This window comes from Pinus tabuliformis, chromosome 1_2 (assembly GCF_031772625.1).
Source record: "Pinus tabuliformis cultivar Carrire ecotype Pingquan chromosome 1_2, CPIR1, whole genome shotgun sequence".
Classification (NCBI taxonomy): domain Eukaryota; kingdom Viridiplantae; phylum Streptophyta; class Pinopsida; order Pinales; family Pinaceae; genus Pinus; species Pinus tabuliformis.
The window spans coordinates 1,185,746,520-1,185,818,608 of record NC_142298.1 but is presented as its reverse complement, the minus strand read 5'-3'; the positions used below and the strand labels follow the sequence as shown (position 1 = coordinate 1,185,818,608).

Sequence of the window (72,089 nt, the reverse complement as noted above, 5' to 3'; positions counted from 1 at the left end):
TACTTGTCCTTGTTGACCCACTTGCAGCTAATTGGTTTAGTTCCCAATGGAGGATCAACCAACTTCCAAGTGCCATTCTTTATCAAGGCATCATTCTCCTTTTGCATCACTTCTTTTCATTCATCATGAGAAGCGGCTTCTTTGAAGGAAGTTGATTCAAACTATGTAGACAAATTTAGTTCAAAATCATAAGAAACATCCATATCAATAGGTGAATCAGAATCATCAACATCACCTCCATTTTGCCAGGTTGAATTTCTTGTTCCTGTCTTTCCAACGTCATCAAGACAAACACTTTCAAGTGTCTTTGTTAGCCATTTTGGGGGACCTTTCTGATATGGTCCAGGTTGCTCAATTGATTGAGTTGGGACTAAATCAAGATTGATTCTCCCAATTCTGTCAATCACATCACTCAAAGTGTCATCAACATTTGGAGTTTCATGCGGGGGAGAGAGTGCTTCAGAGGACGATTCCATAGATTGATTCAGTATAGGAATCCCCCCTTCAAGATGTGGAATCTGATTATCAAATTCTTGAAATGATTTTTCATTTCTGAATCTATCCAAGTGATCAATTTTCTGCTCAACAACATTTTCAGCTTTGGAAGATTCAATAAATATTACATCTCTAGATACAACAAACTTTTTATTAACTTCATCATAGAGATGGTATGATTTGGAGGTATTTGAATACCCAAGGAAGATACACTTACAACTCCTTGCACCAAGTTTTTTTCTATGTACTTTTTTGTATCAAGGGATTACAGGTGGAACCAAAGACCCTGAGATGCTTTACCTAAGGAATGTGGCCATACCACATTTCATAAGGAGTCTTGTTTCTAATATAATTAGATGGACATCTATTCTTTACATATACAACACATAGAACTGCATCAGCCCAAACCATCAATTTTACATTCTTGAAAAATATCATGGAACATATCATATTTTAGATTGTACTATTCATTCTTTAATCTACTCCATTCTATTGGGCATTATAAGGCACAGTTGTTTGATTTTTATCCCATGTTGGCAAAGATATTTTTCAAATTCATTTGAAGTGTATTATTTTCCATTATTAGTTTGAATAGAGCCAATATGAGATTGTGCCTCAATTTCAATCCATGTATGAAAGTTCTTAAATGTTTGAAAAGCATCAGATTTGTTCTTCAATAAATAAACCCAACACATTTTGGTGTGGTCATTACTAAATGTCAACATATATTTATTTCCATTTGCAGAAAGAATAAGCATTGGACCGCATAAATCTGAATGAATGCGTTCAAGTTTTCTATGTTCTCTGGAATTCAAATCATGAAAAGATTGTTTGCTATTCTTTCCTAGAATACAAGCATCACATTGCTTCAGTTTCCTAGGAATTGTAGGCAAACCAGTAAAACCATTTTTATTCAACAAGAGAAGTTTTTCATAGTTCAAGTGTCCAAATCCGGTATGCCATAAAAGACTTGATGGAAATGTACCTTCATCATAATGAGAATTGTATGAGAAATTTTGTGCACAAGCAGAGGTACCTTGCAACTTGAGAAGCCTTTCTTCTTCTATCCCTGTCATGACAAGTGAGTGATCTGATGCTTTTCTCACCTCAACCTTGCCATCAAACATATGAATCGAGTGTCCTTTCTGGCGGATGTGGACCAAGGACAGCAAGCTTCTCCTCAGCTGTAGGAGATATAAAACATCAGCAGAAGAAAGTCTGGAAGACCAAGCAATTTGAACCTGATTGTGCCAAGCCTTGATGGCTTGAGTTTTGATTTGTCTGCAAATTATACTGCTCCATCAACATTGTCAGTAAATTCTTCAAAAAAATATCTTATAAAAGTCATGTGGCAAGTTTCTCCTAAATCAAGCAACCAATCATTTTTCCAAGAAGCAAGTGAAGCGTTAAATAAGTCTTTGTTTACTCCAATATTACAATGTGCCACAACATAGTGAGTGGATTCAGGTGCTTTACCTTTCTCTTTGTCATTGGTTTTACCTTTAGGTTGATTTCTTTCCTACTCAATTCTCTCCCAAGGCAACTTGCATGTGGCTGCATCATGTGATCCATCTCTACTACAATGTATGGAATGCAAATTAGAATTTTCTCCTTGAGAGTTTCTGCCCCCCTGCCTCCGAAATTTCTTCTTCCTCTTCCTCTTCAACCACCTCTTCCTTTGGAAGAATATTCAACAAGATTCTTCTCTTTATGTGAAAGACACACAACTTCTTTAAAATACTGAGGAGTTGTCTCCAAAACCTTTCTCTCTCTCTACAAATTTATTCACAAGGGAGTCAAAGGTAATTTCTTTGAGGTTTCCATTTGCTTGCAATGACTCAAGATAATTTGAAAAAGTGGGATAAAGTGCCTTGACAAAAGCTATCAGAGGAATGTCTAGTTCAACATTAGTGACTTTGATATCATGCATAATAGATTTTACTTCTGATGCAAGAGCAAGAGGATCATTATTTTTTTTATTCAAGGTTGAACAATGTAATCATCAGTTGGACAACTTCAAGCGCAAAGTGTGAGTCATAGAGTTCTAAGTCATAGAGTTCCTTCAATTTTTGTAAGGCTTCAAAAGAATTCGAAAATGGTGAAATATGGAAACTCACCTCTTCATTTACAGGTGCTTCAATCAAGGCATAGGCCTTGATATTCTTGTTTTCCCAAACAGTGAATTCCTTGTCTGAGGTAGGCTTTGTTGGTTCATTGTCTCCTTCTCCAACACAAACTCCTTTCCGCAGCTCATTAAAAATGAGAGTGTGTTTGATCTTCCATGACCATTCTAGATATTTCTCTTTGCCAGTGAGAACCACTCCAACTATAGATATCAATGAATGCATTTAAATGTGTGTTGTGTAAAAAAAAAGCTCCTATGCTATAAATTTTTTTCACTTATTGTGTAAACAAAACTATGAAAATATGATTCTAATATGTAAATATCAGAGGTATATATGGGAGAGGTATATATGGTAGAGGAGTTTTAACGGGGAGGTATCTATGGGAGAGGTATATTGGTATAGAAACATCGTATTAAAATGCAATTATATATTAAAAACACATTTATTAAAAACCGGGATTGGGAGCGGAGTGGTATGGTGAATTCGGGTATGGTGGAGGTGTTAACCATCAACGTTCAATGTGGAGGCACCAGAAGTATTATATGATCACCGAAGGATTCGATGCCGCAACATAGTTTGGGAGAAACCGCAAAGAACAATGGTGGTGGAGAGTGGTTTGGAGGGCTGCAAAGGGTGGTTTTAGGCCTACAACAGAGTCGGGAAGGAGGCAGTATTGAGAGCAGGGTTATATGGGAGCAGAGATATTCACTGTGATATTTCAGACCATTTAGTGGCGTTCAGCTGGGAGTATGCATTCAACATTCAAATGAATTGTGACTGTTGGGCTAGCACAAGCTAATACACAATGTAATATAATTCAACATATTACAGTGGTATGGACAATGTTCAACATAACTATGATAGTGGTGTTCAACGTAATACAACAACGAAGTAATACCACCTATCCCCACCATACATCTTGAACCTGCATATCGTATCAATGGTGTTATACATAAAAAAATTAACATATCCAAAACCTCAACATATTCATATTCATAGCGCCTCAAGTCGACTGGTTATTCTCATCGCAACACAACACCTCCAGGAAGCACCCTTACGACCACATCATCTCCAGGCAACAACTTGACTCTTCAACAATAGGAATAAAATGCACAAAATTAGGTAGGGATATGTCAGTGTGTAGAAATTAAGAATAGGGGTAGGAAGGAGTTACAAGGGTAGGAAGCCAAAAATAGAGTTGGGACCTGCGCTTTGATACCATGTCAGGCCAAGAGGTAACTCCTTAATTTAACTATGCTTATTCATTAAGATTGTTCATGGTTATATAAATGAGAGAGTGACTCTTGGGTTTCACCTCCCGTTGACTCTTATTTTTCCATTATTTACAAGTGTTCACCCAATCCCCATGATTAGGTGTCAATAGTTTTGTTGTGGGGAAAAGTATCCGATGCGGATGACCCTATCCCTACTCTAAAGGTGACAGTCTTTAGCAACAACTGAAAGTAAAGTTTTGATGATTTCCTTTATGAAAGTACAGAGAGAATGGAGAAAGATTAACCAACCTGGTGTCTTTCGCTTAGTCGATCCTTGTCCTCTCTCTTTGTCTCTTGTTCCCAGCTCCTTGCTCTCTTTGCCGGTCCAGCCACACACAGATCCTGCACAAACAAGAGAGCAAACTACAAGATACATGTACTCATAACTGAAGCATGGATTAGGATGAATCAAATATGCATGTAAATACAATACATCAATGTAATACAAGTATATAGGAGAACATACAAAACTTTATTGATAGAAGTAACAGGGTTCTGAGAAGGTTACAACCAATGATGGCTCCAATCCAGCAGCACCTCCCCAGCAGCAAGAACTCTCCTCTTCACCTCTAGTAAAACAATCACCCAATAGCTCTAACTGTAAACCAACAGCACCTCCTTGCTTTACACAAAATTCCAGCCTCCTTAGACCTCATAGAAGAGCTCTATATATAGGAGAGAAGAAGAAAGGATGAGTCAGCTTGAGATTGACATAAAGCTGCCTTGTGTCCTCTCCCTCTTCAGTTAATCTTCAGTTCTTGAGTCCACTTGGAGATCCTTGCTTACACATGGTGATCAAGTACCTCTTACTCATCACAGGGCGAATCTCATGAACCAAGTGTCAGTTTGGAAGCTTCCTGGGCAATTGACACCTTGCAGAATGACTGTGCCACTTGGCCAATCTCGCCCAGCGCAGGTAGCCTTCATTGCTTTTGACTTTCAGCGCAGGTACAAGGAAGAGCAGTTGACATTCAGCGCAGTTGCTCAGTTAAGCAGCTGACATGATCCAAAATAAGCCTGTTTTGAAGTGCTTTCAGGTGGAGAACTGATTGGAAGTGCTGTTGTTTGATGACCTTGTTCTTTTAGGGGTAAGAACAACATGTTTAGGGACTGAGGATCCCTGTAATTATTGACATTCCATGCTCCATGATGCGAGGCACAAAAATGTCTATAACAGTTGCCCCCTAAAGTATGAGGCCGTTTATCGGGTGAAATGCTTTATCTAGAGGATCCGAAGTTCGTTCCAGTGCTGAGGAGAGTGCCCTGTAATACAATACAATACAATACATCATTTTTCATTCATCATTATTCTCATGATCTAGCTGAGGCGGGCATTCCCATGCTCAGCTTTTTATAAATACATTTTGGTACATATGACAGACAATCGTCTGAAGATAGACTGATAATTTTCTGCTGAAATTATCATCCTTTGAGTAGGATGATCATCTGCTGCAATGATGTACATGGCAAATGCTTTTATATTTCCTGAATATATATCGCAGCCCGGATGGATGAAACTAGATCCGGGGTCTTCAAACTCGTTCGATCTTCACTCTAAGTACAAGTCGATCCATGTGAGAATTGCGCTGAAGTCGAACATGGAAAGACATCGCTTGATTACCGGTCAATAATGTAAACCGTTAACAAGCGCGAGAGGAATCACCAATAATGACGATGACCCTCAAGGTATTGCAGTACAATTCACGTGGCGTGAATAAAGGACTTGGCGTCGAACGCCACGCAAAATCTTCTGGTCGAAGGTCATTGATGTATACCTGTCGCCGGAAGTGAGAAACTTGCCATTGAGGCATGCAAGCTTCAAAGTACTGATGGGGGTGTTCCTAGATCAACTTCTTGGATAATGAGCTGAAGTCGACAAGAAGCGATCTGTCAAAGGAGGGCCTTAATGAATCCCACATCAATGACACGGAACGGAGCTAATGACTTTAGTGGAGGTGAAAACAAATTGTGACATATGATTTAGGGTGGTGATCATGAATGGATGAAGGATAATGTATGGCAGTGGATGGGACACGGTTGACACTTTCAGAAAGGCCCCTCTTGAACATATAACGACACTGATGCGATGGATCGGTAGCATTACCCCAAACATGGATGGTGTGGCGAGGACCATGGTGATAGGACCGGTGAATGAAACAACCCAACCCGATGTGATACGGAGGAAAAGTGTCATGTTCAAGAGTGACTTGCTACCATTAAACTTTGAATGTTCTCCCAATTTTTCCCCAGTCATTTCTGACCAGTACCTCTTTATTTTTGTCAAGCTTGAGGAGGATAACATATGCTTGTTCTATAACCTGCCCTTCGGGCAAGCCCATCGCTATGATTTAACGAGCCTAGCGATAGGGAAACTCGTTCTCGTCTAAAGACAAGTTTGTCGCTATTTAATCATTTTAACGAGTCTAACGACAAGGAAAACTTGGTCCTTTCATTTTTAGAGAGTCTGAAAGGTACAGAAAGTCAACTCCATGATTCCTTTTTCGTCAGCAAATCCCTTAAGTCCGAAAAAGTATAAAACAATACAGAAGGGATGGCTGTTCGGTACTTTTAACGAGCCGAACAAGACAAGTGCTCGATCTTTTTGTGCAATAATCCCTCAGGTCCAAAAAGATTAAAATTTAGAGGAGGGATAGCGTTCCGGTCATTTAACGAGCTGGAAGGCCAAAACTCGGCAAACTTTTCATATTTTACGAGTCAGTGAAAAGAGCTGAAAGAAGACTCGTCTTTTGAGGAACGAGTGATAAACAGGGATAGCAACTGATTCCTGGTACAAATTGGAATTTTCCAATCACGGCAGTGTCGCAAGGATGGCTAGGTGAAATCACTCTTCGCAGCTGTTTCTCAAAAGAGGTAAACACACAAATGGAAGTGAATGATCGGCCAAATGAACAGTGGAGGTGATGGATGAAAACACGATCAAGGTTCTTATGGCTGATGAATTTACGATCTCAAAAGGTTATTCACCGGTTCATTTTTTCATGAGCTTGAACTCTGAGGGAAAGTTTTGCTCACACTTTTCTATTTTTTAACGAGCATAAATTCAGTCCTAAAACTGCTCGGATTTGCGTTTATTTTTTAACGAGCATGAACTATATGCTAAAACTGCTCGATATACCAGTCATATGAAGAACGCCTCTTGTAAGGACCAATTTTTATAGAGCTTATGCCTTACTACAGCTGTGCTCACTTTTAGCAAATTTTACTTTTGCCCCACAGGCTTTCTTTCATGCAAGTTTGGACACGGCTAATCTTAAAACCAGATAAATAACCGCCCCTAGCTTGCACTCCAGAAAGTTTGCATGCCCCCAGGTATAGGATAGAATTTCGAGGCTGCCCCTCCTCTCCCCTACTTCTGCTTTTCTTTGGGTGTTCACATTTATTTGTCATCTTGCTAATCTAATGCTAACGATACTTGTTTTCTCGTTATTTTAAGGGGTCTTACGCAGTACTCAGGTTTCCCGTCGGCCCACTTTTAACAAACAGCTATTTATGACAATAGAAGAACACTACTCAAAGATAAAACATTGGTATTATTGAGGGAGGCTTGCCTCTTTCTTATTATTCCAAAGACGGTTCGATTTGCTGCCGCAGATCAATCTCTTTCTTCGGCGGTGCCTATCATTGGGTTGTCCTAAGATGGTTACCCTCTGTTACAACAATACGGTCTCCTTCTTAGTAGACTGCCCCTGCTTATCCTTCAAAACATATGTTTCGATGGGCGAGGCTTGAATTTAAAGATGGTGACTACTTGTTGTAATAAGGGAATTCCTACTTGGGCATTGCCCACTTTTTTAGACAAAGGTGAATGATTCCCAAACACATAACTTTAACAAAAGATCATTATTCCAGAACAACCCCACTTCCTACGGACGGGGTACGGACTAGTCATGTTCTTCTGCGGAAATTCTGTCTTATACCCAGAGTTTCTTCTGCCCGAAGCAGACCAGGGTGCATGCCCCCTGGGTCCTAGTCTTTCTTTCCGAATCACTCGCGCTCATCGGGAAGGAGGACCGGGGGCGGAGGCGAATCTTGAGTGAACAGACCATTTAGGATTGGTATTTGACTATTTGCGATGCGAGATCCCGGAAATGAAAGTTGGTCTACGAGCTTGACCACCTTTCCTTCATGTGGAAAACACATTACTCTAAAGAGTGAGGAGACTATCGCTCCCATGCAATAAATATAGTCGCGTCCAAGGAGTAGGTTATAATCCAAGGGCCCTTGAACTACCAACACGTTCATCCTGACGGTCTTCCCCTTCAATGTAACAGGTACATCGGGGAGGATCCCTAATGGTCGACTGGTTCCTTTATCAAAACCTGAGAGATTTCTCAACTCAGGTAAAAGCGCCGGGGAACCCAGTGCTTTCCAAGAAACAGAGGAAAGGATACTCACAGACACCCCTTCATCAATGATAGTACCTGCCATAATCATTCTATAGATCTGGACAATGATTCTGAATGGTACACTGGCTGGTAACCGGGGTCTGCCTAGTTGATTCCAATCAAAGGATACAACCAGGTTGCTTGGCGGTGGGACCGAATATACGGCCGGATACGACTCTGATGATGTTCCTTCCTGCGATAAAGGAATGGGCGCATTTCCCTGATGCTCATCGGAGTCAGTGCTGATGAAAAGAACCTGGATGGTGTCATCCTTGTTCTCATCAGTGAGGGTGTCGCATGAAGACGACTCTTCGGCGACGGTGTCATTTGAAGACGGGTCTTCAATGACGGGGTCTTTGGACGATAGAACCTCTGAAGGAAGAACCGGGCCAACTGCCGTATCGACCTTTAGACTTTCGTCTAGTCTAGATTCAGTAGGTTCACTCTCAATGACCGACACTTCAGCTGACCACTTGAGTGGTTCAACCGGATTTTCAACTATCGAGGGATTAGGCGCGAGTTTTTGATATCCAGGCGGAAGTCGCACCGGTGACACCGGGCGATCTTCCAAAACTCTCTTGGCCTCATCTAAGAATGGAAATTTGTGGATGGCATGATGACCTTCACACAATAGATAGGGTGATCTTGGTCCCCTTCTTCGTCCTTCACTCTCGCTAGTTGACGGAATGCAATCAACTTGACAACCAGAGGTTGATGCTACCGGATTGTGCAACCTTGGGGACCAGTCCCTTAGTATCCGGGGAATACAAGGACAATCACGATGGAAATGGATCCCTTTGCAAATGACACATGGCGATTTAGGCCCGGTCGGTGCAGTGTGTGGGTTTTTGTCAGCTTTCTTCTTCTTGCCCCCAGTCGCCTTCGCCAGAGGCTCCTTCTGCTTCTTTTCTTTCTTCTTCTTTTCCTTCTTCTTTTTGGGAGGCTGACTTTTGCCGGCTCTACCTTGCGAAGATGAAGGATCAGAGGAAGTATCATAAGAAGTGGAAGGCTGGTGGGTAGTTCTAGATTGTTCTGACTGTTGATTCGACTGCTCAGGATTAGTGGCGATCTGGACTACATTAGTTGAAAAGAGCCATACAGGGAGACCAATTGTCAATCCTGGAAGAGACAATGTAGCCATATGAGGCGCACCAACATCTCCCCAAGAGGAGAAGGGATTTGGACTTCCGCCAAGGTTACTTCCTTGGTTGGTGGGCTCCATACTTTTCAACTGAAAGATCAACGTGGGAATAACAGGTGATTATGTTCCGCTTTAAAATAAATTTTATTAACGACGCTTTTAGACACAAACTTGCTTTTTCATTTTTTAAGAGTCGAGAAAAATCTAAAGATGACTCTAGTCGCCTTCGATGTATTAACGAGCCCGAAGTGACAAATGCTCGGTTGGACTTTTTCAGTTATAGAGTTTGAAAAAGGCCAAAAGAAACTGCTCTGGAGATCTAGGCAGAGGGTGTGCCAAACCTTTCGCGAAACCACAGAATACGTTTTACGGTACGGGTGGTCGATCTTCGTGAATGCTGTGTTCACTGCATCGCGATCAGTAGGGCGGCCGACACGGTTTCCTAAGGATAAAGGATAAAAACCTATAGGGGTCTCCCAATATACGCGACGGTACGCGGGAGCTCAAGTCCGTGTTAGTGCTACCGACTCTCAGGAGGAATCACCCACCTTCGTAGAGATCGACAGTCACTATGTTTAACGACGCCGGAACACGTCTCTACCTAGACCTCTAGATGTTTGCGTTAAATTCCAAAGCGTTGTTATGTAAATTGAGTTTATTTTAATGTTGATCTTTCTTAACAGTTTGCCTTTCAGGTTCGCCACGAGATGTATATATACAACTTCCTATATGCAATCTAAGAATGAGAAGCAAATCTTTTCAATCTTTCAACTTTGAAAACCTTAATCTACTTGAGGGAAAAGAAGGACACAACTTTTTCCACAGATCAAAGAACACACACTAAAAAAATGCACATCTTCCTAAATCGTCAAGCATACAGTCAAATGCAAAATGCACAATGCATGTATTTCTTTTCGTTATCCTTAATGTTGATGCTAGACAGAAAGGAAACTGTTGTATAATTTTGAATCTAATTTCAAGTAGAAATAAACAAGCTCGTCCACAATCAAAAAGACACCTTATGATAGACTTGTTTAAAATACAGGAAATGTATAGATTCAAACCATGAAATGAAAAGCAAACAAACTCAAACAGCCATGAACAGTAATAAAACTAGCTCTTAAGATCACAAAGACACTTTTACAGTTCAGGATCTAAGAGGCCACAGCTATACTGGTTCGCTTTTCACAATGGGAAACTGTAACTGCAACAAGAAATACTGAAAGAACATTCACAGTTTCATCACACAACTGAGGCGGAATAATGTCAAGGAGAAGTGGCTTACAACAAGTACAATAACCAGCAAGCAATCAGCCAAAAACAAGTGCAAACAGGGCCAAGACACAATAGGAAGACTGAGCAAGACAAGGGCTAACTGGACCAGCGCAGGTTCTAGTCTGCCAATTTCACTCTCAGCGCAGTTCCCGAAGGGGGTACCTGCGCTGTAATGCAGACTGCCTGTGTACAGCCTGCACTGACTCACGAGAGTTTCGTCTACAAAGAATTCCGGGTCATAAAAAGCTCAAAAATGCACTGTTTTTGATGAAATAAAAAGCTATAGGTCAAGTACAGGCTAAGGTATGATCAAGAGGATGAAGATCTATCACAAAGAGTAAAGAGTCTTTTGTAGATAAGCTCTTCAAATCTTGAATTTGCTCAGCAAATGAGCAAGAGTAGCAGTCCCTCTACTTCGCTTTTGATATAGTCAAAAGCTTTTCGATTTGGTACTCTTTTCTTCAAGAAATGAATAGCAAAATACTACAAACACCAACTAGATACTAGGCTCCCCAGCGGAGTCGCCAGTTTGTTGTGGGGAAAAGTATCCGATGCGGATGACCCTATCCCTACTCTAAAGGTGACAGTCTTTAGCAACAACTGAAAGTAAAGTTTTGATGATTTCCTTTATGAAAGTACAGAGAGAATGGAGAAAGATTAACCAACCTGGTGTCTTTCGCTTAGTCGATCCTTGTCCTCTCTCTTTGTCTCTTGTTCCCAGCTCCTTGCTCTCTTTGCCGGTCCAGCCACACACAGATCCTGCACAAACAAGAGAGCAAACTACAAGATACATGTACTCATAACTGAAGCATGGATTAGGATGAATCAAATATGCATGTAAATACAATACATCAATGTAATACAAGTATATAGGAGAACATACAAAACTTTATTGATAGAAGTAACAGGGTTCTGAGAAGGTTACAACCAATGATGGCTCCAATCCAGCAGCACCTCCCCAGCAGCAAGAACTCTCCTCTTCACCTCTAGTAAAACAATCACCCAATAGCTCTAACTGTAAACCAACAACACCTCCTTGCTTTACACAAAATTCCAGCCTCCTTAGACCTCATAGAAGAGCTCTATATATAGGAGAGAAGAAGAAAGGATGAGTCAGCTTGAGATTGACATAAAGCTGCCTTGTGTCCTCTCCCTCTTCAGTTAATCTTCAGTTCTTGAGTCCACTTGGAGATCCTTGCTTACACATGGTGATCAAGTACCTCTTACTCATCACAGGGCGAATCTCATGAACCAAGTGTCAGTTTGGAAGCTTCCTGGGCAATTGACACCTTGCAGAATGACTGTGCCACTTGGCCAATCTCGCCCAGCGCAGGTAGCCTTCATTGCTTTTGACTTTCAGCGCAGGTACAAGGAAGAGCAGTTGACATTCAGCGCAGTTGCTCAGTTAAGCAGCTGACATGATCCAAAATAAGCCTGTTTTGAAGTGCTTTCAGGTGGAGAACTGATTGGAAGTGCTGTTGTTTGATGACCTTGTTCTTTTAGGGGTAAGAACAACATGTTTAGGGACTGAGGATCCCTGTAATTATTGACATTCCATGCTCCATGATGCGAGGCACAAAAATGTCTATAACAAGTTTGTAAAGTGAAAAATGGGGCGAATAAGGAAAGAAATGCTTTATAAACTATACAGTGACTGTGGAATTATTTTAAACATTTTTATGTAAGTGTGTTGATTTTATTTGACTCAATCAACTAATACTTGTATCTATTTTATTTTCCATAGTTGTTTTTCATTCATGCTCTTCTTCATTTTCTCTAATTTGATTTATGAAAACTTTGAAGACAAAACTTTGTCATTTTGTGACCTTAATCCATGAATAGGCAGGGAATTATTGCCTTTATTTTTATTCATGTTAGTTCAATTTATATTTATTTACATTTGATCATAATCACCATTCAAAGACTTGTGTTCTAAGGATGATATCGATCTTAGCATTCCTCTAGTCTAGTTTCTTGTGAATTGTTTCCAGGGATTTAGATTGTTGAGAAATGTTATCTTTATATAAATTAAATTCGTATATATGTTGTATAAGTTTTCAATGTATTACTTTATTTCGTTATTTATTTATTGAATTGTTTCATAAATGAATAAATGAATAATAATTATAGAAATTGTTACATTTATCTTGCTAGTTTACCTTTGTCGAGAATTAGCAGTTAAATAACATTAGTTAGTTTTTTGCATATATGATTTATTATTGATTTGAATTATTAAAACAAACTTTGATTGTTATGTGTTAATTTAAAATATATGAAGCTTAAATTTTTAAGTTCTTAGTCTTTTATTTATTTGCATTAAGGATTATCATTAATTTTAATTTGTAATTACATAAAAAAAAATTAAAATTAGTTTGCATCTTAAACATTTAGCATTGTACAAATTTATTTTTACTCATTCTTTACCAGTTATAGTGCTCTCTAGTTTTTACTCTTTTGTATCATATTTTTGTACATTTTATGTGCTATATTTTCTTATATGATATTGTATATTATTGTACTAAGTGCGTGATTGTATTATATTTATTTGGTATATTAGGTGCATTAACACAAACATTAGTTTTAGGTTAACTTTAGGATAATAATAGGATAAACCCACATCTTTTGCTTCAAAAGAGGAAGAGGCATTCAGGTCAACGAAGCCTTTAAACCCATCGAGAGTGACCATCCCAAATATCCTGGGCTATTTAAAGAGCCTTAGTCTGGGTCACATCCCCTTTGTTGACTAAGGTCCAAAATCCCGCGTCAACAAGTAATTTATAGTATATCTCATCCACACATAAATATTATCTCATATTTATAGTAATTGGATACTTTATTCAATCTCAAGTGATAATTGAATCTACATGACAACAAATCACTTATTAGAAAACAACCCCTTCCTAGAAGAATACATTGCAACACTAATGCATTGGAAGAATACATTTTTGTAATTAATTTTGTCACTTCTCCTTAACGGAGAAATGGATTCTCTACAATACCTGACTTTTCTTAATCTCCATTAGCTAAGGTGATTATCAATATGTTCACTCCTTTACACATAATCCACTATGAATTGAAGAACCTCCTTATCAACAAGGTCTATGTTTGATCCAACTTGACATTTTCATAATACCTTTATGATACAGATATTATTAAAGAGTTGATGTCCATATAAAGGAAAAGACATACATCGAAATGCATGAGTAACCAGTTGTTGCAATCATTGGTCTAGTAGGATTTCCATAGTTTGAATGGTTCATTCAACCATTCTTACATCACATCTTCATACCTATTCTTTTAGCTCCCATTGCATCTTCATTATCCTAGCTTTTCCTTGGTTTACCCATAATCACACTCTAGAATTACACCTATGGGATTTTGTGGATAACCCTCAACCATCACACCTCAAATGGCTTCTTGCTTACGACAAACATTGCATCAAATGGTTTTGGATGACCACAAAACATAAACTACATTAATGGTTTCCAATTAACAACAAACCTTCCTCTACAAAGTGGATTTTAGATTACCATGAATTTTATGGGAGTACATTTTTCCTCATCATAATTACATTATCATTTGACTTTACATACAATTCTCATACATTGTCCATGGACATACCAAGTACACGAAGACGTGTTCTCTTAGGAATAATACATGATATTGTTGATGCATGTCAATGTTTTTATAATTTTCACTAACCATGGTGAGATATATTCCCATTCCCTTTACAAGGAAGTCAAAATAAATATACTTGATAAAATAAAACTAGTAGGTGAGACCCTACCCTTAAGAAGAAAAAAACAATCTATCATGATCATGTTTGAATCGAGAGACTCATTCTATAGCCCATTATGATGTGTAACGTTGTTCATCCATCATCAAAGTTGAAATTTTGCTTAATGTTGACTAAAATAAAATTAAAAATTAAAAAAATTAAATAACTATACAAAACATTTAAATAATATTCACTCGTAAAAAAATTATAAGAAAAAAAAAACTAGATTCCTCTTGACTCATGGTAGATCTATATTTACAATAAATCTATGCTAGTATAAACAAAACTACAAACATTACATTTTTTTTTTTTTTAGATAATGACCTGGTCTCTTAAATAAGCTCACCCCTCATAAGCTTCATGTTGTAAATCGAAGAAAGCACTGAAATGCTTGGACATAGAGTACACTATATAAAGTTCCACCTTTACAAATTTCATTTATAGATATATGACGGGGTAACTATGTATAGCCTACGATCGTACGATTTCATATGGTATACTTGTTTTATGGATGAGATTATGGTAACAAATTCGTAGTGATATTTGTATGGTTTTCACCCCATGCGACGGAGTTACATCTTATGTTAATGTTCTTGACGTTAAATACTTCTATCACAAAGTTTTATACGTCGGTCCTATATAACGCATGATATATTCATAATGGAAGATGTGACGGTTTAAGGTCGTAGATGATAACGGTTTTGGATATTTAATATGATTTTGGCACATTTAATATGCCTTAGCCATCGGCAAGAACTTCAAAATGTGACATTTTTTTATGTGGCACCTCTCTATGGTGTGAAGCCTCCAAAAGGGATGTATGTGTCTGCCCTATTAATCGCCAACAATGACTTTCTGTAAGCAAAGCTTGCCACTAGGGATTAACCATGATTTTCATTTTGAATTCCTCACTCTTTGTTCAAGGCCACAATTAAATAGTGTATATGGTCCCTCATGCCTTATATCATAATCTATTGTCTATTAAAATGATTTTCTGACTATTATGCTTACACATTATCCTATTTGTCCAGCCCCTTCGACATGGAATATCTCCATTCGTGGAGACTTTCATTTATTATTAGTTTTTATTTCGATTATCATTCACCTCTCTAAGTCGCCAACCCTTACAATGACATTTATTCTGTCATTTACTCCTCCACTACATCATGAACCATGCCTTTTGCACGCCAACTTTTCACTTATTTACATGCATTTAGCGAGGTATTCAATGTGTTTTCTCTCGCATGTTTAGTTATTCTTCTTGATTCATTTTGTGAAGTCTCTGTTAGGAGCCGGGGAGGACAAGAGTTGAGGTATTTCAACGATGAGTTTCTCATTCCAGCCATTGATAAATTTATGTTTACATCGAATCTTTGTGCCCTATACCGTTTCACCCTTGAGTTTAGTTGATGATTACTTGCATGTATCACATGGTTTCCCCGTGGTTACTTCTCCTCCTTCATGTTCAAAGGCATTCACAGGATTTTTGAGTTTTTCTTTCTGGTTTTCATATACACCCTTACTCTGCATATTTGTAAAATTCTAAATGTGCTTCCATGCAACAAAAAGAGGGTATCGGTCAAATTTCACCGAACTTTAACCCACTCCATGGTCTTCGTATTTGGATTTTTCTAGCGTACTCAATGTGGTCCCTTGAGGCTGAAGACTCGGGCACATAAGCACTTGGTATCCTGTCTTTTAAAACCAAAGTTCTACTTTTATATTAATGGCTTAGTGAGCTTCACAAGTCCAGTTTATTTCATGCATGTTTTTCTCCATGAATTTTTTGATGTTCAAAGCTTTATACTATAAACCCTGCATAAAATACTCAGATGAAAAACGAAAAGAGAGTTTTATATGCAGAGCATACTACTTGTGTTTCTATTGAAAACATTTACAAGCATTTTGATGTGTAGTTGAAGTTATTCCTTTCATCTTCAGTTAAATATTTATGGTATGGATCCACATTAGTAAAACCTTAATGTGTTATTCATTAAATCTCGTGAAAATTATTTATCTTCGGAGTCATCTAAAGAGGTGGAGGAATTGCGAAATTTCAAGGAATCTTGCAATATCAGTGTTTGAATCATATTTCTGATGGTGAAAATAGATTTAGCACCATCAAAAACCTTTGGGGCACCCAACATCTTGAAATTTGATAGCTATAACCTGAATTTATAGAAATCTCTGCCATATTTTATCAAAATATTGTCAAAATTTTCCATGATTTTCAAGGAAAAAAATAGTCTAATAAGACAACGGCTTTATCTTCATGTCAACAAGCGCCTTAAAAACCCTAGGGTCTAGGAACAAAACCGTGTGACATTACCATTCTGTTCATGACTCCACCTCGAACAAAGGTATTGATTATGTATATTAGATTATAATTTCTATCGTTGCAAATTCTATGTTTAAATGATAATTCGTGACTGACTTTTCAACATTCTATGTTTAAATGTCTCAACCACTAGTAATGTAATCATTGCAAAATTACTCTGTTGACGTGCAAGTTCGAGCCAAAGTTCCATGTATTCTATATTCGCTTGGCCCCCATGTTTTATATGCTTTTTTGTGTCTTTCTATGCATTATGTTATTTAGGTATGTTTTTGCATTCACGAATGAAGGTTTACACTGTTATGTGATATACATTTATCTTAAATAAAAAGAGAACTTTTTTTTTTTTAATTTAATGTATACGCACTTCTCAAATTTACAACTACTGAACCATAAACCATTTTTTTCTTCTTCGTCTATGTAATTTTAAACAACCTTGTTGATACATCAATTAGTTATTTCCCTTCCCTATAATTGTTTTCATGATTGTTTTGACTCATGTAATTATAGATTTATTCATGTTGGAATATATTATTTTGTTAGAAATCGCAAGTAATTTAATGTTTCTGTCCCAGCATAAGATTATTTAACATAAACAAGGGTAGAGAAAGAGGAAACAAAATAGAAATTTGGGGACAAGAAAAAAAAGAGGCATAGGGTGTCAGTCCATTTGATGATGATTCAGAAGAACTTAGGAAACTACTCCAAACTCGCATAATGAACCTTACAAGCCAACCTATTGCCCAACCTATGGCTCAATTTCAATAGCCTCTTGTTCATGACAGACCAATCATTACTATCTTTGTGCCACCCCACATGTATTCTCCTCGTGTTGTCCTAATAATGATGGTTGTAAAAATGTAATTCAAGCACAACCTCTGCATTTTGTTCAAGGTTGGCCTACTGCTTTTTCGTCTTCTCCTCTTGAATCAAATATGTCTCATCACTTACAATCAACTGAGTCACGTGTTGTACCTTCTCCACAGACAACACCTTAGCCTTCTATACCTGCAAATCAATCCCCTCCATATTTTTTCCAAGTTTCCAATCATCCTATTGTACTTCCCCATCTAGTTGTGCAATCCTCCAAGCATGCAACCACCCCTCAACCCACTACAAGCAATAAAAAGACAAAATTACAAGTTACTCTATTTGATTCCTCTCATGATTTCTCCCACTAAGTGACATATCATCCTCGCCAAGAAAAGCAGCATGTTGAAATTGCCCCATCCCATAGGTTGAAATGATAGATCATGGATGTTTTAGTATGATTTTGATGCACATATTGACTCTTCTTGTTTTCTATTACCATTTTCATGTGGCATTTTTGGTATATTTATGTGGATATGCTTACAACACTTATTTATATAATGGCTTATTTTGAAGATTTTAGTAGCACATATATCATGATTATGCACATGCATTATATATATATATATATATATATATAGGATCATGATCATGATCATTATGGAGTAACAATGGGTTTTCTAGGAGGCACAAGGAGAATTTGTTTATTTTTGTTGTCGATGATTTTTAGTACATCATGCATATTTTTTGGATATCATTGGTTAATTTGTTTATTTGAAAGATACACATGATAACTGCATGATAAATGGATAAAAGTTATGTCAAAGAAATTATTATAGTTAAAAGTCATAAAAATTTACTTATGGAACAAAGGGGGGGTCCCACCTACTAGAAAAATTAAATGTATAAATTCATGAACTTTATTTATTTAATCTCACCTTTAGAACCCCGCCCTCAACCTCTAATCAAAACTAGATTAGAGAATATGTTGTAATTAGTTACTCAATTGGTTCAATTATTTAACCACTTTGATGGAGTATAAAAGAGGGAGAGGGATATGAAGGAAGATAATCCAAACTATTCAACCTAACCACGTGCCTCCAAATATTCCTTCTCATTCCATACTTTATATATTTTGTTTTGAAATTGAAATCTACACATACTCAAATTTAAACAAAAATAGTTTTGTTACCTCTGTGCATGTACCTTTCCATCAATCCTTCGGAAATTCAAATGATTTATTTATCAAACCTTGATTCCTTGTGCTAACAAATGTCACTATCTATCATACGCTTTCTCCATCATTTCTTTTTCTTGAACAGTTTCTTCCAACTACTGCAACAACTACAAACAAATCTTCCTCACACCAAAAAAAAATTGAAGTTCGAAACAATACCTCAGTACCTCTATTGATGTCTCCTATGTTGGTCTACTTCCAGTGTTTCCATTATCATCAAATTTCCTTAATATTCGAAAGAATCAGGCTCTAACTTTCTTTGATACCATGTTAGGCCAACTCCCAGTTGTCGACTCCTAGCTCTAGTGGACCATAATCACCACCAACATTAACTCTTGTTTCAATAAATATGCATGCCTAAATTATGATCTTGATTTCCTAAATCTCAACTGAAAAATGCATAATTCAATCCATATTGATCTTCCCTTACACCAGATGCCCCCATCAATCCTTCACGCAGAATATCTAAACCAACCAATTTAAACATGGCTTGTTCTAATAACAGGAAATATAGACCCGTAATAATAAGTGAATTGTGGTCATAAGAAAACAACAAGAGAATTGGAACTTATGTAGCTAATGGTTGGATTGTTCTTAAAACTTGATTTTGGGATTTTTTTAACTTGATTCATCCACAAAATTCCACATTGACAACATACTAGCTCACTTCAAAACCCAAATTCCACAGGAATACATCTACAGTCTCAAATTAAACATCAGAATTCTTTCCTCATGTAAATTACCATGGATACATTTTCTCGTTTCTAGAACATGGCCACAAATCTCTACAATTTGATTCCCTTGTTTCTCCACACAATGTTATTTCCAAAATCTCTACCATGAGATTTGCATATTCTTACCCACACAAGTCTCAGTTCTAGAATTCCAATGGGCAATTTACACCCTCAATGTTCTCAATCATATCCTCAACAAGCATTCTTCAATTCTCTTCAATATAGACTTCCCTTTAGCACAGTTTGATGCATTTCTCAGTCTCTTGAACTCTGTCATGTCGTGGTTGATTTTAGCTCATCAATATACAACCAAAACCCCATTCAACGTTGATTTGATCAACACAAATATCCATATAATTTGTTCATAGAATCTTCATTTTCCCTCAACATAGATCAACAGCACACAATTTCATCTACAAAATTAGACTTCATGAACTTGGCATCAATTTCCCACACGAGATATAATCATGTTTTTAATACAGTGAATACATCTTTACAAAGGCCACTTATGTAAAGACAATCAAGACCATACTGACCAAAGATAGGCCCAAACATAATATGTATGATAAATTCTAACATACAAAGTACTTGGCTTCATATTCAATGCAAGAACGCATCCCTTGGCCATCTTCTCATACACTTGCCCCTGTTACTAATGCTCGTAGGCTTACAATGCTTCATTAAAACTTGAAATGATAACTAATTAGTTTTGATCCTATGCCAATATCTCTCTCCCACAATCTCTTATTCCCTAACTAGCTTATTCTCTATAGCTCATAAATATATCAACAGCTAACACAACTTTAATTATCACCTAATGAAGAGATCAAATCTCTTATTTCTATTTTCATTAATTTATCAATATTCAAATATGATTCAAAACATAGATTTAATTACATCAAATGATTAAGTTCGTCAACAGATGTCAAGAGCCCTTCTAGAATCTTTGTCCTACAAAGGCTTAATGGTTTGGAAACTAAATGATACTGCATCAATTTCTCTCCATATTTTCTCCAACAACGTGCTTCTTCTTATGATGCTCATAATACGTAGCGTTTTCATATTTAACATGCCTTCTATCCATTTCCTATTTCTTACATCCATAACTTCTAATGAAGTGAGGCAACATAAATCCTCAACCTTCCAGAGATACAAATCAAAATAGTGAGATACATTTGATGTTTATACATAATTCTTCAAGATTCGTGCATCTTGATAAATCCAAGTGATCCAAGTACTTGACTTGGATGAAACTTTCTGGAAGCTTCTTTAGAGTGAGACAATAGACTAGCCTTAGCTTTCTTAAACTTGTTACTCTCCAGATTGATCTGGATGCTTCTCTAGATGAAGTCAATTAGTCATGTCTTGTTGTGTTAAATGGAGAAGTTGCAAAACCCATCGGGAAGTACTTTTTAAAGCGATCGAATTCAATTTGACTGAATCTAACAACTTCAACTGCCCAATGCTTTTAGAAATACTACTTGATGAGCACACCAATATAGTTCAGGGTTAACAAGCAATGTTAACTTTCCTAAGCCACAAGGGAGATATTTCATTCTTCAATAGTGGTATAAATTCAATAATATCAACAATGAAAGTTCCTCAAGACAACTAGGAATAATTTCTAGACTTCTGCAGTTGTACAAATCGATCTCTTGCAATGATGTGAGATTTCCATGTTGGCATTATGATACATATGTTGTACTTGATGGAAACCCACTCATCTCAGATAACAAATTATAGTGTAGAGAAAAGTTCACGCACTTATATGCAGAGAAAATTTTATTTCATGTAGAGAAAAGTTCACGCACTTTTATGCAGAGAAAAGTTTATTTCATGTAGAGAAAAGTTCACGCACTTTTATGCAGAGAAAAGTTTATTTCATGTAGAGAAAAAGTTCACGCACTTTCATGCAAGGAAAAGCGCGTATATGTTGGAGAACTTACCTTTGGTCCATGGTAGTTAGTCCTTGGTATTTGAACCTATGAGGAAAAGCACGTATATGTTGGAGAACTTACCTTTGGTCCATGGTAGTTAGTCCTTGGTATTTGAACCTATGAGGAAAAGCGCGTATATGTTGGAGAACTTACCTTTGGTCCATGGTAGTTAGTCCTTGGTATTTGAACCTATGAGGAAAAGCACGTATATGTTGGAGAACTTACCTTTGGTCCATGGTAGTTAGTCCCTGGTATTTGAACCTATGGTTTTGGACCATGGTACTTCGTCAAAAGTGTTGATCTCACGTACTTTCATGGTTGGTTCATGATATTAGTCCAACAGTTTTTTGATCCTATGGTTTTGGCCCGTGGTATTGTGAAAGGCCTAAGCCTATATAAAGCAAAGGAGATCACTTGGCTAATTCATTCTTGCAAATCGAATATCTTAAGATCTGAAATATTGGTTTATTGTTTTAAAAGTTTGATATATGAAAGGGAAGTTGAAAGCGAATCTGTGAAGGGTGATCTCTCGAGCGCTGCAGCTGCGGAAGTGCGGAGGTGCCACAGAAGACGTAGTGCAGAGGCACCACAGAAGGCGCAGTGCGGAGGCGCCACAGAAGGCGCAGTGCGGAGACGCCACAGAGGCGCCACAGAAGGTGCAGTGTGGAGGCGCCACAGAAGGTGCAGTGCGGAGACGCCACAGAGGTGCCACAGAAGGCGCAGTGCGGAGGCGCCACAGAAGGCGCAGTGCGGAGGCGCCACAGAAGGTGCAGTGCGGAGACGCCACAGAGGCGCCACAGAAGGCGTAGTGTGGAGGCGCCACAGAAGGCGCAGTGCAGAGGCACCACAGAAGGCGCAGTGCGGAGGCGCCACAGAAGGCGCAGTGCGGAGATGCCACAGAGGTGCCACAGAAGGCGCAGTGCGGAGGTGCCACAGAAGGCGCAGGTGCGGTGGTCACGGCGCCACAGAAGGCGCAGGTGCGGAGGTAGTACAGATATCCGCAGATCTATACCAGTGAAGTTACGATCCCTGCTTAAATTTTTTTTAAACTGCCTTTGACTATTCTGTAGGGTTTTGGGTGCATAACTGATGTTTGGTTACTGGTATTGAGTTCAGATAACAACATGATTAATGACTTATCTTTATGTACTAGATCTGGTTGATAACTCTCATAATATCATTGTATATGTATGGATCTGGTGATTGGGTGATTCAGAAGGTTGTTTGATTATGAGCTTCAATGTTGTTGTTGGGTCCAGTATGAAAATTGGATGAAAAGTGGCCTTTCAGATTATGTGTTGTGCTTCAGTGTATCCAGTCTGAAAATTGATGAAACGTGGTACCTGGAGGAGAGAAGATTGTAGGCCAGTGCTTATGTACTAGTATCTAAGCTAGTACAAAAGCTAAGGGAGATCTTTGGAGCATTGTAGCAGGTAGCAGCCTGCGTACTAGTAAATGGATCAGCTACTACAAGAGCAAAGGGGGTTGTAGCTCCCGTACTGGTATAAGACTGCACCAGTACAAATATTGTAAAAGGATTTTCTTATTAAGAAGAAGATTGAGATGACTTGCAGTAGGTGGTTTTTCTCCCGCATTGGGTTTCCACCTTATATCATGGTGTTCATGTGTGTGCCTTATGTGTGATGATCTATTCTCTATTACGGCATCTATTATCTGATAATATGGTTGATAATGTTCTAATGCACTCATTGAAGATCAATTAACTTAATCATAAGAAGTTGTGGAAGTAGCATATATGAATCTGATTATGGAAATGAAAATGTTTTATTAATGTGATAATACTGATTCACCCCCCCCCTCCCCCCCTCTCAGTATTATTTCCAACAATTGGTATCAGAGCAGGTCCTTTGATAGAAGCTTGATCGCTTGAAGGAGATCCGTGGAACAATGGGAAAGAAGCTTAAGAAGAAAGAACCTAAGAAAAAGAAGTCATCTCAGAAGAACTATGACAGTGGGAGAATCGATTGGGGATTAGGTATAAGAAGCTCTTCAGATTCAGAATCAGATTCAGAATCATTATCAGGGATGAATATATTATCCTCTGATGTTCCAGCTATCTTTCCTTTTGGAAGAGATGAAAGTGATAGCGAAACTACTGAATTTGCTCTTATGGGTGAACAAGAAAGATATCAAATAGAGGCAGAATTTAAAAGGCTGACAGACAAAATTAGAGATCAACAAGATCTATTGAACAAAAGGGAATGTGATTTCAAAGAAGAAGCTACCAAACTAAAGGCCCAACTAGAAGAAGGAAACAAGGTAAGAAAGCTACTCAAGGACAAGGAAGACCAATGTCAAAAATTGCAGCATGAAGTGACATCATTAAGAAAAGAAGTCAACGAAAGAAGCACAACCATCAAGAAACTCAAAGATAGATCCAGCTACTATGAAAATCTTGGAGCTACAATCCTCTCACTAAAAGGAGATCTTGAAGAATCAAAGAAGCAGAATATAGATCTACTCCAAGCTATTGCAAAACAAGAAAAAGAAGTCACCAGCTTAAAATCTCAACTAGAATGTGCCTTCCGAGTTCGTCAAATGCAGCAGGATCTGAATGAAGAACAAGAAAAGGAGATTCTCAAACTAAGGGAACAAATGGAAGAAGGAAGGAAAGCTGAAGAAGATTTGAAAAAGCAATCTCTTGAAAAGGAAGAACAGCTTCAGGTTGAGGTAAATATCTTGAAAGGTAAACTAGAAGAAAAGGATAAGCTTTTACGATTTCAAGATAGTTCTAAAGTCTTGGATGATATTCCTAGTAGTCAAAGGTCTCCTGCTATAAAGACTGGTCTTGGTTTCCATGAATCTGTTGAAGGTGAATCTAGTTCACAAGGTGAGGCAAGGAACTCTAAAGAGAAATCTAAAGTGATCAACGAAGAAATGAAAGATCAATCTCATCATCAACCAAGAAAAGAGATTCCTCAAAGAAAATCCTTTACTGCTCCTATGAATAATGTTGAATGTTATGTATGTCATAATCTTGGACATGTTGCAGCTAGATGTAGAAGAAGAAGGGTTCAAGACCATTATGCAGAAAGATCATCACATTCAAGGTACTTTTATGGATATTGCTTTTCTTGCAATATGTTTGGTCACAAAGCTGCTGATTGTTACAGGAGGAATATGAAACATGTAAGATGTTATGCATGTAACAAGCTTGGACATATAGCTAAGGAATGCAGGAACAAAGTGTGGGCACCATATCAAAAGGAGAAAATGTCATCATCACGCTTGAAGATATGGAGGAAAAAGGAAGTACAGTCAGAAAAAGTCGGCACTGCACAACGTACAGACATACTAGAATCAGAGGGAGCTGAAAGTACAAAACTTCAGTGTCCTGAATCTCATATGCAAACTCCATAAAGGAAAGTTGCATATATACGCGAGTTAGTTACTGCACAGTCGCGTATATGATTGTTTGAAGAAAGGCAGTAGGGACAGATTCAAGAGAAGGATAAGTTTTGCTCTAGTTAATAATAATGATGTGTGGATATGATGGTTAGAAGTGTTTTGGTTCTAACTTGATATTGATAATGTCTTGATACTTCTTATTGATATGCATGATCAGACAGATGGCACAGGTTTAGAGGGAGCATATGGACTTAATGCACTATTGGCATTATGGTTAATAGTCCTTGGTGATGATACTTATATGGATAAATGATTCATCTTGCTATGGTTATGAGTTTTTCACATGGTTCTTGGATTATATTTATGGTTGATTCTCTAATGATGCTTGCATGGGAAGCACTTAGCTTGAATTCAAATCTTCTTGATGTTGAGTCACTCATATGCTGCTGTCGTCATATGCATAAAGATCATATATTAAAGTTATGATTCCTTTCATTCTTGGCACAAATGGATGAGGATTGTTGGCTGGATACAGGGATGATTATTCAAAGTTGCATTGTTGGAGACATGATGATAATGAGCTCTTATCTATATGATGATAGGATTGTTTCATACATATGTTGATTAATGCAGATATTCCCAATTGATGATACTTGATTCATGTAGATCTGGATGGCTATGATGTTTCTCACATAGAATGTGAAATTCTGTTGATGTAGACATACCTTGATGATTCATGCACTAATACAAGTTGCTGGTCTAGTTGTTGTTGACAGATACTATGGAGCAGATCATAAAGTGTTGTTGCTGATGTTCATCTTATTTAGGTGATATCATATCAAGACTCATGATGTAATAGTGTCATGTCTTCAGGTCATGTAACGACCTATGTTGGTTTCCCCACTATGCCTGGGATGAAGATGTAATGTATTTGGTTTTCATTTTTCTGATATATCCCCACTTGGTTGGGTGATGGATGTATGTATTGAATCTTTTAGGAAGGTCATTTGTGATGTAGAACATCCTTTTGCAGACCTTGCTTACAGTCAGGGGGAGCCTAAGCATGAACACCACTATATAGCAGAGCAGACATTTCAGCTTGTTCTCAGAAAGAGCATGATCAGATTGGTGTACCATGACATATACAAAGGGGGAGCTCATTCAGAGATTTCAACAGGTACTCAGGGGGAGCTTATAATGCATTGTTGGCATTATGGAGGAAGTACAGAATGAGATCATGGATGCTGGTCTGAATATTGCTGCAATACGTCTCTATCTCTTTCATGGTCATGGATTATGGTTCTTCTTTGCAGATCTAGTTTATAGTCAGGGGGAGCATGTTCTTAGGGGGAGCATAACCCTTTGCCCTTGATGTCAAAGGGGGAGAGTGATTGGTTGTTGTTGCCATCAAGTCCAAAGGGGGAGATTGTTGGCATTATGATACATATGTTGTACTTGATGGAAACCCACTCATCTCAGATAATAAATTATAGTGTAGAGAAACGTTCACGCACTTACATGCAGAGAAAATTTTATTTCATGTAGAGAAAAGTTCACGAACTTTTATGCAGAGAAAAGTTTATTTCATGTAGAGAAAAGTTCACGCACTTTTATGCAGAGAAAAGTTTATTTCATGTAGAGAAAAGTTCACGCACTTTTATGCAGAGAAAAGTTTATTTCATGTAGAGAAAAAGTTCACGCACTTTCATGCAAGGAAAAGCGCATATATGTTGGAAAACTTACCTATGGTCCATGGTAGTTAGTCCTTGGTATTTGAACCTATGAGGAAAAGCGCGTATATGTTGGAGAACTTACCTTTGGTCCATGGTAGTTAGTGCTTGGTATTTGAACCTATGAGGAAAAGCGCGTATATGTTGGAGAACTTACCTTTGGTCCATGGTAGTTAGTCCCTGGTATTTGAACCTATGGTTTTGGACCATGGTACTTCGTCAAAAGTGTTGATCTCACGTACTTTCATGGTTGGTTCATGGTATTAGTCCAACAGTTTTTTGATCCTATGGTTTTGGCCCGTGGTATTGTGAAAGGCCTAAGCCTATATAAAGCAAAGGAGATCACTTGGCTAATTCATTCTTGCAAATCGAATATCTTAAGATCTGAAATATTTGTTTATTGTTTTAAAATTTTGATCTATGAAAGGGAAGTTGAAAGAGAATCTGTGAAGGGTGATCTCTCGAGCGCTGCAGCTGTGGAAGTGCGGAGGCGCCACAGAAGGCGCAGTGCGGAGGCACCACAGAAGGCGCAGTGCGGAGGCACCACAGAAGGCGCAGTGCGGAGACGCCACAGAGGCGCCACAGAAGGCGCAGTGCGGAGACGCCACAGAGGTGCCACAGAAGGCGCAGTGCGGAGGCTCCACAGAAGGCGCAGTGCGGAGACGCCACAGAGGCGCCACAGAAGGCACAGGTGTGGTGGTCGCGGCGCCACAGAAGGCGCAGGTGCGGAGGTAGTAAAGATATCCGTAGATCTATACCAGTGAAGTTGTGATCCCTGCTTAAAATTTGTTTTAACTGCCTTTGACTATTCTGCAGGGTTTTGGGTGCATAACTGATGTTTGGTTACTAGTATTGAGTTTAGATAACATCATGATTAATGACTTATCTTTATGTACTAGATCTGGTTGATAACTCTCATAATATCATTGTATATGTATGGATTTGGTGATTGGGTGATTCAGAAGGTTGTTTGATTATGAGCTTCAATGTTGTTGTTGGGTCCAGTATGAAAATTGGATGAAAAGTGGCCTTTCAGATTATGTGTTGTGCTTCAGTGTATCCAGTCTGAAAATTGATGAAACGTGGTACCTGGAGGAGAGAAGATTGTAGGCCAGTGCCTATGTACTAGTATCTAAGCTAGTACGAAAGCTAAGGGAGATCTTTGGAGCATTGTAGCAGGTAGCAGCCTGCGTACTAGTAAATGGATCGGATAGTACAAGAGCAAAGGGGGTTGTAGCTCCCGTACTGGTATAAGACTGCACCAGAACAAATATTGTAAAAGGATTTTCTTATTAAGAAGAAGATTGAGGTGACTTGCAGCAGGTGGTTTTTCTCCCGCATTGGGTTTCCACCTTATATCATGGTGTTCATGTGTGTGCCTTATGTGTGATGATCTATTCTCTATTACGGCATCTGTTATTTGATAATATGGTTGATAATGTTCTAATGCACTCATTGAATATCAATTAACTTAATCATAAGAAGTTGTGGAAGTAGCATATATGAATCTGATTATGGAAATGAAAAAGTTTTATTAATGTGATAATACTGATTCACCCCCCCCCCCTCTCAGTATTATTTCCAACATTCCAAGATGGCTAGGAAGTACTTTAATACAAATTGAGTTTTTGCAATGATGTAATATTTTCAAGACTTCTAGGAAGTGCCTCTAGACTTTTACATCCATGCAAATTGAGTTCCTCTAGTGAACTCATTGACCTAAAATATTTCGGGAGTGGTTTCAAACCAAAATAGTAACGCATTCTCAACACTTATAAAAATCCAAACCTTGAAATTCATTCATATAACCCCCCTAGATACTGGAAACTCTAAAGTGATAGTTCCTCCAAACCATTCCCAAATATCCTAGCTCTTGAGGTAATCTTTTGAACTATGCAGTCGTCAATCTTAGTACTTGAAAATTAATTAGTTTTTGAATACATTTTTAAGAGGTTGTGAAGGCAAGGAAATTTATTTCAAATTCAATGTGTCTAATATTGGAGGGTATCTGCAAATTAAAAATAATAAACTATGCAACTACACAAAATAGGTGTTTTAGATATTCCAGAAAAACTAAGAAAATAAATAATTGGGACGAATGAGATATTATAAATGAACTTACTTGACTTAGATTTTGTAAATATTTCAAATTTTAACATAAATGTCTTGGCTTCTTGAACCCCTTTAGCTTTGACACATCAAAAGGAAGATGGAAATTTATCACATTGAAAAAGGCAACTCTTTAAATTTATTTTAAAATTTCCCCTCCACATTTGTTAAAGGTTCGAGTTTAAGAACTCTTAAAGGCCTAGACATCGAATCTAGCTTTGGCACGGGCATACACAACGGATCTCTATTGTTTCTCACCCATATGTATGGATGGAATTTTACGGGTGAGAGATTTTCCTGTTAAAAACATTTTAAAAATTTATCAAATTATCAAAGATATTTTCTTGAAATTGTAAAGATCTTTCCTTGAAACTGTAAAGATAGGTTGGGGGAGGAGGTGTGAAAACCAGTAAATCTAATTTGAGTGGTCAAAGGTTGGGACTGGCTCCTCATCAAAATTGTAAAAAAACTTACCCACTGGTCATAGAAGTGGATAACATTGTGTGGACGCTTGATCCTCATAAAATATGTCCACATCAACATACCAATTTACTAGATACACATATAAAAATTTCCAAAAGGAGTTATTAGGAAAATCAACTCCATTCTAACCAAGTTTCTTTGGGGAGGTCTGAAATCTGCTGCAAAATTTCACCTGGCCAAACTGGATTCAATTTCACCCCTTGTCAAACTCGGTGGCTTGAATATTAAATACCTTACCTCTTTCAACTCGACTCTACTGCTTAAGACTTTCTGAAGGGTTGTCTGACATTATGGACTTTGGCAACACGTCATCACTACAAAATACCTACAAAATCTATGCTTTTATGACTAGCTTCGAAATTGTCAGACGAGGCAGTAACTCCTCAACACAAATTAATTCATATTATTCCTTCAGGTTGGTCTTTATTATATACATGAGGAAGACTATTCACTTCATCTCCCGATGATTGTTCATATCTCTTATTATTTATTTACATTGATTTTATTTATTCACCCAATCCTGATGATTAGGTGTCAACATTCCCCCCCTTAATCTGAAGGGATGTTGGTGAGTCCAAGCATCATTCTGAATCGCTCAAGCTTTTCTCTTCTAAGTGCTTTGGTGAAGATGTCAGCAATTTGCTCATTATTGAAACAATGACGGAGATGGATTGTTTTGGCCTCAACATGATGTCGAATCAGATGATATTTGGTATTGATGTGCTCCGTTCAATCATGGAACTTTGGGTTCTTGGCCAACTTTATTGCAAAGGTATTGTCAATCATGAGTGGAGTTGATTTTACTTGTTTTACCTGCAAATCTTCAAGAATTTTCCTGAGCCACACAATTTCTTTTGTTGCTTCAGCTGCTCCCACGTATTCTACTTCCGTTGTGGAATTTGCTGGAACTGATTGTTTGCGTGATCTCCAAGAGACAGTTCCTGATCCAAGACTCATAGCATATCCTAAAGTAGATACCCCAGTTTCTTTGTCTCCATCGAAGTCTAAATTAGAGTATCCAATCAAACTAAAGTCGTCCACCTGTGTATACTTGATTCCAAAGTCTTGAGTTCCCTTCAAGTACCTTAGAACTCTTTTTGCAACAGACCAATGTCCCTCACAAGGCTTTTGCATAAACCTGGAGAGGATTCCAACAACAAACGAAATGTCTGGTCTAGTAGTAGTTAGGTAGTTGAGACTTCCTACAAGCTGTCTATACTTTGTTGCATCCTCAAATTCTTTTCCTTCAATAGATGTGAGCTTCAAGTTTTGTTCCATTAGAGTAGTAAGAGGATTGCATTCTGTCATGCCAAACCTGTTCAATAGATCTCCAATGTATTTCTTTTGAGAAAGAAATATGGACTTTGGATGTTGGGTTACTTCAATCCCAAGATAGTAATGAACATAGTCCAAATTAGTAATTTCAAAACTTTTCCCCAATTCCTTCTTTATGGATGTAATGTAGCTTTCATTGTTCCCTGTCATCAAAAGATCATGTACATATACCACAAGATATACAAATATTTTGCCAACTTTCTTGACAAATAAAGTTGCATCATCAAGATCATAATGTTTGAAATTGAGTTTCAGAAGATGCTCAATTAGTTTTTCATACTAGGCTCACGGTGCTTGTTTGAGGCCATACAAGGACTTCACAAGTTTGCATACTTTATGTTCATGTCCTTTCATAGAAAATCCTTCAGGCTGGGACACAAAAACATTCTCTTTTAGATCTCCATTCAAGAAAGCAGTTTTTACATCCATTTGATGGACTTTCCAACCGTTCTGAGCTGTTGGTCCGGATGGTAGCCCATTTTGTTGTGGGGACAAAAGTCTCCTCATAATCGACTCCTTCCTTCTATGCAAAACCTTTTGCCACAAGCCTAGCTTTGTGCTTGTCAAGTAAGCCATCAGATTTATACTTGTTCTTGTAGACCCACTTGTAGCCAATTGGTTTGGTTCCTAATGGAGGATCAACCAACTTCCAAGTGCCATTCTTTATGAGGACATCATACTCATTTTGCATCACTTCTTTCCATTCATCATGAGAAGCAACTTCTTTGAAGGAAGTTGGTTCAAAATCTGTAGACAAGTTCAATTCAAAATCATAAGAAAATTCCATATCAATAGGTGAATTAGAGTCATCTACATCACCTCCATTTTGCTAGTTTGAATTTCTAGTTCCTGTCTTTCCAACCTCATCAGGATGAACACTTTCAAGTGTCTTTCTCAGCCACTTTGGAGGACCTTTCTTAGATGGTCTAGGTTGCTCCGCTGATTGAGTTGGGACTGAATCAAGGTTGAGTCTCCCCATTCTGTCAATCACATCACTTAAAGCATAATCCGTTGTTGGAGTTTCATGCAGGGGAGAGTGTTCTTTAGAAGAAGATTCCACATGTTGATCTAGTATGGGAATCCCCCCTTCAAGATGTGGAATCTGATTATCAAATTCTTGAAATGATTTTGCATTTGCGAATCTATCCTAGAGATCAAGTTGCTGCTCAACAACATTGTCAGTTTTGGATGATTCAAGAAAAATTACATCTCTAGATACAACAAACTTTTTATTGACTTCATCATAGAGAGGGTATGCTTTGGAGGTGTTTGAATACCCCAGGAAGATACATTTACAACTTCTAGCACCAAGTTTGTTTTTGTGTACCTTTGGTATCAAGGCATAACAGGTGGAACCAAAGACCCTGAGATGCTTTACTGAAGGAACATGTCCATACCACATTTCATATGCAGTCTTGTTTCTAATAGCATTAGATGCACATCTATTATTTATATATGCAACACATAGAATAGCGTCAGCCCAAAACATTATCTTTACATTTTTGAAGAAGAGCATAGATCGTACCATATTTATGATTGTCCTATTCATTCTTTTAGCTACACCATTCTGTTGGGAATTATAAGGCACAGTTGTTTGATATTTGATCCCATGTTGGCGAAGATAGTTTTCAAATTCATTTGATGTGTATTCTTTTCCATTATCAGTGCGGATAGACCCAATATGAGATTGTGCATCATTTTCAATCCATTTATGAAAGTTCTTGAATGTTTGAAAAGCATCAGATTTGTTCTTCAATAAATAAGCCCAACACATTCTGGTGTATTCATCAATAAATGTCATCGTATATTTATTTCCATTTGCAGAAGGAATAGGCATTGGACCACATAAATTTGAATGAATGAGTTCAAGTTTTCTATGTGCTCTTGAATGTGAATCATGAAAAGACTGTTTGCTATGCTTTCCTAGAATGCAAGGATCACATTGCTTAATTTTCCTAGGAATTGTAGGCAAACCAACAACACCATTTTTCTTCAACAAGTGGAGGTTGTCATAGTTTAAATGTCCAAATCTAGCATGCCATAATAAACTTGATGGAAGTGTACCTTCTTCATAATGAGAATTGTATGAGAAATGTTGTGCACGAGCAGAGGTTCCTTGCAGCTTGAGAAGCCTTTCTTCTTCTATTCCCCTCATGACAAGTGAGTGGTTAGATGCTTTTCTTACCTCAAGCTTGCCATCAAACATATGAATGGAGTGACCTTGCTGGCAGCTGTGAACCAAGGACGACAAGTTTCTCTTGAGCTATGGGAGATATAGAACATGATGTAGAAGAAAGTCTAGAAGACCAAGCAGTTTAAGCCTGATTCTGCCAAGCCCTGATGGCTTGATTTTTGACTGGTCTGCAAAGTATACTGCTCCATCAACATTGTTAGTAAATTCTTCAAAAAAATCTTTTCTATGAGTCATGTGGTAAGTTGCTCCTGAATCAAGCAACCAATCATTTTTCCAAGAAGCAAGTGAAGCATTAAATAAATCTTCATTTACTCCAATATACATTGTGCCACAACATAGTGAGCGGATTCAAGTGCTTTACCTTTTTCTGCATCATCAGTTTTACCTTTCTGTTTGTTTCTTTGCTACTCAATTTTGTCCCATGGTAACTTGCATGTAGAGGCATCATGTGATCCATTTCTTTTGCAACATATGCAATGCAAATCTGCCTTTTCTCCTTGAGAGTGTCTGCCCCCCCCGCCTCTGAAATATATTCCTCTTCCTCTTCAACCACCTCTTCCTCTTGAAGAATCTTGAGCAGAATGCTTTTCTTTATGAGCAAGGCACACAGCCTCTTCAGAAGATTCAGGGGTTGTCTTCTTTCCAAAAGCTTTCTCTCTTTCAGCAAATTTTTTCATAAGAGAGTCAAGGGTAATGTCTTTAAGATTTCCATTTGCTTGCAATGACTCAAGATAATCAGAGTAAGTAGGATAAAGTGCCTTGAGAAAAGCAATAAGAGGAATATCCAAATCAATTTTAGTGGCTTGGATATCATGCATTATAGACTTTAATTCAGATGCAAGCGCAAGAGGATCATTATTTTGCAGTTCAAGAGTGAAGAGTTTAATCATGAGTTGAACAACTTCAAGTGCAGAATGTGAGTCATAGAGTTCTTTCATCTTTTGTAAGGCTTCGAAAGCAGTTGAAAATGGCATAATATGGCAACTCACCTCTTCACTTACAGATGCTATGATTAATGCATAGGCTTTGTTGTTCTTCTTTTCCCAAATGGTGAGCTTTTTGTCTGATGTAGGTTGTTCTGGCTGTTTGTCTCCATCTCCAATGCACACTCCTTTCCAAAACTCATTGAAAATGAGGGTGTGTTTTATCATCCAGAACCACTCAGGATAGTTCTCCTTGCTAGTGATAACTATTCCCACAATGGATACGATTGAATGCATTATGTAACAAAAAAACTTCTGCTACAAAACTTTTACTCTTAATTGGAAAAAATATAATTCTGATATGACCGGACAACAACCTCAACTCGACATCAAATGTCAATACCCAAGATTGTAAATGCATTCAACACTTCATGCCACAGTGCTTTGACCCACGACTTCATTTTTAAAAAACTCTATTCAACACATGGCATTTAACGATTTTTATATGCTAAAAAAAACCTTCAATACATATACAAGTGGGGTAGCATATGGTGATACAAGCGGCCTGCTCATATCTATAACATTACATGATAATTATTTTCACATATCCTCAATGTAACATTACTATGTAAGAAGACCATAGTATTTCTATCATATTATTGGCAAATTTGTCATATAAACCAAACCAATAGACAAACCTAAAAATCTCTCCTGGCATCGGTTGGACTCCATTGGAACATTTTATAAAATTGCTCATAAATTTTCTAATACGAGCTTATGAAATTATGAGTACTTGGAGAAGAATATATTAGCATCTAGCGGCTGAACAAAACTGTCCAGGGGTCATTGAATGAGATTTTCACCAGAATATATTAGCATCTAGCAGCATCATCGGTTATGGGGATGCGAACCAGGATTACGTGTGTTGCCTTGTCTGCTGGTAGTTACTCGAACCATCAACGTAGCAGTGTTTCACTGCTCCTCTGCATAGCTACTCGAACCATCAACGCAACAGCGTTTCACTGCTCCTCCGCATAGCTACTTGACCATCAATGTAGCAGCGTTTCACTGCTCCTCCACATAGCTACTTGGACCATCACGCAGCAGTCGTTTCATTGCTCCTCCATGCAGTAAACTCTCGCAGTAGTCATTTCACTGCTCCTCCACGCAGTAAACTCTCACAGTAGCACGACCTCAAAAGCATTCAACACAGTAGGATGGCCTCAAAAGCATTCAACGCAGTAGCACAGCCTCAAAGGCATTCAACGTAGCAGCACAACCTCAAGGTCATTCAACGCAGCGATTGAGAATATTTTCAAAGCTGAGGCATGGCAGAAATGGCACATAATTAATTATGGTAGACAGAGTGCAAAATGGCGCAGAATCAATTATGGCAGACAGAGCGCAGAAGACAGACTCCACAGGGGACAGACTGCAAGACAATGGTAGAAGGGAGTTACAACTAATTTTGGGAGCTGGCTCTGATACCATGTTAGACCAGGCAGTAACTCCTCAACACAAATTAATTCATATTATTCCTTCAGGTTGGTCTTTATTATATACATGAGGGAGACTATTCACTTCATCTCCCAATGACTATTTATATCTCTTATTATTTATTTACATTGATTTTATTTATTCACCCAATCCTGATGATTAGGTGTTAACAGAAATGGTGCTTCGATACCCTCAAAAATATCATGTTCTTAGCATAGCCCGCTCACTTATAAGCATTGGTATTTTTCGTACCTTTGTTGGTTTGTTGGCTCGGGATCTTCCCCCAATATCATATTGGACTCACTTGTTGGGATAACTGGTACACATATTTTATCCCTAGACCTAATCACATATTTACATTATTATGGTTATCATTTTCTCAAGGATATCTCAGCTGTTGAACTCTCCTCTCCTTACTACACTCACTGGAAAGGCACTGCATAAATATCTCTGTCTGCCCACCTTTGTCTGGAATGGAAAAATTACAATACTAATTTGAAACTTTTTGGGATCTCAAATGCTCTAAATAATGGTACTCTATAATGCTTCAACATAGGGAAGGCTCGAAGGGGACCATAAAAAAATGAGTAAATGATTCTTTCTAATGTTGAAGGTTGTCTTGTTTGGGCTGGTGGAACACAATTAGACAAGGTCATTGTAAAAGAAGGTTACATCCCCATCACTCTGGCTCCTTGCCTAAATTTGATTCAACCTTGGTTCACTAGGGTCTAGAAATGGAATTTCCCCCTCAACCTGAAATATTTTTCTTGGCTGGTAATTCACAATCGTATCCTCACTTGGGAAAACCTCGTTAAGAGGGGTTTCTGGGGTCTGGGACGGTGTTGCCTTTGCAACACACATGGAGAGGACATTAACCACCTTTTCATCCATTTCTCATTTGCTTCTTCAGTTTGGATCAAGATTCTACACTCGTTAGAAGATCCACCTTCTTGGGAATGCTTCGACATAGTCTCTTGTCTCCACAGCTGGACAATGGACTCTTTTTCCCACAAAACACTGGTCTTCTTCATCATCTAAGGCATTTGGCAGTCTCATAACACTCTTATTTTTTAGAATGAGTAGCCTGATATTTGGCGGACCTACTACAAGATTATTAACTACCACCATGTGTTTTGTGCATCCCCATCTCACAACATCTCGCTTGTTCCTCCACCTTGTAGCATTTGGGAGTCTTTCCCGATTGGCTTCTTTGATGGGACCTCTTCTTTCAACCTATGTGGATGTTGAAAAGCTATTTACATCAATGTTCCACACTCATAGTATTTTCATTGGCATGGTGGGTCTGGTAACAACACATGAGTTGAGATCCTTTCTCTATGGGGCGTTCTACAATGTGCTAACTAGCTCGGACTTAGGGAGATCACCATATTTGGAGACTCCAAAGTTGTTATTGATTGGGCTAATGGACTTGGCTTGTTTCACTCTATGTCCCTTTATAACTGGAAAGCCAACATTAAAACATTGATACTAGGGTTTCGTTTCATCTCTATATCCTACATATATCGGAGACAAAATGGGGTTGCTGATAGACTTTCTAAGACTGGTTATTCATCGGATCCAAATTGCATATTCTACCAATCTTTCCTAAATAAGTGTTTGCAAAATTTCAGACATATCATCATCTAATATACTCCTAAATTTTTTTTGTAGACTCTTTGGCTTCATTAGAACATAGACACTATGTTTTGCATAAAAGGATGTAGTCTTTACCAGGACAGGGCCTCAATATTACATCTAAATCTACATACAAAAGGAGGGTGGTTGTTTGACTCGTCGGATTACACAAATAATACCCCACAGTCTAGAACACCAAGGGACAACAATTGACAAACAAAAATACCTTGTTTCCTACAAAAAGATACAAAAACCTTTAGTTCACGAGCACAAAGATACCCGGTTTTGTACAAGTAGATACAAAAATCTTCAGTTCATGGGCACTGTCTTTATTTTGAATCTCCTTTCAAGAGGAGGGTATATGGACATTGTAGGTTATCTTACCCACAATCACACCCAATTACTCTATTTTTATTGATTTGTGTGGAACGTTTTTTAAAAATTGTATGCCGCCAAGTATTATTCCTGGATCCTTCTGATCTAATGACAATGATCCAATGACAATGTATTTCTTTTACATCTAGTAATAAAAAAAAACATGTTTGAAAAAAAATATGATTTGAAATTCCAACCCTACCGATATGCCTTCGATGTTTTGAAAATTCTATATATTTATATTGAATATTTATCTGAATTCTTGGGAAAACTTGTAATTTCTATGCAATCTCCCTCATCAGTTAAAACATATTCTGATTTGTCTCATTTACCCAGCTATGCAAGAGGTTTATGTCTCAAGTTATATGTCTTTTATGTGTCATGTGTGAGAAAATTATAAGTTAATTAGCTGATTAAATAACATGAACAACAAATAAAATTGCAGACATCATACACAACAAACTCACAACACATAATCGATCAAGGGGTTCACTCTCCAGCACTAGGCTACATCTCTTAGGACCTCCATCAATGGCTAGGCCCTTTTTGGAATTATTGGTCAATGTCTTATTGTAAGAATCTTCTAAACTCCAATGGATTTTAAAACTATACCATTGGGTTCAGAAGACCCAAAAACCCAAAAAATAACTATTAGATCTCTGAAAACTGACTATGGTTGAACTGTGCTAGACCTCCTCCACTGGTGGCCCTAGGCTTCTTTAACTTCAACATGGGAATATCATGCACATAAGTTCTTCTTTTCATTTTCAACCTTCACCAATGAGTCTATAATGTCAAAATCATCTAGGAATGACTATTTATTTTCCAATATTGGTTGAAAATTGCTCAAGATATGCTTCATTCAATTTTTCCCTAAGAAACCCTGCTAAAACTGGAGAAGACTCCAGTTAGCACTGCCAAAACTGGAAGTCCCGCCGAATTTTGCACTCCAAATTTTCCGTGAACCTTAACAACAGTTTAATTAATTCTAAGCATGATTACTGGTGTCTTAAGCACGCTTATGCTTGGCGCTAGCCCATGGTCTTAGCCTTGTGGTTGTATGGAGAGGGGGTTCGCCCCACAGGGCTTGCTCTCTCTGCTCCCATCATCAGCAACATTGTATGTTTAAATATAATGTCGTGGAAAAGGTTTAACAACACCCGCACTGGCTCGTTGGTATTGCAAAGGAATTGGGAGGGGGAGGTCATGGTTTGACACACCCTTCGCCCATCCCATTACATATTTTTGCCACCCCATATTTATATTGCCATATTGACATTCAAATATGTGCAGACTTTTGACTTTACCATAAACATTTAAAATCATATAAAATAATGAAATTACTATATATATATATATATATATATATATATATATATATATATATATATATATATATATATATATATTTCTAAAAAAATATTTTCCACATAATATTCACCATGAACTCATAATTCCACCTTGGAGGACATTGGGCAATTTCACCTTCTCACAACCAAACTAGCGAATCCTAAGGTGACACTTGTCACAACCTCATTGGGCAAAAACTGAAGAAGATTCCCATCATGCTGACTATACTGCCATGTCATCATTTTGTCTTGTTTTGCAAATTTTTTTAGTTGTTTAGGAAAGTGAACAACAAGCCTTTTCTCTTTCATCCGGACTCAGTTTTTAGTGAAACGAATTGCGTGCGAACATCTTGGTAAGACATATGCAGTCATATAGGTTTCAAGCCGATCTGAGAACTTTGAATTTTGAGCAAATTTTGGGCCCCTAATCCATATTCGGATCACTCCTTCCCACTGATGAGCTTTTGGACACACAAAATCTAGTTATCTGATGAGAGTTAAACACTCTTCTCTTTCCCTAGTTCTATCAACTGATTCTACTTGAAAAAATCTCCATGACAACCACTTGGGTACACTGACATGCCTTGCATTGCAAATGGCTATGTCCCTCAACCACTATTCTCCTGCTGTTGCTAACCCAATCTAACACTTGTTGGACATTTGTTGGCTGCAAAATACCTTTTCTATACCACATTGATCCCTCAGTGCTTGGAAAACTAATACAATCTGATAGCTTTCCCACTGAGAATCTTGGCGTCAACACACACAAATGTTCTACAATGGCTGAAAATTTTTGGCATCTCATCCACTTTTGCTTCTTGCCTCTATCATCCTCCAGTTCAACATGCTACTCATGTCATGATTTGAGAATGGAAGCTAAGCATGAGCATCTTGCTCAAGAATAGACCTTCCAAAATCCCTCGACATCTTGTCACAAGAAACACCATTAAATGGAAAAACACATTATGCAAGAAATTGTAAATCGATGACCTCTTCTTTTGCTCCTTCAAAGCAACAATTGTCACATCATGTAACATCGCCATGTACTCTTTCATCTTGGTGTACAAAATATCAATTAAACACAAATTGACAAAACATCATCGACTAAACATGCTCTAACAATTGACTTGACTTAAAGAGCCAAACATAAGCATGTATAGCAACTTGACAATTCTTTGCATAAACAACAAGAATTCCACATTCTCATGCAATAATCCATCAACATCTCCCTTTCACCTTTGGAGACAAAATCAACTCTTCCAAGTCGATATGACATACAGGTGACAACAATCGACAAAAGTTGACACTCATGCATGTATCTATTTTCATTGTTCACACACACACAAACTCTCATGTATGTATAGAATTCTTCAACTCTCTCATAAGTACAATCACAAGTACAATAAGCCCAAAAACATGTAGGAGTATATAATAGTTGAATTGAAAAATTTTCTGCAAATGAAGTGAGTAACATACCCAACTTTTGCACACCTTCTTGGTGAAATTATGCAACATCAAGAATGCTTTCAAGAGAAATGCATTCACATACAAACTTGCAACCACAAATTGCCTTCTTTGTTGCATTAAAGTGAGTCAAACGGAATTCTTCTTTCAACATAAAATTAATGCATCCATAAAGAAAAGAAATGAATTTATCAACAAGCCAAACTAGCATTGTAATGCTTCAAGAAAATTATAGTTGCATATAAGTGATTTATTTATGAACATCACTTTTACAAGTTACCCAACTAAGGGGCTATGCAACTAGTGCAAACAAAAATTTGTAAACTTCAACTGGAGAAATAGTCTGCCCATTTCTTACCCAGCTAGGTGAATGACCTGTTGGACACAGACTGTCATTGATGTCAATATGGCAATATTCGAGGAGCAGATAGAGACAAGAGAAGCAGACAGAGCTAAAGAAGAGGAGCACACAGAGCATAGGAAATTCATGAGAGATTTGTTTTACACATGCAGTGAAATTATTTTGATTCTAGAGCTATGAAATAGTTGAACTGATAATTTTGATTTTCAAGGTACAGATCAATGGCTTCAGAACAAGAAAATGTGAGAAGAAATTTTGGCCAAGAGGTAGAAGAGAGACGGGAAAATGCCTCGGATAACTTGGAATCTACAAAATGGATGGCACAAGTTGCCAAAGATGCCAGCACCAAGTCTGCCTCTTTTGCACTGGGTAGTATCAAGGAGGGCACCATGTCGACCTTCAAGGGCCTCTAAGAAAAAATCGAGAATGCTAAGGATTCTGTCACGGACAAGACACAGGAAGTCAAGGACACCATTGTGGACAAAACACGAGAGACTAAAGATTCTGTAGCAGACAAGAAGAGAGAAACTACAGATACAGCTGTGAATAAAGTGCGCGAGTATAAGGATTCTGCTGTGCAGAAAGCTGAGGAAACCAAAGATGCAGCTATGGAGAAAGCACGGGCAGCTAAGGATACTGTAGCAGAGAAAGCACGGGCAGCTAAGGATAGTGTTGCAGGAAAAACACAGGAAGCCAAGGATTCTTCAATTGAGAAAGCCGAGGAGACTAAGGACCGCACCGGTTAGAAGGCTCAGGAGACTTCAGAGGGAACCAAGGGTAAGCTCGAATAAATAATTGAATGTGAGCCGTCAGATCAAAGAGCATCGGATCCAACGGTCATCGCACATGAAAGATGCGCGGATGATAATGCGCGGGAGACGTATAGGTAGGCGGTAAGCGGTATTCCCCGCACCGCCCACCGGGGTTCGGTGGTATACATACAAGGGCCAGTGATCCAATCACAATACGATGCGTGGCGGATGAAAACCACTGCCCCCGCAGGTTAACGGATATGCAGGTTGTGCGATCGGGGCTTGCGACTGCTATCCGATTGTGCGACGGATAGTCAAATGGCGAGGAATATACATGATGTTTAACGTGCGGGAAAAAGGACTGTGATCGTTGGATCACGACGATCAACGACTGCGATTGTGAATGCGGCAGAGGCTAATATGGGCCCGATTACGTGGGTTTTTTGAATTAAACAGAAACAGCGGGGCAAAAGGGTGTTTCTAGACTTTTATATCAGTTTTCTTAGATTTCGTTCCTTTGGTTTTCGAATTGCAATGGCAATGGCAGCTTCCACCATGATGAGATCGTCTGTTACGGCAAGATCGTTTCATGAAAATCATTGTCCTTCTGTGGTGGCTGATGCACAGATCCGATCGAAGATAACCAGCACTGATGGCACAGTCAGATTGCCTTTCGGAAGCTTTGGAAGCAATTTCTTCAGATCCACTGCAAAGTTTGGCCAGGGTTCAGCCTTACAATGTCAGAGTGCTAGGACTTTGCAACCAGTTAGAGCTACTGCAACAGAGGCCCCTCCTAGAGTTCAAAGATCCTCGGGAAAGGAGAGGACCAAGATAGGAATAAATGGATTTGGTCGTATTGGGAAGCTGAAAGATCAAGCGAGTCAGAGGAATATACAACGACCAAGGAGGAAGCCAAAAAGGTGGTGGAAAGTGGAAATGATTAGTTAGAGGTGCCTGAAACAGATAAAAACATAAACACAAGGTGAAGTGTTGCCAATGTATGCATAATCTGTAAGAGAGGAAGCTGAAGAATAGGCAAGAGGCAGGAGAGTCCAGAGAAGCAGGAGAACTGGAGAAAGGCAAAAGCTCAGCAGGGTTGGGTGCAGAAAACTACAGCAAAAAAGTTGATACTAAGATTGGGTTGGAGCCCAAGAGGTTGGAGCCTCAGAACTGAACAGGACTAAAGTCATTAGGGGTAGGTGCTCCTACGTGCAAAACCACTGCAAAACAGAGTTGGTGCTCTGGAGGTTGGAGCCTCACTGAAGTCCAAGTTGGAGCTTGGAAACTATCCACAGTCAGATATATATTTATATTGTATTTATTTCATTGTACTGTCTTGAGTTTTTAATAAAATCATTTATTCCAGCTGCTAGTTTCTGTGTTCTGTGTACACATGTACATATCTATATATGCTTTTGGCAATCACTAGAATAAATTTTTTAAGAAATACTGATTCACCCCCCCCCTCTTAGTGTTTCCAACAATTGGTATCAGAACAGGCTTCTTCATACTAGCCTAACAGCTTGAAGAAGGATCCACAGCCATGATGAGAAACCACGAAGCATTAGGAAGACCTCCTTTGTTCGATGGCACTAATTTTGGTTTCTGGAAGAAAAGAATGACTTACTACTTAATGTCCATTGGACCTGAAGTCTGGCATTTTGTTCAAAATGAATACAAAACTACTTCCACTCTTCCAACAGACCAAGACAAGAGGAAAGCCTACATCGCAAATGCAAAGGCCATGAAATCCATCACTAGTGGAATCACTGATTTTGAGTTTACAAAAATCATGCACTGTACCTCGGCCCAAGAAATGTGGGAGAAGCTAGTTGGCTTGTACGATGGAGACTCAAAAGTAAAAAAGGCAAAGCTTCAAACTCATAGAAGACAATTTGAAAGTTTGAGGATGGAAGATGAAGAATATATTGCAGCATACCTCCTCCGAGTAGCTGAAGTGGTAAATTCCCTGAAAGGATTGGATGAAAAATTTGAAGAAAGTACCAATGTTCAAAAGGTATTAAGGTCTCTTCCAGACAGGTTTGACTCCAAAATAAGCGCTATAGAAGAAGCAAAGGATCTAGATACCCTCAAAATGGATGAACTCCATGGAATTCTCACTGCCTATGAAATGAGGAAAGGTGGCCCAAGCTCCAAAGATGCAGCATTCAAGGCCTCAAGGTCAAAAAAGCGGAAAGAAAGGAATGACTGTAGTGATGCGTCAGATGTGGAATCCGAATTGACTCAATTTTTACGAAAGCTAAAGAAAGGATCTAAGCTTAAAGGAAAGTATCTTCTTATTTGTTTTAAATGTGGTAAAATAGGCCATTATGTAGCAAAATGTCCTCATAAACATGACAGTGATGATGAAGGAAATTCTAAAAGAATGGCACATAAAAAGAAAGGGTTCAATAAGAAAAACTTCTTCTCCAAGCAAGATGAGTCTGATGAGGATGAGTTTATGGTCAATAAAAGGAAATCAGATGAGGAAAGCGATCATGATGAAAGCCAAGAAGAATTATTTATGGCACTCGCAGATGATGATGACTCAGGGCTGGAAGGAAATGTAGATGAACTGTTAATAAGTGCCATTGAAGAAAACGAGAAAATAGGGAACAAAATCATTTCTCTCAAAGTGGAAAACGAGGAAATAAGAAGGAGAGAAGACCTCTTAGAAGCAAAGCTTAAAGAAAAGGAAGAGACTTGTGAAGAACGCAAGACCGAAATAGTGTCTCTGAGAAAGGAGTTGGAGCAAATTAAAAAGGGCTGTAAAAGCTCTCAAATACTTGAGACTATTCTGAAAAATCAAAAACCTCAACATGACAAGTCTGGAATAGGTTTCAAACGAGAATCCTCAAGCACTAAGAATAATGCGAAAAGCTATGCCGATGCACTTTCCTGCAATCCAAAAGATGAAAATTGCACCCCAGATCCCAAGAATGAAGAGAGAATCACTCCAAAGAAGAATGTGGAGTCAAATCATGGACACTACAGCAAATACAAGCTTGTACTCCACCAAGGGCCCATCGGAAATCCAAAGAACGAGGGAGGAGTAATTCCCAGGAAGGAAATCGACTCAAACTGTGGTTGCTTCAACAAGTACAAAACCATTTTTCTTGGACACTGCTTTCACTGTAAAAACTTCGGTCATCAAGCCCGACATTGTATGGCTCGCAGAAGTGAAAAGACAAAGCTAAAGGATAGAATAATCAACTCATATGCCCCCAAAAGGCAGGGACAAATCAAAACCTTTAATTCATTTAATCCCTTGACCAAATTTGATCTGATTTGCTCTTTCTGCTACAATAATGGACACTATGAACAAGACTGCCCACTCAAAGGAAGAAAGACGAGTAGCAAGAACTCCAACATGGACAAATGCGGCCTGGCTCTATATGCTCAAAATAATGGAAATTTGTGGTTTATAGATAGTGGGTAGTCCAGACACATGACAGGAGACAGAAGGAAGTTTGTCTCACTAAGCAAAAAGGAAGGGAATGTGTCCTTTGGAAGCGGATCTGGAAGAATTGCAGGAAAAGGGACAGTTACTCTGATCAATGGAAAAGGAAAAGCTCAAGATGCTCTGCTGGTTGATGGACTCAAACACAACCTCTTGAGTGTCAGCCAAATATGTGATCAAGGACATAAGGTCGTTTTCAGCACCAAAGACTGTGAAATAAGGAACTCTGCCTCAGGGAAACTTGTGGCAAAAGGGGTGAGGACACCAGAAAACATTTACATTTTGAACAAGATTCAAGAAAATAAATGCTACCTGAGTCAGACAGATGAGAGTTGGGTGTAGAACAAGCAACTTAGACATACAAGCTTCGAAAATCTAATCAATATTAGCAAGATCAAAGCTGTACGAGACATCCCAAGGCTGTTCAAACCAAATCAAGCAGTATGTGGTCCATGTCAACATGGAAAGCAGACCATAATTAGCCACAAGACAAAGGAACACTCTACATTGGAGCCCTTAGAGATCATCCATGCTGATGTATGTGGGCCAACTAGAAATCAAGCACTCCAAGGAGAAAGGTACTTTGTGTTATTTGTTGATGATTGTACTAGAATGATGTGGTTATATTTCATAAAGTATAAATCTGAAACTTTTGAGTGTTTTAAGAATCTAAAAGCCCTTGTAGAAAATGAAAAAGATTCAAAAATTAAGTTCCTCAGAACAGACAGAGGAGGAGAATTCACATCAAAAGAGTTTAGTGAGTTCTGTAATATTCATGGAATTAAAAGGGAATTCTTGGCTGCCAGAACACCTCAGCAAAATGGGGTAGTTGAAAGAAGAAACCGAACAGTGCAAGAAATGGAAAGAACTATGCTATTAGCAGCAGATTTACAACCTAAATTCTGGAGAGAAGCAGTAGGAACAGCTGTCTACACACTGAATCGAACTCAATTAAGAACAAATTGTGATAAAACTCCTTATGAGCTATGGAAAGGAAGACCTGCTTCAGTGAATTACTTCAAGATCTTTGGAAGCAAGTGCTTCATAAAAATAAATGATGGTTCACCAGGAAAGTTTGATTCTCGGGTTGATGAAGGGATATTTCTTGGATACTCTACACGGAGCAAGGCTTACAAGTGCTACAATTATCGATTGAAGAAAATAGTGGAAAGCATTGATGTAAAGGTTGATGAAGATCTTCCAGTAAAGGAAATTGAAGAACATGAAGATGACTCTCTCATTGAAGAAGAAGAACCTAAAGAAGAAGAAATAGATGAGGAAGAAGAAGAAGAAGAAGAAGAGGAAAGAGAACCAACTAATACCCCTTTTAAGACGAAGTATGTCCAAAGACACCATCCAGAAGAGTAGATCATTGGCGATAAAGATGAAGGTGTGCAGACCCGAAGAAGGATAACAATTACACCCAAGAGAAAAGTCATTTCCCTCCTATCTATGATAGAACCAGAAACATTTGCAGAAGCAAGTAAGGATCCTCATTGGGTAAAAGCCATGGAAGAAGAAATGACCCAAATTGAGAAGAAAAAGACATGGGAGCTGGTACCTCGTCCAAAGGACAAAAACATAATAGGAACCAAATGGGTGTTCAAAAATAAAATGAATGAGGAGGGATAGGTTATCAGAAACAAGGCAAGACTTGTCTGCAAAGGCTATTCACAAATTGAATGAATTGACTTTGAAGAGACCTTCGCACCAGTGGCCCGTATGGAAGCTATCAGGATGTTCTTGGCATTTGCTTGCTCAAAAGGATTCAAAATCTATCAAACGGACGTGAAATCAACATTTCTAAATGGGGAACTCAAGGAGGAAGTCTACATGGAGCAGCCAGAAGGTTTTGATCTAACAGTAGGAAAGGACTTAGTTTGTAAGTTGAAAAAGGCTTTATATGGGTTGAAACAAGCTCCTAGAGCTTGGTACGCAAGACTGGATCACTATCTACAACAACAAGGCTTCAAAAAGGGAGTGGCTGGAAGCAATCTATACATAAGGACAGATCAAGGTAAGTTACTAGTTGCTCTTGTTTATGTCGATGATCTGATTTTTGCTAGTAATAATGATGAAATGAGCCATGGATTTTCTCAAAACATGTCAAAAGAATTTGAGATGTCAATGATAGGAGAGCTGTCCCACTTCCTTGGACTTCAAATATCTCAAACTAGAGTAGGATTGTGTATATCTCAAACCAAATATCTAAAAGACATGCTAAAAAAATATGGAATGGAGGATTGTGCACCCATGAGCACACCTATGACCACAAAATGCAAACTGAGCAAAGATGATGACTCCCCTCTAGTAGATGCAACTCATTACAGGTCAATGATTAGATCCCTTCTATACTTAACAGCTACATGACCAGACATAATGCAAGCAGTAGGAATGGTGGGAAGATTTCAATCTGCTTCCAAACAATCCCATTTATTAGCTGTAAAAAGAATTCTCAGATATCTGAAGGAAACTTTTGATTTCGGTCTTTGGTACCCAAAGGACTCAACACTGACTATAACTGCATACACCGATGCTGATTGGGCTAGAAGTCTAGATGATCGGAAAAGCACTAGTGGAAATGCATTCTTCCTAGGAGATTGTTTGGTATCCTGGCTCAACAAAAAATAGTCATCCATATCATTATCCACAGGTGAAGCTGAGTATATTGCTGCAGCAGACTATTGTTCTCAGATACTATGGATGAAGGAAGCTCTAAAAGATCTCGACATATGTACAGATCAAAAAATGTCTGTCTATTGTGACAACACAAGTGCTATCAGTCTCAGCAAAAATCCTGTGATGCACTCAAGAACCAAACACATACCAATCAAGTATCATTTCCTCCATGAACAAGTAGCTAAACAAAACATCGTCCTGGAATATATCAGTACTAAGGAGTAGATAGCTGATATTTTTACAAAACCTCTTCCTCGAGAAGCATTCGAACATCTGCGTCAAAAGATGGGGGTTATTTCTTTATCATCACTCAAGTTCATTCATAAAGATGTAGTAGGACAGGGGGAGTCCATATGCATCCCTTTGCCATTGATGTCAAAGGGGGAGAAAGCAGAAGAATATTGCCATCAATAACAAAGGGGGAGATTGTTGGACACAGATTGTCATTGATGTCAATATGGAAATATCTGAGGAGCAGATAGAGACGAGAGAAGCAGATAGAGCCGAAGAAGAGGAGCACATAGAGCATAGGAAATTCATGAGAGATTTGTTTTACACATGCTGTGAAATTATTTTGATTCTAGAGCTGTGAAATAGTTGAACTGATAATTTTGATTTTCAAGGTACAGATCAATGGCTTCAGAACAGGAAAACATGAGAAGACCTTCTAGCCAGGAGGCAGAAGAGAGATGGGAAAATGCCTTTGATAACTTGGAATCTGCAAAATGGATGGCACATGTTGCCAAAGATGCCAGCACTGAGTCTGCCTCTTCTGCACTGGGTAGTATCAAGGAGGGCACCATGTCGACTTTCAATGGCCTCCAAGAAAAAATCAAGAATGCCAAGGATTTTGTCACGGACAAGACACAGGAGGTCAAGGACACCACTGTGGACAAAACACGAGAGACTAAAGATTCTGTAGCAGACAAGACGAGAGAAACTACAGATACAACTATGAATAAAGTGCGTGAGTATAAGGATTCTGCTGCGCAGAAAGCTAAGGAAACCAAAGATGCAGCTATGGAGAAAGCACGGGCAGCTAAGGATACTGTAGCAGAGAAAGCATGAGCAACTAAGGATAGTGTTGCAGGAAAAACACGGGAAGCCAAGGATTCTTCAATTGAGAAAGCAGAGGAGACTAAGGACCACACCGGTCAGAAGGCCTAGGAGACTTCAGAGGGAACCAAGGGTAAGCTGGAAGAAATAATTGAATGTGAGCCGTCGGATCAAAGAGCAGCGGATCCAACAGTCATCGCACGTGAAAGATGCGCGGACGATAATGCGCGGGACACGTACAGGTAGGCGGTAAGCGGTATTCCTCGCACCACTCACCGGGGTTCGGTTGTATACGTACAAGGGCCAGTGATCCAGTCACAATAAGATGCATGGTGGATGAAAACCACCGCCCCCGCAGGTTAACGCATATGCAGGTTGCGCGATCGGGGCTTGTGACTGCCATCCGATCGTGCGACGGATGGTCAGATGGTAAGGAATATGCATGATGTTTAATGTGCGGGAAAAAGGACTGTGACCATTGGATCACGACGATCAAATGACTGTAATTGCGAATGTGGCAGAGGCTAATATGGGCGCAATTACATGGGTTTTTGGAATTAAACAAAAATGGTGGGGCAAAAGGGTGTTTCTAGACTTTTATATCAGTTTTCTTAGATTTCGTTCCTTTGGTTTTCGGATCGCAATGGTAATGGCGAATTCCACCATGATGAGATCGTTTGTTATGGCAGGATCGTTTCATGAAAATCATCGTCCTTCTGTGGTGGTTGATGCATAGATCCGATCGAAGATAACTAGCACCAATGGCACAGTCAGATTGCCTTTCGAAAGCTTTGGAAGCAATTTCTTCGGATCCATTGCAAAGTTTGGCCACGGTTCAGCCTTACAATGTTAGAGTGCTAGGACTTTGCAACCAGTTAGAGCTACTGCAACAGAGGCCCCTCCTAGAGTTCAAAGATCCTCGGGAAAGGAGAGGACCAAGATAGGAATAAATGGATTTGGTCGTATTGGGAAGCTGAAAGATCAAGCGAGTCAGAGGAATCTACAGCACCCAAGGAGGAAGCCAAAAAGGAGGTGGAAAGTGGAAATGATCAGTCAGAGGTTCCTGAAACACATAAAAACAGAAACACAAGGTGAAGTGTTGCCAATGTATGCATAATCTGTAAGAGAGGAAGTCGAAGAATAGGCAAGAGGTAAGAGAGACCAGAGAAGCAGGAGAACTAGAGAAAGGCAGAAGCTTAGCAGGGTTGGGTGCAGAAAACTGCAGCAAAGCAGTTGATACTAAGATTGGGTTGGAGCCCAAGAGGTTGGAGCCTCAGAACTGAACATGACTAAAGTCATTAGGGGTAGGTGCTCCTAAGTGCAGAACCACTGCAAAACAGAGTTGGTGCTCTGGAGGTTGGAGCCTCACTGAAGTCCAAGTTGGAGCTTGGAAACTATCCATAGTCAGATATATATTTATATTGTATTTATTTCATTGTACTGTCTTGAGTTTTTAATAAAAGCATTTATTCTCGCTACTGGTTTCTGTGTTCTGTGTACACATATACATATCTATATATGCTTTTGGCAATCACTAGAATAAAAATTGTAAGAAATACTGATTCACCCCCCGCTCTCAGTATTTCCAACATGAACCCTCTATTTGAACTTTCTCTTCTTCTGGAGTTGTTTCAAGGATGGTCACAGCTTTCACCACTTTTTCTATTGTTGCTTCCTCTTCTGGTGCTTGCATGATATGCTTTCCCTTAGCAAGATGAAGATGTGGAAACAATTTCCAACACTTCTCCACGCAATGTCCACTGATACTGCAATGAGTACAGAAGTTATTTTGAGCTCCTCTTGGCTCACTTTCCTTTATCTTTGGATGATATTTTCTCCTTTTAGTCTTACTTCCAATAGATATAAACATCTTCTCAATGATTTCTTTCTTCTTTTCGCACTTATCTACACAATGGTTAGATGAAAGGCAAAAAATACAAGGAAACATTTTCCTTAACACATTATTCAAAGCCATAATTTTTCTTTCCACCATGAAAAGTATTTGATTTCTGAGCACTTGAATTAACATCAGTCGAATTAAAAAAATGATTATACCTCTTTTTGGAGCCTTTTGGCTTATGCCTCGTGCGTGAAGAACTTAAGTGGCAAGAAGAACTTAGCTTTGTTTCTTCCTCAAATTTTTCATCTCTCTTTGGAGATGTTTTGTACTTCAAGTCTTCCTTTCACTTTTGGAACCAAGCAGGCACCATTTTTGGATGCAAATCCCAACATCTTGCCTCCTCACGTCCTCTCTTATGGCGGAAGGCACATGATACCCACGAGCTGTCACTAGAAGACCATTATTCTTTTGCAACATAGCCTAAGCATTCATATTTAGGTCTCTCCTTGACCTCAATTGGATTTTTAATGCCTTGCTGGTTTACTCCAAGGCCTCCTCCCTTATACCCCATCTTGGTCAAGAGTTTAGATCCAATTCCTTTACTATATTTTTCAAAGGCTGCAAATGAATTTACATCAATACTTTCACATAAGGAATAAGCATGTAAATTCTTACCATTTTCTTCATCTTTCAATTGACATAAGAAGATGTTTTGAATTCCTTTTTTATTTGTGATGTGTCCTCTTAGACCCTTAGACTCTCTTCTTTCAGCTCCTCGGATTTGGGTGCTGAGAGAACCTCATTTTCCACATCATGTGGAAAGAAGGTGAAAACTTGTCCATCTGTCTTCTTTGAAGGACTTTCTACACTAACATCTTGAATGATAGTTGTAGAAAAGCATGAAGATTGTGGAGAAAGTGGTGCTTTATCACTACTTGTATTACCTTCTTCCCTTGAATAACATTCTCCTCTTGGGGGTTTAAATCCTGCATCTTGCAAATTAGTATCCCTCTCTTCAGAAAGGACTTTCACCATTCCTGCCATGTCTAAGAAAGTCTTTCTAAAATCCTTCACATCCTCTGACATCCTTGCATGTTGTCCTCCTTGGGACATGCTTTGTTTGAATTTGCCTTCACAAGCATAATGAATTAAAGAGCTTCACAAAAATTCAAAAAGCTTCAAAAACTTCTTTACTGTGATTTGAGAACCAAGCTCTCAATCTGGAGCTTCTCCTTGCTTCATCTTGTACACACAAACTTGCACACAGTTAAATGATCCTTGCACAATTTCAAAACCAATAGCTAATTCTCTAGCTAACCTTGGCAAACCATCTCAGGGTTCAAATGAGCTAACCTGCTCTAATACCAACTTGATCTGAATTCTTGGGAAAACTTGTAATTTCTATGCAAGCTCCCTCATCAGTTAAAACATATTTTGATTTGTCTCATTTACCCAGTTATGCAAGAGGTTTATGTGTCAAGTTATATGTCTTTTATGTGTCATGTGTGAGAAAATTATAAGTTAATTAGTTGCTTAAATAACATGAACAAAAAATAAAATTGCATATATCATACACAGAAAACTCACAACACATAATTGATCAAGGATTTCACCCTCCAGTACTAGGCTACATCTCCTAGGACCTCCATCAATGGCTAGGCCCTCTTTGGAATTATTGGCCAATGTCTGACTACAAGAATCTGATACACTCCAATGGCTTTGAAAACTATACCATTTGGTTCAAAAGACCCAAAAACACCAAAAATGACTATTAGATCTATGAAAACTGACTCTAGCTAAACTGTGTTGGACCTCCTCCACTGGCAGCCCTAGGCTTCTTTAAATTCAACATGGGAATATCATGTACATAACTTTTTCGTTGCCTTTGAAACCTACACCAATGAGTTAAGAATGTCGAAATCATCTAGGAATGACTATTCATTTTCCAAAACTGGTCAAAAGTTGCTCAATATATTCTTCATTCAATTTTTCCCTAGGAAACCCCGCTAAAACTAGATAAGACTCCAGTTAGCACTAGCAAAACTAGAAGTGCCGCAAAATTTGGCGGTCCTCCAAAATTTTCGCCAACCTTAACAAAATTTTAATTAATGCTAAGCATGATTAGTGGCACCTTAAGGGAACTTATGCTTGGTGCTGGTGTTATAGACATTTTTGTGCCCTACAGCTATAAGCATGAAATGTCCATAAACCAAGGGATCCTAAGTCCCTAAAAGTGTTGTTCCAGCTCCTAAAGAAACAAGGTCAACAAATTACAGCTTCTCCCAGAAGTTCTCCACCAGAAACTGCTCAGAACTAGTCAAATCAGGATCATTTCAGATGCTCCAATAGCTAACTACGTTGCAAAGCACCCAAATACACTGGCTAGGTGCATTGCAATGCACTTGAATGCACTACCAGGGTGCGTTGAGCTGGAAATGACAAGTGGCAGAGTCATTCCACGAGGTGGAGAGACAATGGAAGCTTCCAGAATCTTCTCCAATGACACTTGCCTCACTGAATTCGACCAGTGATGAGTAAGAGGCTCTCAGTCTCCAAGTGGAAGTAAGAACTGACAGAGAGAAGCCACTAATCAATTCATGAGCTGACTCATCCTCTTTGCATACATCTATATATGGATCCCTCACCAAGAGATCCAGGGGCTGGAATTTTGTACATTGCAGAGAATTGTTGTTGGTTTTGTGATAGATATCAGAGTATTGGGTGATTTATGCTTTGTTGGAGGTGAAGAAGGGATTCTATGCTGGGAGGTTGATGCTGGATCAGGAATCATCGGTTGTAACTCCTCCTGGATCTTCTGGTTTTATCAATAAAACTATTTGAGTTTCTCCTACATGCTTGTGTATCTGATGTGTGTTATATTTGCATGTTTAGCTTAAATCTGATCCTAAGCTTTTTATGAACATAAATCCATGTCTTTGTGTAGTTTCTTTCTTCTGTGAACTTGAAGGAACTTGGTGACGCTGGGCAAGTGAGGGAGCAGATAGCTGGAAGCTGTCAAAGAGAAGAGAGATTGGATCAAAGGACTAGCGCAAGACATAGGTTGGTTCATCTTAATCATCTTCGTTTATAGTTCATAAAGGAGAATACAAGAGTAGTTTTCCTCGTTTGTTTCTAAGGTCTCTGTCACAACCCGGTGTGATAGGGTCATTCTGAATAGACACTTTTCCCGAAAACAAAATGGCGACCATACTGGGGAACGTGTCTAGTTAGTTTGTTTGTGTTCCTCTTGTTGTTTGTTTCATAAACTTAGAAGTAGCGAATCGAACTGCATTTGCCATTAACAAATGCAAAGTAGACATTTGCTGCTTCAATCCATTCACTGGATCTGTTTATGATTTGAACAGTTGATTCACAAATGATCTGATTACCCTTTGTGATAGCTCTTAAACCTCTTTTAAATCAACCCTTTGATTGTGCATTACTGATTGTTTTTACTCGGCCAAAAACCATAGATTAAACTGCAAACCGTGACCTAGAACCCAGATAGAATTCTTGTTTCTGCCCCAGCGCAGGTGCTATGAAGAGTTCCTGCATTTCAGCGCAGTTCTCAAGACGGCAACCTGCGTTGCAATCCAGTTTCTCTGTGTATCAGGTGCGTTGATCAGCCTAGCCTTGTGCAGCTAAGGTTCTTTGCTCAATTTTTTCAGTTTTGTCTCTGATTTTTGCAGCCTGTGATCAGTGTGTGTGTATGTTTAAAAGCCCCTTTTCTTTTCCTTAATTCCGCCTCAGTTGTATAAAAGAAACTATATGTGTTTTTGTGTGTTTGTTATGTCATTTACAGTTTCCCGTTGCAAAAGTAAACTAGTCATACTGTCGTCCTTGGATTTAGATCTGTCGTAAGTGTCGATTTTGATCTTAGGAGAAAGTTTATTTGCTGTTGACGGTCGATTACGCTTTTACTTTTACCTTTGGCTTGAATTTGTGAATTTCTAGTGTCGAAACAAGTGTTTACTTCAAAATCATAAAGTGTCGTAATCGTCTCTACCTTTTGATTTCAAAAAGAAGCTTGTTTTTGTTTTTCACTTGAAAGCGAATTCAAATTTGTACAACAACTTTCTTTCTAGGCATCAATATTAAGAAAGTGAAAAACATGCACATGTGCATTTGCATATTGACACTCTGTATGGCTTGATTTAGGAAAAGTGCATTTATAGTGTGCTCTTTGCCCTTTGAGAAAAGATTGTGTCTTTCTTTTCCCCTTGTAGCTAGGATTTTCATTGCTGAAAAGAGATAAAAGCTTGCTTATCATCTTTAGATTGCATTTTAGGAATTACATCTACATCTCGTGGTGAACCCAAAAGGCAAACTTCATAAGAAAGCTCAACCTAAAATAAATTCAATGAACTTAACAACGCTTTGTAACTTAATGCACAACATTTAGAGGTCTAGGCTAGAGACGTGTTCCGGCGTCGTAAAGCCTGGTAATTGTTGTCCTCACTGATGGTTGGTTGATTCCTCCACTTTGAGACGATAAGTGCCAGTACGGACTTGTGCTCCCACGTACCGTCGAGTATATTGGGAGACCCCTATAGGGTTAAAACCTTTTATCCATAGGAAGCCGTGTCGGCCGCCCTACTGATCGCAATGCACCGAACATAACAGTCGGGAAGATTGACTGCCGTACCGTAAAAAGTATTCTGCAGTTTTGCGATTGGTTTGGTACTCCCTCTGCCTAGACCTCCAGAGCAGTCCCTTTCGTTCCTTTTCAGACTCCTTAATGGAAAAGGTCCATCTGAGCACTTGTCACTTCAGGCTCATTAAAAATCGAAGGAGACTAGAGTCATCTTTTGTTTTTTCTCGAATCTTTAAAACAGAAAAAACAAGTTGTGTCAAAGCATCTAAAATTTATTTTAAACGGAATAATCATCACCATTCCCTCGTTGGTCTTCGAAGTTAGTCTCTTTTCATCGCAAGTTATTGTAGAATCACTAGAAAATCTTTTGGATAGACTAGATATGTCTGAACAACCGTCGACATCCAGGACTGTGTCATCCGACGCAGCAGCGGCAGAGCCTCCTGTTGCTACTCCAACGATGTTCGATGGTATATCATCTGTCCCGGCAAGTTATCAACAACAAGCCAGAGTCCAATCAGGGACTGTTTCGACGACATGGTCAGTTCCTATTTCTTCATCCAGATTATCATCTAGTATTTCTTATGTTGAAACTCAACAAATCGATCCAATGTGTCTTCAAAGGCCAATATACCCTTTAAGTATAGGATTTCCACCATATGGAGGGCAGTATGCCTTTTCATTGTTCCCTCCCGGAGAACAACCATATGGGAGTTTACAACAAAGTTCAGGTCAAACTGGAATTACATCCAGTGGTTGGGTACCAATACTGCCTCAGCAACCAAGGGTTGCATATTCAATGCAACCAGTCCACCCTGTGTCAAATATTCCCACTATACCTGGTATGGTGATTGCGTTGCAAGTACAAGCGCTACCTATTGTATGTCAACCCCAAGTTCTCAGGTTGCAATACAACAACCTCTTGTCTCGACAACTCAATCACAACCTCAGGTTAGTGCCTCCTTATCTGGAGCGACTTAGGCTCAAACAAGTACTATGACTCCTCATCTTGGTCAATCATCCAGTATTGGACAACAGCAAATGGTCCAACAACCAGGGCTGGTTCAATCTCAACAACCGCAATTCCAGCAATCATATCAAGGACCTGAGCAACAAGTCTTTGTAAGTAATGGGCAACTGCATTTCCAAAGCGGTTATCAACAACCATACTATAATGGTTATGCCCATCAACCTTGTCAAAGTTGCCAGCATCAAATACATTATGCTGGTATGCAAAGACCCACTGCTCAGGTGATTCCATCTTATCTTGGGTATGCTTTGCCTAACCTGAATCAACAGTTGCCCTTTGTAGCAACTCTAGAATTACTAGATCTAAACCGACTGACAAATGATCCAATTGCTTATGCCGCTTGGTGGCCAGCGATTCCGCATAAACTTCCATAAGATATTCCTAAATTTAATGGAAATCCGGGTGAAGATCCGTCGAATCATGTGATGACCTTTCATCTGTGGTGTTCATCAAACACCTAAACGATGATTCGATTAGGCTTCGCCTTTTTCAGAGGACGTTAACTGGTCCGGTAGCAAAATGGTATATCGAATTGCCTAGAGCTTCATTCGACAACTTCAGTACCCTAGCCACAACCTTTTTAACCCATTTTCAATTACCGATAAGGTATGAAATGGGAACGGAACTCCTTACCAACTTCAAACAAACGATGGCCACTCACATATCTGATCATATACATGAGTGGCGACGTCGTCGTAGAATGGTAAAAACGTATGTTCCTGATCAACTTTTAGCTGAATGGTTTATCAAGTCATTACTACCTTCCATCACAGAAGATGTGGCAAAAGGGGGAGTTGTCACAGAAGAGCAAGTTATCGCTCGTGCGCAATATTGGACTTGATTTACACTCAGTTCGGCACGCTCTACGATAAAATACCTGACGCCCCTAGACCGGAATTCTCAGTTCCTCCTCCTCCTAAATCAAACAATGACTCTCATGCCATCGATGGCGTGATTGGTGCAACATACACGAAATCGACAAAGGCTACATCTAAAAAGGCCTGTAGGATTTCTAGTCAAAATGCAAATGAGGAACTTCTTGCCTCGGAGGTAAATGTCGTGTCAATTGACAAGGGCAAACAACTGAAGAAACCAGGGGGCAAGAAGAAAAAGAGAGGGAGAAAAAGGAAGCAGGATGAGTCATCTCCTGAAAAGCCTTCTACAAACCCTTCTGGGCAAAGGAAACACCCTGCGGGGTGTGATATATGCGATGAGGATCATCGGACAAGAGATTGTCCACATAAAGCTGAAGTTAAGAAACTATTTAAGAGTTCAAAAACCTCAGCAGTATTGACTGATCTGTTTCCAAGCCCGGGAACCAAACTGGTTGCTAATCAAAATGCTTCCCGATCCCAAGTGCTTATGTTGTCTATCTCAAAGCAGCAAAATGATGCTTTGGCAAGGAATAAAGATTACGGGAATCCACAGGTGTCGAATAACAAGGCTAATGAACAACCTAGTAGTTCGACAACAACTTTGACCAAAGTTGTGCCACCCATCATTCCTGAACAAATGATAAAGTCGCGAAAGGGAGTAGTGCACAAATCGACATTTAATCCTCGTGCAAAAATAACACAGAATTATAATATAATAGAGGACCTGGCCCAATCGCCGTCCGCTATGTCGACACTTGAGGTACCACAAAATTGCCTCTCCCAATAGCAAGCTTTATTATCAGCAATAGGTGGGATTGACCCAATGGATTCCAATCTTGTGGCCTTTGATCATAAAGGATATGACCCTCAGTTACCAGCTCAACTAGCTTTCCTTATTCAAGTGAAAGCCCTCAACAAAACTGTTCATCGAACAATTATTGATGAGGGGGCATCTACATGCATTATGTCGATGAGTTGCTGGAAAACTTTAGGATCTCCAACCTTGTCGCTATTTTCGACGACATTAAAAGCATTCGACGGAAGGACATATACACCATATGGTATCCTAAGTAACTTGAAAGTTGAACTAGGAGGGAAAACAATAGAAATTGATGTTGAAGTAATCGACGGAAACCTTGATTACAACATCTTATTGGGAAGACCCTGGATATATGCCATGGCCGTAGTTGTGTCGACCTACTTTAGGAAGATTGCATTTCCCTTCCAAGGAGGAATTACAATCGTCGACCAACAAACATTTCTCCCCAACAGTTCACAAGTTACGGGAAGCATTCCAATGATCCATGGAAGCAATCATTCGCTCCAAAATATCGGAGTAGGTCTCCTAAAAGACCCTACCTTAATGGGTACTTTTGCCCTACCGCCTCCGAGTAATCTGGCGGAAGTGGCCACAGTGGAATATGAAACCTTCTATATCTAATGGATTTGGACTCCGAGGACGGTTCTTATCTAGTGTCAACCTCGTTAAAAAATGAAACAAGGAGTCATGAGGATAGTTCTTTTACTGTGTCAACCTCATTAAAAAATGAAACAAATCCCCGTTTTAAATCTCAAAGGTAAACCTTCATTCCAACCACCGAGTTGAATGCAACAAAGCTTGGGGGGCATGCACCTCGATTTGCATTATTATGCTGGGGGCAAGCAAACTTATCATCGAGCAGTTTTAGCGCATAGTTCAAGCTCGTTAAAAAATAAACATAAGATCGAGCAAATGTTTCCACCCGCGTTTAAGCTCGTTCAAAAATGAACTATCCTTCGGTAAATAACCACCGTGAATGAAGCATTTTTAGCCATTAAAGCCTTGGTCGTGTTTGCACCGTCACCTCCACTTTTCCATTGGCTGATCATTCACCTCCATTTGATTGTTTACCCATTTTGAGGAACAGCTACGAAGAGTGATTTCACTAGCCATCCTTGTGACACTACCGTGATTGGAAAATTCCAAACCTTACCTAGAATCAGCTGCTACCCATTTTATCACTCATTCCTCAAAAGACGAGTTTTCTTTAAGCTCTTTTCATCTGCCTCGTAAAATATGAAAAGATTGCCGAGTTTTGGCCTTCCAGCTCGTTAAAACGACCGGAAGTGCTATCCCTCCTCTAGATTTTAATCTTTTTGGACCTGAGGGATTATTGCACAAAAATATCGAGCGCTTGTTTTGTACGGCTCGTTAAAACTATCGAAAATTCATCCCTTCTGTATTGTTTTATACTTTTTCGGACTTAAGGGATTAGATGACGAAAAAGGAATTCCAGAGTTATCTTTACGTACCTTTTCAGACTCTCTAAAAATGAAAAGGACCGAGTTATCTTTGTCGTTAGACTCGTTAAAAATATTAATAGTGACAAACTTGTCTTTAGGCGAGAACGAGTTTCACTATCGCTAGGCTCGTTAAAACATAGCGATGGGTTTGCCCGAAGGGCAAATTATAGAACAAGCATATGTTATCCTCCTCAAGCTTGACAAAAATAAAGAGGTACTGGTCAACAATGACTGGGGAAAAATTGGGAAGAAAACTCAAAGAAACTTTATTGGTAGCAAGTCGCTCTTGAGCATAACACTTCCACTCCGTGCCTGAGTCGGGTTGGGTTGTTTCATTCACCGGTCACATCACCATGGTCACGCCACACCATCCACATTTGGGGTAAATTCTACCAATCCATCACATAAGTGTCGCGGATATGTTCAAGAGAAGTCATCCAGAGAAGTCATCCATGTCCCATCCACTACCATACATTACACTTCATTCTTTCATGACCGCCACCCTGAACCGTATATCACCAGATCGTTTTCACCTCCATCAAAATCATTTGCTCCGTTCCGTGTCATTGATGTGGGATTCATTAAGGCCCTCCTTTGATGGATCGCTTCTTGTCGACATCAGCTCATTATCCAAGAAGTTGATCTAGGAACACCACTTCAGTACTTTGAAGCTTGCATGCCTCAATGGCAAGTTGCTCACTTCTGGCGACAGGTATAAATAAATGACCTTCGACCGAAAGATTTTGCGTGGTGTTCGACGCCAAGTCCTTTATTCACACCACGTGAATTGTACTGCAGTACCTTGAGGGTCATTATCATTATCGGTGATTCCTCTCGCGCTTGTTAACAATTTACATCATTATCGGTGATTCCTCTCGCGCTTGTTAACAGTTTACATCATTATCGGTGATTCCTCTCGCGCTTGTTCGACTTCAAAACATTTCTCGCATGGATCGATTTGTACTTAGTGTGAAGATCGGACGAGATTGAAGACCCCAGATCTAGTTTCATCCATCTGGGCTACGATATATATTCAGAAAAAATAAAGACATTGAAATGTACAGCATTACAGCACAGATAATCATCCTACCAAAAGGATGATGACTTCATCAGAATCATCAGTCTACCATCAGACGATTGTCTGTCCTATGTACATGAAAATGAATTTATAAAGCTGAGCATGGGAATGCCCGCCTCAGCTAGATCATGAAAATAGTATGAAGATAATGTATTTTATTGTATCTTATTATAGGTCTCCTCCCCAGCATTAGAAGAACTTTGGATCCTCCTAATAAAGCACTTCACCCGATAAACGGCCTCATACTTTAGGGGGCAACTGTTATAGACATTTTTGTGCCTTACAGCTATAAGCATGAAATGTCCATAAACCAAGGGATCCTAAGTCCCTAAAAGTGTTGTTCCAGCTCCTAAGGAAACAAGGTCAACAAATTACAGCTTGTCCCAGAAGTTCTCCACCAGAAACTGCTCAGAACTAGTCAAATCAGGATCATTTCAGATGCTCCACTAGCTAACTGCGTTGCAAAGAACCCAAATACACTGGCTAGGTGTGTTGCAATGCACTTGAATGCACTGCCAGGGTGCATTGAGCGGGAAATGACAAGTGGCAGAGTCATTCCACGAGGTGGAGAGACAATGGAAGCTTCCAAAATCTTCTCCAATGACACTTGCCTCACTGAATTCGACCAGTGATGAGTAAGAGGCTCCCAGTCTCCAAGTGGAAGCAAGAACTGACAGAGAGAAGCCACTAATCAATTCATGAGGTGACTCATCCTCTTTGCATACATCTATATATGGATCCCTCACCAAGAGATCCAGGGGCTGGAATTTTGTACATTGCAGAGAATTGCTGTTGGTTTTGTGATAGATATTAGAGTATTGGGTGATTTATGCTTTGTTGGAGGTGAAGAAGGGATTCTATGCTGGGAGGTTGATGCTGGATCAGGAATCATCGGTTGTAACTCCTCCTGGATCTTCTTGTTTTATCAATAAAACTATTTGAGTTTCTCCTACATGCTTGTGTATCTGATGTGTGTTATATTTGCATGTTTAGCTTAAATCTGATCCTAAGCTTTTTATGAACATAAATCCATGTCTTTGTGTAGTTTCTTTCTTCTGTGAACTTGAAGGAACTTGGTGACGCTGGGCAAGTGAGGGAGCAGATAGCTGGAAGATGTCAAAGAGAAGAGAGATTGGATCAAAGGACTAGCGCAAGACACAGGTTGGTTCATCTTAATCATCTTCGTTTATAGTTCATAAAGGAGAATACATGAGTAGTTTTCCTCATTTGTTTTTGAGGTCTCTGTCACAACCCGGTGGGATAGGGTCGTTCTGAATAGACACTTTTCCTGAAAACAGTTGGCCCATGATCTTAGCCTTGTGGTCATATGGAGAGGGGGTTGGCTCCCTTCGCTCTCGTCGTTGGCAACATTGTAGGTTTAAATATAATGCTGTGGCAAAGGTTTAATAAGACCTGCGTTGGTTCGTTGGTATTGCAAAGGAATTGGGAGGGAGAGGTACCATTCAAATATATGTGGACTTTTGACTTTACAATAAACATTTAAATGCGCCATTGAATATTTCGTGGACTTTAGATATAATGCGGATTTCGGTATAATATAAAGTTTAGATATATAATATAATATATGAATTTAAAATCATATAATATATATATATATATATATATATATATATATATATATATATATATATATATATATATATATATATATATATATATATATATATATATATATATATATATATCTGTCTACCACATTATATTCACCATGAACTCATAATTCCACCTTGGAGGACATTGGGCAATTTCACCTTCACACAACCAAACTAGTGAATCCTGAGGTGACACTTGTCACAACCTCATTGGGAAAAAAATGAAGAAGATTCCCATCATGCTGACTATACTACCATGTCATCATTTTGTCTTGTTCTATAATTTTTTTTAGTTGTTTAGGAAAACAAACAACAGGCCTTTTCTCCTTCATCCGGACTTGGTTTTCAGTGAAACAAATTGTGTCATGATCATCTTGACGAGATAGACGCATTCATAAAGATTTCGAGCCGATATGAGAACTCTTAATTTTGAGCGAATTTTGGGCCCCTGTTTGAAAAAAATTATGATTTGAAATTCCAAACCTACCCATATGCCTTCGATGTTTTGAAAATTCTATATATTTATATTGAATATTGAATAATAGAGTGAGGCATAAGAATCAAGATAGACATAATTTGAAACAAAATTGTATATGATAAATATTTTAGTTGAAACATTGTGTACCTTATCTTCTATATCTAAGAAATCCTTGATATCACTTGGACTAGTTAGTCTAAATCTTTCTCCCTTTGTCTTCTAGAGACCAACTACCAAGATGACATCATGTACCTTTGTAGTCATGCTTTTCACATCTTGGGTGACAACTGCTCTTTTTATATTTTTAAGCATTTTTAGTCCTAGCTCTCCTAGCCTCGAAAAAATGAACAAATATGTAGGAATGGATCTTTCAAATTATTTTTAAATTTTTCATAGATAACTATCCTAGTGTACTACATACGGTGAATACATGGGGCACAACAACTAATACTTTTACAGCAAGTATTATCTAGTCTGCAGTGTACCAATTATTGCATGGTGGATATAAGTGGTAGGAGAAGAACTTTGACACTCCTTGAATATCAACCATGTTTTTCTGACAAACACTTTCTGGTTAAAGGTTATGCAAATGAACTAATACCTATGTAAGTACTTAGAAACCAAGGAATTCATCAGCCATGGCATGACTTATGGTAGATGGATCTGCCATGTTGATGATGCATCTAAACTACCTCATATGATATTTATGTGCGTGGTGGGTTATATATTTTGTATTAATTCAAAGGTCCACACGGATTTGAATTTTCCCGCCTATATTTAACTAGATCATATGATATTTATGTGCGTGATGGGTTTTATATTTTGAATGATATAAAAAAAGTCCACACGGATTTGAATTTTCCAACCACCATGTTTTATTTCAATTTGCATGAGATATTGGAATGACTTCAGTAAGCTTTGTGATAAAAAAGGAAACCAACTATATATTGAACATCATGGGACACTTAAAGCTAGATAATACTTGTCAGTTAGACAATGCTCGACTTTGGATTCTCAATGGGGTCGCGCCTGAAAGTGGGAGTTAGTGAGCATATCAATGGTATGGGATTTGGGTTCCTCTCAAGAAAATATGTCCTCGCAGTAGACAATGTGTAGTTGATAGACTTGATAAGGAAAATACATGATAGAAATAGCATGGTCGAATATGTGTTCTCTGTCTTATGCAGTGCAGGGGGAAAAATTGGGGAGTGTTTCTTGCGTGGAAAATATGACTACTAAAACTCCCCTGAGTGATCATGATGTTCACCGTGTTGTCACCCACTACTTTTTCAGTCACTAGATACTTCAAGAGCCAAATAGCAGTGTTGTAGGATGCCAAATTTTGAGACACATAAGCTATTAGAGCTTGAGGGTACCCTCTCCATTGTGTAGTGCTCGGAATAAGCTTTCCAGTGGTATATAAAAGTCCAAAAAAGGGTTCCTGGATCAAAAGTTAGATCCTATTGAAGAATTCTTTGAAAAACTCAGAAAACAAGGAAATGGCTAAGAATGGAGAAAAATCGCAATTGGGACCCAAGAGGCTCATTGCATATCACATATCGGTGTTCAGACAATTATGGAGCACTGACGGATCATGAAACAATAATCTTCCTATCATTGATATCGCATATCGGCAGTCGGCGGGTCAGGGCACATCTTTTATCAGCGGTCAACTATCGGCAAGGTCCTAAGGCACATGTTTAAGGATTATCCATGGTTCACAAGATTTTGTGGGGGCCAATTTGCGATATAATGATGTATTGCTGGGGGAGGGCTAAAACACTTTAACGAAGGAAATGCCTACAAATCCAAGGCGGATCGCCCTCCTTCTCTCTCCTCCACGTGGCATCAAGGATCGGTGGGTAGGCGGGGTTTCAATTTAAAAAGACCTGCAAACCGTTGATAGTGCAATAAAGTGGTGCATCGCCGGGGGCCGTGAAAACCAAATACAAAGGAAAGCAGAGCAAAATAGGAGCAGGCCGCCCCCTTCTCTCTCCTCCACATGGTAGTACAGTGGTATCGACATTTGGCGATCGATGGATTGGTGGTGTTCTGAACTCCAAAGACCACGTGGGGGCCGATTTGCGATAAAGTATTGTATTGTCGGGGAAGGCCGAAATTCATTAACAAAGGAATGGCTTGCAAAACAGGTCTAGGTAGGCCTTTTTCTCTCTCCTCCAAGGGCCACATGGCGGCATGTGATTGCTCTTCAGAGTTGCCAGGGGAACTAATGTGGCAATACGGTTGATGATGTGGCAGAGGACATGTGTCACCCAGTTTCAGTGTTTTTGGTGGTGACATGGGACCATTTCCGGGTGCCATGTGTCACCACTCACAGGGTGACATGTGGCAACAATAACGTCACCCTACAAATCGACAATCGCAGCAGTTGAGGGGAAAAGCTAAAGATGATGGAGCCAGCGACTGCGATATATGGGAATGCCTCGTACGTAATAAAGTATTACGTCATGGTCTATAAGGATCTCGCGTCCCGAACATCGGCCCAGACTATGGAGAAAGAAAAAGATTAAGACATTGGCACAATGCGATTGCGATGTGCGGGACTCCTCTCTGAATGCAATAAATTATTATGGCAAGGTCTATAAATATCTCGCATTCAGATTGTCAGCCACTCCAAAGAAAATGGCAAAGAGTCCCCCCCCCACCCCTCTGTGGTTGCCATTACGATATCTTTTTGTGGGCCCAATCCCACGTATTGGCGATCACAGTTGTCTAGGGTGAAAGCTTAACAAAAAGTGCATTTATTGCCGATATGCGAGCCAAATCGATAACAAATGAAAAGGCCTCTAGACATGGGTCCTTGGGCCTTAGCACCTGAGGGCTCGACCCCTGGTCCCAGCCCCCAGTCATATGAGGAAAAGCATACGAAGGGCTACGATAAGGAGGGCTAAAGGGGAAATCCAAAAAATTCATGTTTTCACTTGTTAAAGAACAAAGCCCGCGCCTACATGATTGTGGTGTTTCCATGGAATGCCTCTCACCTACCACATCAATGCACTGATAGTGCAATACATAGTTTTAATGGGTAGATGAGCCGGCAACTAAGAACTTTAATGGAGCATGGAAAAGCAATAGAGAGGTACCCAGGACTCAAGAAGGTTAAGGGCTTAGTATGGAGCCTCGTACCTCTTCACAACACAGGACTGTAACAACAAGCACTTACAGGTGACTCAACCCCCCATTTCACAGAACAAGGCACCCTTGCAGTAAAAGAAGAAGTGATGGGAGTTAGCCAAGCAGCACAAGGGGCCATACTGTGAATAAATTACAGCCTGAGGCCAATGCGATCATAGGATGGGCATAGGGACTTTCATTTACTATTTTGTCCAATTATTTACTTAGTTTTGTCCTGTAACAAGCCTTCCATTTATTTCTGTAATATATTTTTGGGCCACAGAGCCATTCAAGAAAAATATGCTAGACTACCTAACAGTTGGGTCTAGAGATAGATATTTTTGTTGTAATGTAGCTTCTTGCTCCCCTCTCCAGGTAAATAGGGGAAAGAAAGACTTAGTTCAAGTTCAGAAATTCTAGAGAAAACACTGCATGTTATATTTTCAGACTGTATCTCCTTTGTAATACATATCTTTTTAGAATATCAGGGAAACAATGGTGATTCCATCTTCAAAGGATTACAATATGAATTACCCTTTGTTTAACTCATTTTTATGTCCATGCTTCTTCCCTGAATTCATGTAATTATTGTTGCTAGATGTGTTTCAAGATCCTTCACAGATTCATTAGTATCTATATGTTAATGCAAATGCCTATAATTATTTCACAGATTCATTTGTTTGAACATTGTTTATGTATATGCCTATGAGGAATATTGAGATTAGATCTTTAAATCTGCAACACATGAATCATAGCTCTCAGCTCCCCTTTCATTCATTATTTCTTCTTGTAGCCCAAATAAGCATAGAAATCCTTAAGGTCTCAAGCTTTGTGTGTTAAATATAGAAGTCTTGAAGCCTTATGCTCTATGTGATGAGTTACTCTTCTCCCTTTTCCTCTCTCACACACTCTACAAAATATTATTAGCTGTAATACCTTGAAGCTCTCGGCCTCCACTATTTTTATGCTTATTTATGAGATCTAAACATGTGAAGAAGTACCAGAAATCCATGTTTTATTTCTTTGGATTAATGAACCAATATATTTCCTATGTACATATGTATCTATAGATCATAAGTGTTGTCTCCAGTATCCTGTAAATCATTTGAGACACACCATTTTAGATGTGCCCAGGCATTGGTCTTGAAGCAATCTAAGGCTGTCTTTGGGAGATACAACACACTGTATCGAGGATAGGGATGCATAATGTGATCGACCTAGTTCACATATGGAAAAACATGGCACCAAATCTGGACCATGATTTCTATCTCTTAGTCTTTGTGAGGTCAAATCTCCTGCAAGCCTTGAAGGAAGGGATAAGTACATCATTCAAGGGAATGCACCTTGGCCCTAAGACCAATGCCCTAAAATCCATTACCACAGAGTTTCCAAAGCTTTGTGTCAAGTTTTTTGTTGCAAGGAGCTAATTTTAATTGAATTCATTTTATATTTTTTAGGCCACTAAAACACTTGAATCCATGACATAAATAATCTACGTGACATGTATTTATCCATAAATAACTACTTGAAGGTGAAGTCAAACTACGTTAGAAGTACAAAATACCGAAGGCTGCCATTAGAGGAACTTGCAGGGTACTGGAGCAAGAACCAAAATGGTATGCAATCCCTAATCTATATGGAGGAAATATGGCTGAGATACTGTCAAATTCAATTCCATTCCCCACAGAGCAAGCAACTTGTAAGAAAGAAAGAAAATTCTTTTAACGTCCACGAGGCTAAAGATAGCCTATGGGACAGATTGATTTTTCATCTTCTCTATGTATTCGGTCCTTTTTCTCTGAAGCCTCACAATAAATGCTCACAGCTTCTCGATAAACCCCTTGCTAAATAGAATATCCCAAGAGCTAGTTGCTAGCATATTTGCATAACTTTCCCTGTTGTATGATATCCATTCCATTGTGTCTTGGTCATAATATGGAAACATTGATTCAAAGCACTTATATATATCTCATGGTTGCAGAAATTCTACAACTCCATGACCCCTTACGTTTCAAATAATCCTAGAGCTACTTATGTGAATTATATGGAACTTGATTTAGTTACTTACTGTGGTGCAGGTAAAATTCTAACTGCGGACGCAAACGATTCCTCTAGCCCAAGAGAGCGGTTCTAGCCACAAAGAAACAATCTATGGAAAATATCCTTAAGCTAGAATCAAATAAGAGGGCCTACCTCTTAGTACGTTATTCCGCTTGGTGATGATCCTGCTTCTGCACTCCAGCCACACTCCAGCTATCTTTCGTTTCCTTCCTTCAAATACCTGAAACAAGTAAACAACAAAAAACAACAAACGTGATAACATATAAATTGAATTCAGCCTGCTTAATAGGTCAAGAAACATTAAGCCATAAAGATGTAAGGTAACACTTCATGTAGGAAATCAATCAATAGTTGTATTCATATTAGTTCAAAAAGAGATTACAACCAATGTCTTGACGTTGTTGTTCTCCTCTGACATATCTGGGTTCCCACACACTTTTGCTAGCATCTCATGGATAGCCCCACCAATGAAAGTTTTAAGGCTCTTCCCTTTAGTCTTCAAACCAAACCAAACACACAATTCTCCCTCAAACACAAACTAGAGAGCTACAAGCTATAGATGTCTTGTTGATTACTCCAAAATCAAAACTCCAACCAGAACTAAAAAACTAGCTTGTGTTTGGGAAAAAGAGAGGTTTATATAGCTTGGATGGAGGGGAGATGGTTCCTCTTATCATGGGAGAAGGCCTTATCTCTTGGATTAGTTCCATCCTATTAGGGGAAAGGAGCCAAACTAGCTTCCTTGGCTCCATCCGGCCCAACCATTTACCAGACTTCCGTTCCGAAGCATCTAGAGTTGGAAGCTTCGACTCCATATTTAAAAAACTTTCCAAAAGAGGATAGGAACAACTGAGAAAGGGCTCAGTCACTCTGATCAGTGCTAGTGATAGTTTTAATCTCTGCATATTGGTGCAAGGAGGAAATTGTTCATTAGCGTTTCCCTTGTAAACTGGGGTAAACAGAATATATTTGGGAAATGATGAAAAAGGGAATTATTCTGCTCATGAAGAGGGACACAATGGGAGTTTCTTCATGATGGGAAAGCATGTAGGGTTCACTGTATAGGTCCTCCAGGATCATGGAACGGGGAGTACAGGCACAGTGACAAAATGTTGTGTAACAGATGCCCCCTAATGCGTGAAGGCAGAACTAGAGTAGGGGGTGAAATGTTTTATGAATCAGTGTGGCAAACTGGAGTCCATCGTCAGAGAACCTGCAAGAAAGTACAGATAAATATACATTACTGAAAACTCTATAAAAATATACATGAATCGTGGTATGGACACAACCATCCAGGAATGAGCGCAGCCATCCAATAAAGAGGATCATATCGAAGCCAAGGTATGGTCGCAGCCATCCAATAATGTGAAGGATCACATATGACAACTCATGGAATGGTTGCAGCCATCCATCTGAAAGAGACATGTATATCAACACAATCATGTCACATTCCCTTGCAACCTAGAATTTTGTAATCTGAACCCAAGGTCTTGCGCTCCAACACGACCCGATCAAAGTAGAAATTCTAACATGTGAATAGATGTGTTGACATCGAATTTTGCTGGAAAATCGCTTGATTACCAGTTGATAATGTGAACTGTTAACAAGCGGAGAAACCACCAATAATGACAATGTTCCTCAAAGTACTATCAGCACAATTCACGGAATGTGAATAAAGGAATTTGAAGTCGAACACTTGTGAAATCACCTGATTGAAAGCCAATTATGTGAACTTGTCTTCGAGTGCGAAGAACTTTCCATTAGGGAATGAAAGATCTAAGGTACTGGAAGGGAGTCCGTCAGACAACTTCCTAGATAATGAGCTAAAGTTGACAGGAAGTGACTGTGTCGAAGGAGGGTTATGATGTATCCCACATCATCGACACGAGACAAAGGGATGCAAATGATTTGAGATGATACAGAGAATTAGGAATGAGGGTAACTACAGAAGGAAAACTGTTGAACATATCAACGTTAGAGTTTCAGAGTTTGGAAGCTTTTGGATCCATAGGATTGGTGGTCATGATGATGTAGCAGAGATCAAATGGAAGGAAAAAATAAATGACCCAACCCAAGAAGGTCAATGATGAAATGCGAATATCTAAACCTGACACGAAGCAAAAAGTGTCATGTTCAAGAGTGAGTTGCCGACACAACTAATAAAATTTCCCATTTTCCCCCACCATTTCTAGCAAGTACCCCAATTATTTTTTAATCACAAGCTTGAAGGGGATGGCATATGCTTGCATTGTAAGTCCATCCTGCGGATGAATCTGACCTAGTAAGTTTAATGAGTCCTAGGAAGGATAAGGTCATGTTCGTCATGGTGACGAATCCGATGTCATTTAATGTTTTAACAAGTCTGACAAAGGTGTAACTCGGTATCTTTTTCATGTTTAGAGAGTTTGAAAAAGACACGGAAAAGAAAACTCCACATGGTCCCTTTTCATACATTTGTGTCTCTTGAGCCTGAAAAAGTAGAAAATAATACTTGAGAGAACCGCTTGACCATTTCAATCAAGGAGTACATTTTTCATAAATAGTTCATCCCAGCCTGAAAAAGGGGTAAACTTATACTAGGTAAACGACGTTTGGTAGCCTTTAACGAGTTCAAAATGACGAGAGATCGGTAATCTTTTCGTGTTTAGAGAGTCGGAAAATAGCTTGAAAGTGGATCCCCCGTTTTATTCTCTTTAACGAGTCTAAAAGGGAAAAATACTTGGCAATCTTTTCATTTGAGTTTTATGAGTCTAGAAAAGAGTTGAAACGTGACTCCAGTACCATCATCAAGAATCCATCATCTGATGTTGCACAAAAAGGTAAACGCATTATCCAATTTCTGAGGCAAAATAGGTCAAAAATACTTAAAAACCCTAATATTTCATGAAAAATGAATAAAAGGAGGGAAAAGTAATTATTTTTTACCATTTACCATTTAACCTTTGTGTGAAGAGCTTTTCACCCACTTGTGCCTTAATTTTTTCAGAGCAGATTGTCGAAGATTTAGGAGGTCATTCACTGAGTTGTCAGTTGTAAGTAAGAGCCAAGACCTTAAGCTCCATTTTCACACTGATTTTACCTGTTCTTATCCATTTTTTGGATTTCATGGGGGGATTTTGGAAAAACTTTTTCGCCCTCGGTCGGGGCGATTTCTGGGCATGGAATTGTGCCGATCAGGGGTTACTAAGACTGTCGGTGCCGTCAGAAAAGAATGTTCAACACCACTATTTTTAAAACATTCACGCCAGTGCCGTCAGAAAAGAATGTTCATGTTTTTTTCTCAATTCGATTGTTTCAATCCAAATTTTTCCGACCAAAGATGATCATTGACTTGGTTATATGGTTTTTGTAGGGAAAGAATTATGGAAAATGGTGGATTGGAAGGAACACGAGCATGAGGAAATTGACACACAAGCAATAGTTGATCCAAATTTCTTGGATGCTTTGAGGAACTATGGGCTCCTCAAGTTCTTCCTTACACTAGGTCTACAGGCTCAATCCAAGTTGCTATCGTACCTGATCAATCTCTCAGACGTGAATCGGAAAATTTTCATCATTGGTGACCAAGAGCTAGAGTTGGAAACTTCAAACATTTATTTCATCACAAGACTGTTCCGGAGAGGGGAACCAATCAATATATATGGGTCGAGGTCAATTGGGGCAAGTGTGACCATGCTACTTGCTGAACATTGCCTAGAGACTCTCAAATCCAAAATTCACAAGATCAAGATTATCACTGTTCAGGATCTTGTGTTGAGAGTGTTATTGTTGACCATCAACAGACTAGTTGGGTCCCAAGCACTGCATGAGACCAACAAGTCAAAGTTTATGTATGCAATCGACTGTACAGTACCGACAATCTTCAGTTGGGCAGAAACCATGAAGATAAGCATGAAGCGCCAACTATCAAAAGTGAAGGCAGGAAACCTGAAGTAGTTCTTCTTTGGTTCCATTCTAGTGACCTTTTTCCTGGAGCGGGTTCCGTTGTTCCAATACCAGCTGACTGAGGTGGATCCGCCAATTCCGTGAGACCCACGAATGTTCCATCGGATTGAGTTGATGCCCAGGGTTATCAGGGGCCAACAAATGTCCTATAAGCCTGCCTTTTTCTCGTGGATACGATGGCAGTTGATCATACTGGAGGATTGGCCTTACAATGGTACCGACTTCCATGTAGATCTGGATATGCCACTCCTTGAGGGGGAGGATTTTGATGATAAAGGTAAAAACCAACAATTTTAATTTTTGATTTTTTAATTGTTTTTTGAAATATATGCATTCCTGGCATTTCGTTTTATCAATGCAGATGTTGGACCAGAGTGTCCTTCCGGGATGTCCCTAATGCCAGGAGTGTTTCTCATCAGTTTGATGTTGCTCCTTATTAGGAAGGAAGCGAGAAATAGGAGGAGATCATGCAAAACCTCGAGGGATTGATCCACGGTATCCTAGAGTATGCTTGGGTGGGAGACATCCCACGCGAGTATCAGAGGCACACGGTGGGGGTATCTGATCAAATATGTTGACTGTTGACTCATGTAGCATGAGCACTCACATGCTACCATGATCACCATGTTGATTAGTTCATAGGTCTATCATTCTACATTTTTTAGGCCTGCAAGCCACAAATGTTATTTGAACACATATATTACTTTTTGAGGTTTTGATGTATGAAACATTATCAACATATATATATATATATATATATATATATATATATATATATATATATATATAGATATGCAATATTTCCTTGCTTACTATGGTACAAATGATTTCTTTTCGT

General features: G+C 39.0%; 2 pseudogenes; both read left to right on the top strand.

Annotated features, from left to right (window-relative positions):
- Positions 1-40,593: 40,593 nt before the first annotated feature.
- Positions 40,594-47,860, top strand: LOC149210466 (uncharacterized; annotated as a pseudogene).
- Positions 47,861-47,896: 36 nt separating this feature from the next.
- LOC149210465 (uncharacterized) lies at positions 47,897-48,565 on the top strand (annotated as a pseudogene).
- The last annotated feature ends 23,524 nt before the right edge of the window (positions 48,566-72,089 follow it).